The 71,316-nt window shown below is 41.2% G+C and overlaps 1 protein-coding gene and 1 pseudogene across 2 annotated transcripts; one reads left to right on the plus strand and one right to left on the minus strand.

Annotated features, from left to right (window-relative positions):
- Positions 1-2,865: 2,865 nt before the first annotated feature.
- Positions 2,866-3,014, minus strand: LOC112614852 (annotated as a pseudogene).
- A 30,605-nt stretch (positions 3,015-33,619) lies between these two features.
- Positions 33,620-60,713, plus strand: HAO2 (hydroxyacid oxidase 2). 2 transcript variants are annotated; one of them, XM_025397410.1, is made up of 9 exons: positions 33,620-33,743; positions 45,334-45,552; positions 45,908-46,046; positions 47,738-47,889; positions 49,611-49,888; positions 51,458-51,667; positions 58,687-58,845; positions 59,197-59,266; positions 60,367-60,713. In XM_025397410.1, exons 2-9 carry the CDS (start codon positions 45,522-45,524, stop codon positions 60,420-60,422), a joined length of 1,095 nt encoding a protein of 364 aa, XP_025253195.1. In that variant the 5' UTR covers positions 33,620-33,743; positions 45,334-45,521; the 3' UTR covers positions 60,423-60,713. The 2 variants fall into 2 exon arrangements, with proteins under 2 accessions (XP_025253195.1, XP_025253204.1); XM_025397419.1 differs by lacking the exon at positions 45,334-45,552.
- Positions 60,714-71,316: the final 10,603 nt, after the last annotated feature.

A 71,316-nucleotide genomic window follows, 5' to 3' on the forward strand; every position in this document is an offset into this window, starting at 1 on the left:
TTCTACATTTTGTTTGCAACAATTTTTTAAATGTTCCAAACTGAGACATTGGTATGCTTTTTAAATTAGGAGATATTTAATTAAATTAGGATTAATTAAATTATGAGCCAAATTAGGAGATAAATTTAATTTAAAGCATCGATATGCTCTTGTCTCTCATCTTCCCCCTTTCTTCATCTCCTGCCCTGGTCTTGGAAAAAACATTTGCTGGGTAAATGTCCTGCTAGATGACCTCATAAAGGTGTTCAATGATGAAGAGGAGTGGTTGAAAAGGTAAGGAGAACACTCAAAGCAACAACAGCAAAACCTACAGTACGAAGGGGGTAATCATAAGGTCAGTCCATAACCCTGCCAGCATCATCCAGGTCGAAGTGGATCTGCTATCCCTCCCCACCCTGACTTCACTACCTGCACACCCACAAACAGGGCAGCACTAGACCCCAGTGCTCTTCTGGGCATATTAGAAAGAGTCTTCCTTGGAGAGCTCAGTACCTTGCTGGGGCTCATGGCATGGGGAGCAGAACCCAGGCTGAATTTCAGTCCCTACAAGGTTTTAGTACAGGGGTCAGCCTGCACAACCGAATGGGAGGCCCGGCCCTCACCTGCCCTTCTGTAACTTGTCTTTCCCTGTCAGGCCTCCCTCAGAGCTCACTGTAGAAACTTGGCATCCAGAGCTGTGGATTCCCTGCTCTGCCATTTACAAACTGTATGATTAGGGCTTATCAGTTCATCTCTCTGAGTTACTTTATTTTGTAAAATGGAGGTAGGGCTACTTCTCTCACATGGCTTTATGAGGGTGAAGTGGTTTCCACTGAGCACTCATCTGGATATTCTAGGCCCATCCACTCGCGTAGCTAATGACAATCCCTCTTTACAAGATGAAGGATTAGGAGATGATTCTAAATCTTTGAGCTGTCAGGGCCTTTAAGAGATACCTGTGTCTGTCTTGGGCCTTAGAGTGAGTAAAGGGACAGCAGGTGGTCAGGCCCTGCCAACAGCAGGATATTTTCTGCAGGTGCCCAATGCCAGCCCTGGAGTTGCCTCAGATCCTCCCACTGCAGGCTTCATTGCTGTATCTGACACCCCATCCCTGGCAGGGATAGGCCAAGGTCCTAGATACCCTGGCTCCCAACACTCCATACAGGCTTGTCTCTGAGCAGACTCTCGGTGAAGTCTATTGTGCTGGGCTGAACAGAACGGGAGGTGCAGGGATTGCAGCTGTTCCTTCACTGCACTGTCAGTTTGGAAATTTTCCCAGAAGACTTAGTTGGTGCCTCTTCTTTGATATTCATGAGTGCGTGAACACGACGACCCTCCTCATCTTTGTCGAACACATTCCTCTTGGACCACACCACGTGTGCTCCAAAAAGAAGGTGATCTAGAAGTGTGAAGGCACCCTCAGTTCTGGCAAATTCTTGGGTATCCTGCAATTCTTACTCAGCAGCATCCCAACAAAACCAGAAAAAAGACCCAGGGCCGGGAGATGAGCCAAGAAAATAGCTTCGTGTTTGGCTGGAAGGTACAGGCATCTGCAGAAGCCAGCCTGTAAGACTCTTTATGAGCCCAGCTGCAAGGGGCATCCTAAAGCCAGTTCATGAGTCCAACTTTACAGAGGCACCAAGCTTCCCCTCCCCTAGAAAGCAAGGCTATAGAGCAAGAAGAATGTTTAAGACACGGGCTTTCACGTGAGGCTGACTTGGGTTAGCGGAACTAAGGATGACATGACCCTGTGTAAGGAACTTAATATCTCTGGGCTTCATTCTTTATCTATTTACCTACCCCAAAGTCCTGAAAGTACCACAAAAATATCTGTTTTTATTCAGAGGATAATAAAACGGAATATTTACATATCATCTTCCCCCAGGATATTTTTAGATTATCACAATATCCTAAGGGTTTGTTTATGCATGCTTTATAGACTTGTATCTGTGATTTTAAAAATACATAAATACTTTAAAATTTTATAATACAAGAGTATAAGTTACCTGATTTTTTTAATGTGTTCCGCAGATGGCTGTCTAGAGTCAACACGAGCCTACCCCAAAGTTTGACGTTTGCCTTAAGTCAGTAACCAAGGAGGGCCACGGTCCTGAGCTCAGACCAGGCCCCAAGAAGATTCAGAGCCTGCAGTTGTCCTCTGGTTTCTAAAGTATGTTATTGGGCTAAAGATTTCAAGACATGTATCCTTCTTTGCTTTCTATCGCAGCCATTAAATATTTCAGATATTTTCTGCCAAAAGGCAGGAATCACGAAGATTACAAATATTAAAGACAAAACAAAATAACTTTTTAATGAGAAGGTCAGTCTGTGGTTTGGGTCTTTGGAAAGAAATCAAGAAATCTGACTATACTTTCTATTTGACCATTGATTCTCTAGTGGAAATGGGCAAATCTTTTATACCAGGGCAAATTTTTCAGTAAAGGGCCAGACAGCAAATATTTTAGGAATTGTGGGCCATGCAGTCTCTCTCCCAGCTACTTAACTCTTTCAGCATAGCATAAAAGCAGTCATAAACAATACTACAACAAGTATGGCTGCGTTCCAATAAAACTTTATTTACAAAAATAGGCAGCAGGCCAGATTTGGCCCACAAGCTATAGCCTTCTGACCCCTGCTTTGTCAAACTCAATAACAAACAGAGAGGGAGACTCTTCAAAAAAAAAAAAATGATATTCATCTGGGAGTAGCATTGCAATAGGAATATGTATGCCGTAGCAAATTATGAGCGTTTTCAAAGAGATTGGGGCAAGGGGAAGTTTATAAAGACAAAACGAAGAGGATTATAGTTGTTCGAATCAATTATCCTTGGCTACAAGGGTGGCAGAAGTCCAAGCTTGGACACGCAGTTGCTAAACAAACATCCTTACAGAATCTGTATTTTCTGTCTAAGGTTGCAGTGGCCTTTTTGCAAAGCTATAGTAAATCACAGGGGTCAGTACAAACGTACTACAATAGATAAGCCTCGCCTTCGGAAAATCTTCGTGATCATGGTATCTCCCCTGCCAAGTAAGTATTGTGACAGTTCTTATCAGGCATTCATGTGTGAGAACCCTCCCTTGATGGCCATCCCTGGCTCCATTTGCCAAGGTTTTAACATAAATGACTCCATTTTGATTCTGACAACTTTCATAGCTGCTTACCATCTGTGCCTCTGTGTATAAAAATGGACATACTAAAATTTTTCCTTAGGGCTACAACTAAACATCCAGCCTAGTCCTTAGCCAGCACCAAGGAAGAGGCCTGGGGGATAGAGGAACAAATAATGAGACCAAGTCAGGCCACCCCCCATGGGGTGAGGCCTGCAATGGGCCCAGGGTGGTGTACCTCTAGCACAGTGCCTGGCACACAATTGCAGTTCATTTTCTGAATAAAGAACCCTTGGATCAACTGGTTGGTCTCTGGGAATGTGACTTTGCTGTTGAGTTGTGCAGAGTACTCTCTGTCTCCAGGCCAATCCCCAGCTTCAGTATCTCACCCCACAATCCACGTTTCCCAGTGTCTGGAGTAACAACAATGACCTGGGGCTGGGCTCTCAGGAAGTCAAACCCTGCCTCAACAAACCCAAACTGCTTTGGGGACCAATGTGACACAAATGTATACTGAATCCCCTGAACTCCCGCTGGTGATCCTGTCCTGTAACAGGCCCTCCCCATGCCCTCAGGCCAGTGCATTCAGGAAATCAGTGACCACAGGAGGGTTTCTCAGCTGGAGGGAAGGTCAGCTTGCATCTGAGCATCTTAGAACATGCTGTTATTTTGTTCCCACTGGTCAATCCTGTCCAAGCTGTACACGTAGTGCCTCAGCCAGGTTTGTTAGGCAGGCCTGCCTTCGGAAAGGTCACTGAACAGAAGGAGGAGGCACCTTATTCTCTTTTGTTACCCCTCCACCACTTTTGGCTAAAGGGAAGTTTAGCTGGAGGGCTGGGCATGCAGACAGGTTTCTGACTGTGCCACGTAGATCCCACCTTGCTTCTCTGCCATGCCTTATCATCTGTGACTTGACATGTTTTGCACACACAGGCATGTTGTACACATTGAGACATGCTTCCTGCCTTCAAAGATTTTCCCATATTGAGGGCATTTTCCTGATGCAGAATTGAAGACTGAATGGAAGCATTCAGACTGACCTCAGCATCTACGGGTCTGGAGGAGGTTTGGGACGTTTTCTTTTCTTCTCTTCCGGGACCCACTCCTGTTGTAAAGAGCAGCAGCATTTATAATGAGGGTCCGGGAAATGCGGGGGACGGGGGAAAGCCTGCTGTCTCTGCAGTGGGTGACTGTTGTCTCCCTGATCAACAATGTATCATATCTTAGCCTAAGCCTGCCTTTCTCCTTCCCCTTCCACACGGGGTGGGGCTGTGGGCTCAGAGTTCACCTGGAATGCCTCCGGTTGCTGAAGGGCTGGATGGAGACTCTGAGACAACCTGATGGATCATCTCATAAACAGAGCCCGCAGGAAGGAGAAGAAAATTATGCCAGCATAATGCACTTACAAGAAATAGATACGTGCGGTGCAGGGAGAAATGCTTTGATATTAAAATTTTTGTAACTTAAAAAGGCATGAAAAATGATACCGACCACTAACTAATCAACATTCCTTTGCGAATGCAGCTTCAGTTCCTAACCAAAAACACATCCCTGCTATTGTCTTGTCTGGATCCAGATGCAAACATGATTAATTAAGTTTCTGATGAGGAGTGGGAGGAGGGCAGTGGGAATGGATGGCTTGCTGGGGATCCTTTTCATACACAGGCCTGGGGAGAATCCCTTAGTCTGGGTGCCTATTTCCCTCCACATGTCAGGGCTTACCCCGTGCACTGACAGCCACAGGGTGCAGTGGGTAGGCTGTAGCCAGGGCCATGGAGTGAGGCAGTGAGAAGCTGAAAGGAGAGGCTCTACAGACAGTACAGAGAGGCTCTTGGTACCTCCCGTTGCCACTGCCCAGCACAGCACAGCAGAGTAGCAAACGAATATGACATGTCTTGTTGGGAGACCTGGGCCTTTTCCAGACTGCTACCAAGTAGTTTGGGACCTTGAATGAGCTGCCTCAATTTCTCCATTTGTGAAATGAGAAGTTGGATTAAATGTTCCTCGAAGTCTTCCATTTCTGGCTTTTTATTCTAGTGCCCAAAGTCCTTCACACAAAGCAGGTGTCTACCAATTGATTGCCAGGCATGGCCACTATTGGTGGCCTTGGGCCAAGGAGTCTGGTGGGACAGGGCTGAGAAGTACGCTAGGTGAGTGTCTCTGGCACAAGTGGCTGAACTGCAGAGCCCCAGGCAGCATGGCAGGGACCAGCAGACCAGATTCCTGATCCCTGCTCTGCCACAGTTAGCCAAGTGACTATGAGTGAGACACACAACTGCTGTGCACCTCAATGTCCCCATTAGGAAACAGAAACACCAGGCCCAACCTACCCCAGCGTGTCAGGATACTGAGCACTGCTCTGGTCTCATGCTGGGACGGTGGCACAGTGCACCAAGTGGTATCTTCTCCCGAAGTCTGCTCCTGTGGTAGGAGTCATAGGTCATTGAAGTACACTGTAATTGAGTGGTTAACGGGGTGGGATCCAAAGTCAGGCTGCCTGCATTCAGATCACCCAGCATCCTAACCATTAGGCAAGTTACAAAACTCCTTTGGGCCTTGACTTTATGTGTAAAATGGGAATAATAATCACAGAGCATACCTCATGGGATTATTGTGAAGATTAAACAAGGTGAAAACTCCTGGCATGTTCAGCAGCTAGTACATAGGTGTTAGTTTTGTTACTGCGAACCTCTTTCACGCTTTGGGTGCCCACCAAATGTCCCTTTAGTGTGCACGGACTCCGTGTCTTCTTCCAGGAGAGGGTAAGGAAAACTGCCCAAACTTTCAGTTGCATGGAACAAGTACCTTCATTGGTTCATGTATTTCCCGGACAGATATCTACGAGTTCCCACAAGGTACCAGGCCCTATGCTTTGGAGAGTCAACGTGACATTCCGCCTTGGCTACCACCTGCATTCACCAGGAGAGCACACAGTGGGTGCCTTCCCTGCATGGTGAACAGGAGCAGCCGAGTGTAGAAATGAAAGAGTTTTATAAGGCCAGCTGGACCCCAGGGTGGTGCTGTGCCAGGTATAACGCCAGAAGCTTCCCATCATACTTTAACACTCTAGTGAGGGGATTTGAGCCAGAGCCAAGACTGGGATTTAGTGAGCTATTTTATTGGAGGTTTTACTGCCTCCTTCTAAAGCCCATTGATTCCCCTAGTGTTTACCCTTTCTCAACATCAGCTGTGACTGGCTGATTTTTTAAGATCACTATTCACACCCTCTCAAACATTAGAACAATGAACTGCCCAGTTCAAGTTCTAGATTTTCTCAATTCCAGAGGAAAGAAAACCACTACTACATGTGTGTGATTTTGTCCCTGGGAGCAACTATGAAATATGCAGCATTCTCCTTCTAGCTGGGAAATCACTTTAAAAATATTATCTCTAATTCATCTTCATGTTTTCAACAGGGAGTTTGTTATTCCCATTTCCCAGATGGAGTAACTGAGAGCAGAGTCGGGAGACAGCTTGCTCAGGGACCAAGAATGACAGAATGATTTGGTGGTGGGGCCAAGATTGAGTTCTTATTTCCTGCCTCTCAATCCATTGCAACCCAGGAATGACCTTTCTGGGCAATGTTAGAAACATGACCATATGAAATGGAGAATTTAGATTACAATTCCCTGGACCATATCCAGGACACTAAAATGAGTGTGTTGCTCTTGTGAAATGCATTCTAAGAATTATTTACTCTTCTGAATGTAATTTAGGATGAAACAGATCTTCTACAGAGGCTCCGGGCTAATCCCAGCTTCCTTCCCCACCCAAGCCCTATGGACAATGACTTGCAATCCATGTCAACAAAGATTTAACCCCTACAGTGTGCAGGGGACTGCTGTCCTGGATGTTTATAAACAAACCGGGTTGAGAAGGAACCACCCTTGAAAGAACGGCATGAGGATGAATACAAAGATGAAATGTCAGGCCCCAGCCTGTACATGAACGGCCTTGTATATGTGAGTGGCATATCCCATTCTCCAGCTGACCTATCGGGAAGCCTAGGGACAGTAGCGACACTTTTAGCAGCGGTGGCAGGCCTCCTGTCTGCATTCCAGAGTGGCTCCTACTCCCCTCCAATTTCAAATGACTCCTTATTTCAGGCAGCTTCTCTTGCCCTGGGACTTGGCCTTGATGTTTGCACTTTGGTTTTCCCTGCATTTTGTTCTCAAGGCCTCAGGTTTGGACTCATCTCTGTGGCACACCCCCCTCCCAACTCCTCCATTTTTCTAAGCCCAAACTGATCTGAGGTCCCCTTTTAAAAATTTTGGGTCAATTTAGCAGATATGTGTTGAGTGTCCAAGAGATACGAGGTTGCTACACTAGAATTTGCATATCACTCAATAACAAGAATGATACTGTTTTCAAGGAATTTGTAATTTAATAGAGAGGATGAGAAAAGAACTCATTAGGTTTCTTTCAAAAAAAAAATGGAGGAAAAATACCTCTTGGCCACATGCATATTTGAACAAAGGCAGAAGCTTGCCCAAATTCTTTCTAGAAATAACTGTATTGGTTGAAGGTGGGTGCAAAAGAGGATAAAAGCATGGTAAACATTGGTTGAATTTTAGTTCCATGGTGGACTGAGTGAAAACGTTTACAGATGTTGATACATGTTTGCTTGCTTTTTCAATTACACTGAAGCAAAGTTCTATCAACAGATGTTGCCCAGGGCCAATGGGAGAGAACCAACCGCAGAGAAAGAGAGCATTAAGATTATTGTATTAGTCAGTTTGGGCTGCCATAAAAAATACTAGCCTCGGTGGCTTAAGCGACATAAATTTATTTTCTCACAGTGTTGGAAACTGGAAGTCCAAGATTAAAGTGTCAGCATGGTTGGTTTCTGGTGAGGGCTGTCTTCCTGGCTTATAGACAGCACCAACATGCTGCAACCTCACATCACAGGAAGAGAGAGAGTGCAAGAGAGAGCAAGCACTCTGGTGTCTCTTCTCATAAGGGTACCAATCCCACCATGAAGCCCCCACCCTCAGGACTTCATCTAACACTAATTACCTCCCAGAGGCTCCACTTCCAAAAACCATCATATCATGGGCTAGGACTTTAGCATGTTAATTTTGGGTGGGCAAAATTCAGTCCATGGCAGACATATAAATTATTTTATCAAATTTCAAATCAAAGCTAAAATTTCTCCAAGATTATACTGCTTAGCATGGAATTAAATGAAATAATAAATCTGAAATGCTCAGAAGAGTGTCAAGTCCATAATACAGACTACATCACGATTTGCTAATATTTTTGAAATCCTATTTGAGATAACTTTAAACACCAGAAATCTGTAGAACTATTCTTGTAAATTACTTACTTATGTTGGCATCATTATCACCTTAGTATTCTTACCAAAATGTCTGGGAGAACAGTTAACTTTTCACTTCCCATTTTATATGTGCAACCTTCAATAGTAAGATAATTAAGTTGTATGGGAGATTTAGAAAAACTGTACTTGCAATTTTAATGGCCTTTACTTAATTTTTTAACAACATTGAAAGAAAGGTATTATTATGACCCTTGCCCTAATTTAAAATGAGAAAACCTGGGCTCAAAGGGATTAAATGTTCAAGGTCACCTAGCAATGTAGCAATGAAGAGGCAGTGTCTGTACTCCACCCAGGTCACCTCCCACCATGGTCAATGCTCTTCTTCATCCGTAGATGCCCTTTTAGAAAATAAAACCCCTCCTCTTGAGGATCACTGGACAGTGCGCTACCTACTGGAACAAAGACCAGCCAGATGCTTGGGCAGTGATAGCAAACTAGGTATGGACTAATATGTAGTATTAATGAACACGTTCCCCACACATATTCTCACATACGTCATTCACCTGTGCCCTGAATAGCTGCCCATAATCCAAATACTGCAGAAACAGGGAGCAGGAAGACCAAATTCCTTGACTTCAGAAGGCGTTATCCAGAAATAAGACAGAAAACATCTAAATAGAGCTATAAGCTGGCAGCATTCATTTTTTCCTTATCTGCATCCTCCCCCACTTCCAAGCCCAATAGATAACGCTCTGTAAGCTGGGTAGAGAGAAGAGAGTTGAAGAGGAAATATGAGGATCAGATGCCTACCTTTGTCTGTGTTTTGTGAATGAATAGTTGCTATATTAGCTATTGTTTTATGCCAAGTACTTTATACATATCCTCTCATCTAGTCATAATGACTTTATGATGTATTCATTACTGTCCCCACTATGTGAGATGGAAGAGACTCGGTATCTACCCCTGGTCAGTTTTAATCATCAACAAAGCCAGGATTTGTATCTGCATCTATATGAATCCAAAACATGCATTCCTGGGATTGGAGGGGAGAGATTATCCAATACACCATTTGTACCTTTGTCTTTTAAGCCCCTTCCTACTTGGCCCTTTAAAAATGCAAATATAGCCTATTTCCTCCCCTTCACCAGACACTCCCTACAAGGCAAGTTTATCTTTGTGCTTAGAAACTCCCACCAGGAGAAAGCCTCAAGAGAAAACAGTTGATTTACAACCCAAAGTCCTGCTACAAAAACTCTCTCCCACCTGGGGAGTTTTGGGCCTGGTCCTGTCCACAAAGGCACCAACAGTCACCAGCTCTACAGCTCAGTAGATAAAGCACCAGAGCTAGTACTTGGATGCCCCCCTACCTGCTGACTTCCTCCTCTGTGTGCCTTCCCCTTTAAAAGTACCCAGTTTCTGCCCCATAAGCAAAGTGGTCCCCTTAGGCAGGAATCCTGTACTTTTTCCCCTAAACTGACTTTGGAATAAATCACTTTCTTTACACCAGACCTCACTCTTGTTAATTAGACTCTGCAAGCCACACCTACATATCCTCTCTACACAAAAGCGTATTGATATTCCCAAAGCACTGAATTCCGTTCCCCTCCTTCTTTACAGGTGTGCATAAAAGCACTAACTCTTGATAACTAGACTTCCGCTTTCAAAGCTGTCCTTTCCTTTAGTAGGCATGAGCAGGTAGGGTAGGCTCAGAGGGCTTCACAGGCCCTGGAGAGCAAACAAGATATTGAACTTGTGGGGGCAAGCCCTTTAAAAGGTCTGTGAGACCAGCAGTTCTTTCTTTACTCATTAAACTTGTTTGCTCATGACCTATGTGACTTCAGACTTTGGACAGCGTGAGAGTGTGGAAGAGATATGCTGGCTGACCTCACATGTTTGGGGAAGGGGGAGCACTGTACATCGCAGAATATCTCTTGTTCTCAAATCGTCCTCCTCTAAACACATAGCCAACTGCAACCACACAATGTGTTCACCTTGCCTGCCACCTAGACAGAACCGATTTATCAAGACAGGGGAATTGCAATGGAGAAAGAGTAATTCATGCAGAGCTGGCTCTGTGGGAGACTAGAGTTTTATTATTACTCAAATCAGCCCCCCCAAGCATTTGGGGATCAGAGTTTTTAAAGAATTTTGTGGGTAGGGGCTTGGAAGTGGGGAGTGCTGGTTGGTCAGGTTGGAGATGGAATCATCGTGGGTTGAAGTTAGGTTTCCTTAATGTCTTCTGTTCCTGGGTATAATGGCAGAACTAGTTGGGCCAGATTACAGGTCTGGGTAGTGTCGGCTGATTCATCGAATGCAGGGTCTGCAAAATATCTCAAGTGCCGAATTTAGGTTTTACAATAGTGATGTTACCCCCAGGAGCAATCTGGGGAGGTTCAGACTCTTGGAGCCAGAGGGTGCATGAGCCCTAAATTGTAATTTCTAATCTTGTAGCTAATTTGTTAGTCCTGCAAAGGCAGACTGGGCCTCAGACAAGAAGGGGGTCTTTTTGGGAAAGCACTCTTATCAATTTTGTTTCAGAGTCAAACCATGAACTGAACTCCTTCCCAAAGTTAGTTCCACCTATGCCCAGGAATTAATGACAGCTTAAGGGTTGGAAGCAAGATAGAGTTAGTCAAGTCTGATTTATTTCACTGTTATAATTTCCTCAGTTACAATTTTGCAAAGGCGGTTTCACAACCAGCACCACTGTTTTCCTATCAGATTGCCCATAGTACTATAAGAAAAAGGGATTCCTTACCTGAACAAGAGACAAAAATCAGAAAATCATTGTCCTGATTGGATGTAGCCTTGGGGGTTACATTTTTATTTCATACTTAATCTTTGGAAATGAGAGAGAAAGGATAATTCCAAAACTGATTTTGGGGACAGAGAGAAGCAGAATGATACTTCAAATCCCTCTCATTCACAATATCGACAATTTTCCAAGTAGCAATTGTGAACCCAGAAAATCTGAGACAGGTCTCAGTTAATTTAGAAAGTTTATTTGCCAAAGTTGAGGATGCACCTGTGACACAGCCTCAGGAAGTCCTGACAACATATGCCCAAGGTGGCCGGGGCACAGCTTGGTTTTATACATTTCAGGGAAACATGAGACATCAATCAATATATGTAAGAAGTACATTCGTTCCATCCAAAAAAGTAGGGACAACTCAAAGCAAGCCCCCTTTACCATATGGGCTTCCACGTCACAGGTAGGTGAGAGACAAATGGTTGCATTCTTTTGAATTTCTGATAAGTCTTTCCAAAGAAGGCAATCAGAATATACATCTATCTCTGAGCAGAGAAATGACTTCGAATAGAATGAGAGACAGATTTGTCCTGAGCAGTTCCCAGCTTGAAGGGGCTCAAGATATTTTCCTTTCACATTTCCCCTCTTTGGTTTTTAAAAATCTTTTGGAGAAAGCATTTTAGAAGAAAATGAGTCTCTGGCCTCAGGTTTCATCTGATCTCTCAAGGCTAGGACTGTTTATTCCTAGACAGGTATGTCCCAAAAGCTTATTTTTAGCAGGCTGTGAAGTCTCATGTCCTATGAAGAGAAAATTGGGGGAAGAAGGGAGAAAAACAACAATAAACAAAAGAACAATCCTGGAAAAATGTATATAGGCCATATTATTCTGAAGTCCATACATTAGTAGGCAGGTATGCAAGTGGCTTATGTATGTAAATGGGTTGCTGTTATTTTCTTCTGAAGTTTAAGTTGCCTGGCTTCAGTTCACAGGGTTTTAAGAAAGCAAAACTTAGTTTTCAGTGATTTCAAATTGGGAAAAACTTGAAAAAAAAGAAGGAAAAAAATTGAAAACATTATTTTGAAGACTTGTAGCCAAGAAAAATTAGAATTCAATTCAAACAGTAGAAAATAATAGAACTTGAAAAAAACATCAGGCAAGACTACAATCTAACAACAGGGTTACTATAGTTTTGAAACATAATTTTTATCTCTCCAGCTTCCCATTTGTACTGAAGACAAATTATGGCAGGACTGGTTTGCTTTATTATACTTGGCCTAATTATTTGTATACAGTGTGGCAATTATATATATGTGTGTGTGTATATATATATATTTTTTTCTTTTCTTTTACATAGGTTTTTAAATTGGCTTTGATGGAACTTATTTCATAAGAAGAATCTCAGATGAGACTTTTTAAAGCCAAACCAGGCATGGATTTGTGTCATCAAATATCTATGAGTTGGGTGAATTTCCTCTCCTCTTGAGGTTTTAAGATAAACCTGGGGCTTGTGGGCCTGTCAGAAAGTGACATTCATTATTTACCACAAGTCAGAAACCCTGTATGCAAACTGTATACACAAAATTTAAGGACAGTTTTTCCAAGAGTTTTATTGGCTCCATAAGTCAAGTTTGATTCCTTAAAAGAAAGCACACCATTCCAGTCAAAACCTTGGTGAAATAACCACTTTCTCCAATTGTTTCCTGTTACAAAAGAAAACAGATTCTTATGGCACTTATGCAAATAACTGTATTGCCATAAGTTAAAAATACTCACAAATAGTTTCCAAATTCTGAAGAAATCAGGTAGAGAGAAAGAAATATGCTCCTAATTTTGTTCATACAAGTATTCTGAGTTGTTAAAAGCTGTCAATAGCATAAAAGAAAAGTTTTAAGACTCTGAAAAACAAAACAAAGGATCAGCAAACATTTTAAGCAAAAAAGTCAAAAAGATTAGTTCAGTCCATGTAGTATATTCCTGTTCTTCTTGATATTCATGAACATTTTAGCTCTCCATGAGTCCTGAAAGTTTTTCCTCTATTCTGATGTCACAGTCTCCAGAGTTATCAGAAACCTGCATTCAAGAGCACCTGTTAAGAGTTTTATAGCTGATTATAAAACCACCTTCTAAAGAGGAGCAAAATAAGATAACAATTGTCCGTGGATGACAAAAAGTTTTAGGGCAGCCTTAGTCAAAGACACAGTTGACAAGGAAATTTGTTACTTCTATAGCACACAATAATTTTACCATAATAGTTATGATTATTACTGATAATGTACAGTAAGTTGTATCAGAATTATAAGAGTTTCCCATAATTTTGGAATACATAACAATAACCTATTTATACAAATATAGCCCAAAGGAAACCAAACACCATTGCATATTCCTGTATAATTTTTGTACCAAATAAGTCAAATTATGTAGCATTTTTTGGACTTTAGGGAACCTAATATCTTAAAGAATTAATTAGGTCATAAAAAGACATAATTTATAATTTTATTTTGGAAAGTTTGTCAAACATCAAAGGTTTTAAACACTTGATATCACAAAATAGGATCACAGGTCATAGTAAAATAAGTCATTCATTTAACCAAAGTGATAACGCAAATATTTACCAAAAAAAAAAAAACCAGACAAACGCTTTTATTCTTTGAGAGAGAAGGCTTAATTTTCCAAACAATAAACCCTAATAAAAACAGCACGTAATCCCAGCACTTTGGGAGGCTGAGGCAGGCAGATCACGAGGTCACGAGATCAAGACCATCTTGGCTAACATGGTGAAACCTCATCTCTACTAAAATTACAAAAAATTAGCTGGGTATGGTGGTGGGCACCTGTAGTCTCAGCTACTTAGGAGGCTGAGGCAGGAGAATGGCATGAACCCAGGAGGCGGAGCTTGCAGTGAACCGAGATTGTGCCACTGCACTCCAGCCTGGGTGACAGAGTGAGACTCCATCCGGAAAAAAAAAAAAAAAAAAAAAAAAAAAACCAGCATGAGGCCAATTAATTTTTTTTTCAAAATTTTATAAACAATCTCTAAAATTTTAATCTTGACTGTAAGATATAGCTTCCATAAGCCTTTTATAATCTTTATAACCTTTATATAGGAGTTGGTTAATGCTTCAAGAAAACCTTGTTAATCTGACACAGGGGCGCATATGCTTGTCTTGCCTTGGTGTGCCTTTAACATTAATGATTAACTTATAGAGAAACAGAACTTATTTTATCTTTCAAAATTGACCCTTACAATCTTATGTGTCCATCTCTCCCTCAGTAGTGCCTGGGCCTTGAGGAGTTTAATAGCTTTAATTTATTGCCCCATGTGTCAGGAATGCAGTTTATTTTGATTAGCATCTTCTATCAGGCCTGAAGATGAGGTTTAATTGCTGTCAGTGTTTAAGATTTAGCTGGACTTGGTGTCCTTTTTAGACCCAGGAGTCAAAACCCTGTAACTCAATGTCACAAGGACTTTAAAAGCACATACAGGAAGATACATGGTTGTAATAACCTTAATTTTTAAAAAAAATTTGTCTCAGTTTTTTTTTTTTCCTAAGCAAGCCAAGACTTGATGACAATATGACAACTGGATCATATTAAAGTTTTTATTTTAATATAAATCCTCTTATTGTGACTTATGCAGCCTGTTCGTGACATGCTTGGACTTTCTGGTTTGTCCTGGACATATCTCTTTCTTAAACAACCAGTCATTTAATTATTTTATTTTAAAACTGCATTTACCATACAAGATTCTTTCTCATATAAAATTATTTCTCTTTAAGTTTTCTTATCACAAAATGAACCTGTTTATTGTTATGACTTTCTTTACATCTCGTTTTATTCTCTGGTTCCTTTTACCTTGTTTTATACATAACCTTTAAATAAGCTTGGAATTAGACAAAACTTGTACAACTTTTTTTTAAAAAAGGGACACCCCCTTTTTTTAAGCAAGAATGTTTTCCTACAATATATGTTTATTGGAAAATACCCACATAATAAAATATCTATTGTTTAATTTAATATAACTTTATATTCTAAATTATGACCAGTTTGTCTACAGGTGTTTATCCCAGTACATTTACCTAATTATTTTATTTTAATTGTTTACCTAGATTATTTATGAAAACTGTGATAGTCATGATTTAAAGTGGTAAAACCACCATTTCAAAATTATAACAAAGATGGTGAAAAAAAGATTTGACATAATTGACTCCATCTTGTTGTTAACCTCCAAGCTACCCTTGTTCATTCCTAGGCATAGGCCAAACTAACTTTAGGAGGAACTTAGTTTGTAGTTTAACTTTGAAACAAACAGTCCTTTCCCAAAACAAACATCCTTGTTGCCTGTGGACTAGACTGCCTAAAGTCAAAAGATTAGAATTCATAGTAATCTTACTAAATTTAAGATGCAGCTATTTTCATTAAACCAGTATCAATGTCTTATTTATTAAAAATTACAAAAGCAAAGATCATTCTGTTTGGGGCTGGGTTTATAATTTTGTAACCCTTGTGCCAAATTTTGACACCTTATAGTATTTGGCAGGGATAAGAATGAAATTGCTTGACTAATAAATGCAAATAAAAATGGCAATTCTTAAGACATTTCTCATATTACTTTACCAATAATTTTAAAGCTAGCTTATTTATTAAAGATTTTACTTAAAATACATAAACTTGAAAAAGCATTTGACTAGTCTTTGCTTTTTTAGTATCTGACTTAGGCACTTTTTTTTAAAGTCGATTAATTAGAGCTCTTTTATATTTTTTTTAGCAGTGAAACTTTGTGTACACACACATAAATACAGAGACATATTAGGCATGCTGATAAAAGTTTATTTTATTTTCACAAAACATTTTTTTTCCTATCTTAGACTTTCAGATTCCTGATAACCTGTTTTACCACCCTAGGCTGTTGTCAACTAAATAGCCTTAAATTTGCATATTAAAGGAAGCAGCTCATGTGAAAGTCAAATAGCAAAAATTACATTGTAAGATGCAGAGAGAAAAAGGTTGGGTTATATAAATTATAAAGAACTTTTAAATAGATAAATACACATGTACACACACACATACAAGAAGTTCCTACAGTTTTTACTTCAGAACTTTTAGCCATGAGATAAATACAAATTTACCAGCTTGCAAAAAGAACTTCTTGGGTCTAAACAGTGGTTTTTATCTTAATGGAAATATAACAGCAGATTCAGAGCAGGAAGAAAAGAAAAACAGGACTTAGGAACTCCATAGTTTGCAGGTCGACCTTAGGGCTCTTTTTTCTTAATGTAAATGTGCACAAAGACTATATTATTTCCATTTTATGTAAACTTTGGCAAGTAGAGGTGACATAAAACCTATGGAGTGCTCAAAAGGGGGTCATTCTCCTTGTTTTCTCCTCATTCTTAGATTGTTTCCTGCCTTTTTTTTTTTTTTTTTAAATGGAGGAACGGAGTTATGGTCTAGGGCTTTTCTGTGGTGGATCAATATATGCTGCTTGTGAGCAGGACTCCATGGTGTGTCACCACTGAGTCATCTCCACCCTTTTACATGTCTCAGTTTCTCTCTCCAAAGGTCTATGACCTCACAGAGGGCTCAAAACGCTGGGTGATCAGTCCTCATATGCGTTTCCCAGATGAGCCATTTTTAAAATTAATTATTGTTGGGGATTTCCATGCGGGGCTGCTTCACATCATGGAGGGGATCAACCCCCAGACACTCCCATGAGGTCTTGGTCACCCAGGGACATCCTTCGGCTGGGAGGAGCAAAATGCCCTTTCCTTCAGAGCTGAGAAGGCTCAGTCTCTTATTATGAAAACAACGGTTCAGTTCCTCATGCAAATGCACACAGACAAACCAAATTAAGATTAAATTTGGGAGAAAAAGCAATAGAGAAGACCCTTTAGAATGTATCTTCAGACTACAGTTAGGATCCTTAAACAACAACTTCAGACAGGAACAAACAACAACAAAAAACCCCAACAATATGATCACTGAGCCCTCTAATGGTAAGCAGAAATTAAGACCAGTTTGTTGTTAATCTTAACTTTAGCCAAGACAAGCTCCAATTCAGTTACTTACCTAGAGATGGGTCTCAGGCTGAAGACTGCTCTCTAGCATCCTAGAAGAAGGGAAAAAAAACAAAACAAAAAAAACCCCTCATCTTCCTTGTTGGAAGCCAGCTCAAACTCCATAAAGGAGTTACCTGCCTTCCATCATCACGGAAGCAAGAAATACTTGCCTTCCTTATGTTGGAAGCAAGTAAAACTCCGAAAACCAAAGAGGAGCTGTACAGCAAAATAAACTTTAAATCTCAACCAAATTTGGGGAGATCTGGGATTCTCTGGAGGGGGTACACTCAGACCTCAGCAAATTGTCCTATTGGTTTGAGTCATAAAGTTAGTTTGTGCTGGTACCAAGCACCGACAGGAGATTGGTGAAAGATCAGGGGCACCTCCACTCAGAATCCCCCCACGGTTACGAAAATGTGAACCGAGAAAATCTGAGACAGGTCTCAGTTAATTTAGAAAGTTTATTTTGCCAAGGTTGAGGATGCGCCAGTGACACAGCTTCAGGAAGTCCCGATGACATGTGCCCAAGGGGATAGGGGCACAGCTTGGTTTTATACATTTTAGGGCGACATGAGGCATCGGCCAATATAAGTAAGAAGTACATTAGTTCCATCCAGCAAGGCCCTCCCCCGTCCAACCTTGGGGGCTTACAGGTCATGAGTAGATGAGAGATAAATGGTTGCATTCTTTTGAGTTCCTAATAAGTCTTTCCAAAGGAGGGAATAAGAATATGCATCTATCTCTGTGAGCAGAGGGGTGACTTTGAATAGAATGGGAGACAGACTTGCCCTGAGTAGTGCCCAGCTTGAAGGGGCCTAAGACATTTCCTTTACAGAATCATGACACTTTCTTCATTATCTATAATTATAAACTTTGGAAAATCAGAAAGAAAAAGGAGAATGAAAGGAAAAAGAGGAGAGTGGCAGCGATAGATGAGGTGAATTCATTTGTGAGTGGTTTTTATTTGTACACGAAATTGTATCACTAATTCAGGGTCCATATTTAACTATCTCTCTATTAAATTTTCCATTTAACCCTGATAAAAGAAAAATCTCAGCTGAATTAAATTTAAAGGAGTTTAATTGAGAAGTGAATGATTCCCAAATCAGGCAGCCTCCTGAGCCAGAATAGGCTTTGAGACTCCAGCGCAGCACATGGTGGAAGAAGATTTATGGACAGAAAAAAAGGAAGGTGATATACAGAAAACAGAAATGAGGCACAAAAATAGCTGGATTAGTTATAGCTCAGCGTTTGCCTTATTTGAACACAGTTCAAAGAGTTGGCCACATTTGATTGGCCAAAACTCAGTGACTGGCACAAGTGTAGGCTATGGTCTGTTTACACCTTCATTTATTAGAGTTCACGATGTATAGAGAAACCTTTAGGTTGAACTTAAAATATGTAAGGAGGCAGCTTTAGGCTAAACTTGTTTGAACAACCCATATCTTATGCACGTATTATCAGGAAATCCAGAATCTTGTTTTTGAATTCTCCTCCCCCGCATCTCAATACCCTCAGATTGTACAAGAGTTCCAAGAACTTACACATTATCTTCTGGTGAGAGAATTGAACATTTGCCAGATCCACTAATCACTGTAGGCCCTACAGGAGTTGACAGCTACCCTTGGCTTCTGATGTTAAGATGGCCTTGCTTAGGTCACTGTAGTTCTCCATGCAAAGATTACAACCCTTTTAAACTCACATTTCCTTACTCAGCCATCATTCTCCAGAGCACTGTTAAAGCAAACTAGATATGACCTGAGAAAGACTCTGTATTTCTATATTTGAGTCCTTGTGGATGCACTGTAACCTAGCTTAATAGGCAGACAAGATTGAAAACTTAGGAGTGTGCACCTGCAACAATAGCTGAGTCTTGACCAATCCCAGTGGCCATACTTCAACCCCTCATACACTGATAAGTGTTCAAACTGTGCTCAAGTAAGGCAAACGCCAATCTGTAATGAATACAGCTGTTTCTGTACCTCACTTCTGATTTCTACACAACACTTTCCTTTTTTTGTCTACAGATTTGTTCTGACCACGAGGCATCCCTGTAGTCTCTCTGAATCTGCTGTGATTCTGGGGGCTGCCCAATTCACGAATTGTTCATTGCTCAATTAAACTCCTTTAAATTTAATTCAGCTGAAGTTTTTCTTTTAAAGGCACAAACATTGGTGCCTAGGTGCTTGTGTCTGGAGGACCTCTCGCTATGAACCTTATGATGTGTGCCCAAAACTACCCTCCTCTACTCTGACAGATTGCATCGTTAGTCAGTTCTCCATCCCTCCTTATATCCATGTCCTTTGCCACATAACTTTGAGGTTTCTCTACTAAAGGGGCAGAGTGGCTAGGTGTAGTGGCTCATGCCTGTAATCCTAACACTTCAAGAGGACAAGGCGAGAGGATTGCTTGAGCCCAGTAGTTTGAGACCAGCATGGGCAGCATAGTGAGACCTCATCTCTACAGAAAATACAAAAATTAGCCAGGCATCGTGGTATGCACCTGTAGTCCCAGCTACTCAGGAGGCTGAGGTGGGAAGATCAATTGAGCCTAAGAGGTCAAGGCTGCAGTTAGATGTAACCATCAACTGCACTCCAGCCTGGGCGATAGAGTGAGAACCTGTCTCATAACAAGGATAGCAGGGAGGGGCAGAATATATTTTCCCACTCTTAAATTTGGACTTGGCCATGTGACTTGCCTTGGCCAATAGAAAAAGTTGAAAACAGTGTGTTAGTTCTATGGCTGAGCCTTAAGAAGCCTCATGTATATTTGACTGCAGAACTCAGCTGAGCCACTGCAGTCAAGAACAGCCTAGATTGACTGAGCTCCAGCAAACCCGCACACATTTGAATGAGCCTATTGGAAATCATCAGAGCCTTGCTCCTGAGTCTAGCAAATATCAGCCAACCCTTAGTCAACTAAAAGACTCCTTAGCAAAATAGTCTTTATTGGTTTTTCCACTGATATTTTGTGGTTGTTTGTTTTACAGCATTAGTGTGGTCACTGTTAGTTGGTCCATGGACTATCACTCCATGTTGAGCCCAGGCCATCATGATTCCCCCTTTCTTCAAGATAATTTAGTTTTCAGGGAGTTTATTGGTCTTCCCCATCCCTGTCCTTGGTTGGGGGCTCCCTTAGCCTGTGGATCATTATAACTTTGGTCTTCGGAACACAGGGTTGAGATCTCAGCTCCTGTTTTCCCAGAAGCCCTCGTGATCCTTTTGCAAAAATGTCATAGCCCCTTACCAGAGCTTACCTTCCCAAGGAGATAGGCAAGTTTGTGAAGGCTCAAATATCAGAAAGTCTATTTATATCTTTCTCCCAGAGATGATAATCTGATTAGCCAATTCTTATGTAACTAACAGGTATTTTTCAGGCTATGCCTTTGTAGAGCCTTGAAAGCTTCTCTGTCTAGAAAAAAGTCTCCAACAGTACACTGTATTATATACATGTGTCGTGGTGTGGTACTCCACTACACATACAGTAGTCCCCCCTTATTCGCAGTCCACTGTTTCAGCTACCTGTGGTCAACTACAGTCTGAAAATAGTAAATGGAAAATTTCACAAATGAACAATTCCTAAGTTTTAGACTGCATGTCATTCTGAATAACATGATTAAATCTCATGCCACCCAGTCCGTCCTGCCCATGATGTGAATCATGCCTTTGTTCAGCATATCCACTCTGTACATGCTACCTACCTGTTAGTCACTTAGCAGCTGTCTCAGTTACCAGATGGAAAAACACAGTATATATAGGGTTTGGTACTATCTGCAGTTTTAGGCATCCACTGGGAGTCTTAATATATATTCTCCACAGATAAAGGGAAACTGCTGTATAATTGTAGGGTAGTGATTTTATGAACTAGTTTTACATTTAAGAAAAATGAAGCAGAGAAATGTTATATGTCTCCCCAAAATTCAAACACCTAAGGAAAGACAGAACTAGGATCAGAACTAAAATTTTCAAGTTCTCCATTCAGTTTGCTTGATGCTTAAACCATGTTGGGGTGTCTAAGGAATCCCAATAAATAGCTCTCCTCTTTGCCAATGTTCTGTACAAATTGAAAAAGGACTGGCAAATGGAAAACCAAAATATCCCTTGTTTCTGGTAGAGGCCGGGTTGGAGGATGTGGCAATCTGTTAGCCAAGTTGGTCTGCCTGTACTGAACCCCAATAAGGAAAAACCCTCCCTTAGAAGAGCAAAATAAAATGCTTTCTCTCTGTGAACAACTCACTCCCAATAAGGAGGAACGTGGAGCTGAGCATGCCCAGAGGTATCCATCAGGTCAGATACTCCATTCACCCTGGAAGGGTGAGCAATGGAGACGAGGAGGACAGGAGTAACACTAAATGAGCTCCCTTTAACAAAAGGAAACATCATGAGTTAGGTAAAAATATTCTTACAATGCGCCAAATTTATTTAATGTCAATCTAAGTGAGGCCTCATTTGAAAAGTCCACATCTCACCCATCCAACTTCCATTAAGCCAGATAGATATGTCCTCTGCCTCTCTGTTAACAAAGACAACAGCAGTTTTTCAGGCCTTAAACTCCAAAGTACTGTGAGGTAGAGTGGAATGGAGTGTATACTAAACCATCCTGAAATCACACCACCATATTCAACTATTAGTTCTGCCTCTGTATAAAATTGACCTGACTGACCCTGACGCAAGAAAAACCTCTGTGTTTCGTCAGTTTGTCAACTAATAAAAAACTACCTCAATCATAATACAGTTTTCATTTCTCGTTCCATTCCCACCCTCAGATGTAGTATTCTTTTTTTTTTTTTTTAGACAGAGTCTCTGTTGCCTAGGCTGGTGTGTACTGGTGCAAACTTAGCTCACTGCAACCTCTGCCTCCTGGGTTCAAGCAATTTTCCTGCCTCAGCCTCCAGAGTAGCTAGGATTACAGGTGTGTGCCACCATGCCCGGCTAATTTTTGTATTTTTAGTAGAGATGAGGTTTCTCTACGTTGGCCAGGCTGGTCTCAAACTCCTGACCTCAGGTGATCTGCCCACCTCTGCCTCCCAAAGTGCTGGGATTACAGGCTTGAGCCACCACACCTGGCCGACAGTAGTATTCTTTTAAGCCCAAACAAATTTATCTTCTAGAAAAATTATCTGTTAGAAGAATCTGGATTTTAAATAGGTTGCCATCTTGGCATATTCCCAATTCATTATCAAATCCAGTTGCTTATTAGCTTCTTATAGCCAATGCACAATGCACAGTGTACATTTATAGAATAAGAATACATAGATGGATTCCTCAAATCAAGGCAGCAAAGATTACTAATGGTCAAAGCCTTTTATAAAATAGGTGGAGCACAGGAATGGTTCTCATCATATTCTGTCTCTGCCATCTTGATTCATCTACAGTAAAAAGGGGGAAGGGTGTGGGTGTAGAAATACGTGTAGATGTGTGTGTTGATGTGTGTGTGTGTGTTTGTGTGCGTGTGTTTCAAATTGCATTTTTTGGCTACATCTCCAGTGAGATGATTAAAGAACTTTAGCTCTTTGCAACCAGCCCAGCCAAAAGTTTGACTAGGCATCACTTTCCCAATATGGTTCTCATTTACTTTCAGCCTTACTCATTTATTATTTGTCTTACAGAGAAAAAGGCAGCAAGAAAAATCAACCTTGGGGTTCGTTAATTAGGCTTGCATTCTTGTTGATATATTTCAGGAAAACAATTGGTAACTTTTGCCCTACTCTCTGGAGAACCTTATAATGTGGTTCTATTCATTCATCAGGGCTCAGTGAAGCTTTGGGGCCCACCCCATTTGGTGATCCTTAAATCCTTTTACATATGGAATTGTGGACACCGCATCAGTTTTTAAAACGAATCTTTCTCCCTGCAGAGCTTCAGCAAGCAACCACTAGGGTAATGTCAAAGATCTTCAGTGGTAAGAAGACAAGGAGCAAAGATTTTTATCTTACTTTGTGATTTTCATAATTAAAAAGAAAGAAAGAAAGAAAGAAAAGGTAAGCACTAGCTCTCTCACTGCCCTCACTCCCAAACACCAAGCATTCTAGTTCTGATTTCCTGTTGACTTGGTATGTGAGATCCTGACCCATCTTAAACTTAGTTTCATTTTTCATGATAAACAAAAATAAAGGCAGGAAACTGTTGGGGATGTTTTCCCAAATGTGGAACCAGATAGAGTCAGGAAAAGAAGTCATATATGTGCCTTCTCAGCTCTTTCCTCTTCACATTTATGCCTCTGGAAAAAAGACTGACATGGTTCAGTCATTTTATCCAAGCCCCTTTTGTCATTTTCACCAAAATAAAATATTCAGGCTGGGATTCCCTAAGTAAGAATGGATCCTTCAATAAAAAGTTCTCTATTAATTATTTAATTATTCTGCTCAAGGAAATAGTCTGGGTGTTGTAGGAACTCAGAGATGAGTTCTACATTTGGTTTTCCAGAGGCTTTGCCACAGCCAGAGGAACTAAGTACCATAGAAGAATTCTGCATATGAGAGAGCTTTGTACATGTGATCCATGACGGAAGAATGGCCCCCATTTTCAGAGGTGTTTGAGTGTGTGACTTAGGGAGGGATTTCAGGAAGCACTGAGGAGTGGCCATGCAGGCAGCCAACGATGCCAAACCAGCCAGAACTGTGCATGCACGGACATGTGTGGCAGCCCCTACAGGCAAGCCAGGGCTAGATGTTGAAGAATCCTAAACGTCAAGTTAGCGAGTTTGAAATTCCCAGGAGGTACTGAGGAATCACTGAGCACTGTAGTGCCAAGAGTGTAGACGATACCTGCAACAGTGCCTGGCACACAAGAGGCACTGAGTATGTGCTCATTGAATGAATAGCTCACCTTAAGATGCTCCAGGTGCTTCTGCTTCAACATAAACAACAAGGCTGTTAGCACCCTCCTCTTTGAAGCAGAAGGCTGTTACACTGATGGTAGCTCTGCCCTCGTTAGGTAGACACCACCACTGAATCTTTTGTATTAGGGTATAAGACTGCTAAAAGTTGTTATATTATTATTATTATCATCACTATTATTTGACAAGTAGCCAGCCTGCAGAATGGTGCCTGGAAAGTGCTGGGGCCCTAACTCAGAGACTGATGGCTTGAAACCATCCTCTGCTCCTAACGTTTAAAACCTCATGGTGGGAGAACTAGTTATTGTATAAAAATTAAGGTATTCAAGGAGTTATATAAAACAATGCATATTAGAATCTCAGTTTTATTATCTTCTTTCCCAATCATTTGTCTATTGAGGCACTAGAAACAAGAGTCTGAGAATGTTTAGAATGTGTTTAATTTCGTTGAATTTGTACACTAGACCAAAAGTGCTAGAATCCCAGTGAGAACTGAGGTTGGCACCTTCCTGGCTGCGTGATGTTGAGTGAGCTTCTTATCCTTTCTGGGCTTCTGCTTCCTCAGCTGTAAAACCCATAGCACCTACCACAAGATATTGTTCTGGAGGTCAAATGACACGATGCATGTGATGTTTGAATGAGGTGATCCTACTCTGACCATGCTGACAGGTTCTCTCCCTGAGCACCTTGTATATTTTTTGGAATAAGTGTGGTCCAGCTGCCTTGCTTATTCTCTAATAGTAGCTATTTTATAATAAAGGGTTGAATGTCTCATGTAATTTATTGAATACTGTACTGAAAGTGAAAAACAGAATGATCACATGGGTATGCAAAGCATAGTTTCTGTTGAGTGCCTATGGCACAAAGAGAAGCCGTAGGAATGTAAAGCTGTTGCTTCAGTTCACCCGTACAACACCCTTCACACTGGTTCCCGACACCATCAGACCAATGGTTCTTTTTATAATACAGGTGTAATTGTTGCCCCTTTACCATCCTCAGATTAAATTCATAGTTTAACCTACCTCTGCACATTATTATAAAAATCAATAGGCCAGGCATGGTGGCTCACGCCTGTAATCCCAACGCTTTGGGAGACCAAGGGGGGCAGATCACGAGGTCAGGAGATCAAGACCATCCTGGCCAACATGGTGAAACCCCGTCCCTACTAAAAATACAAAAATTAGCTGGGTGTGGTGGCACACGCCCGTAATCTCAGCTACTCGGGAGGCTGAGGCAGGAGAATCCCTCGAACCCGAGAGACAGAGATTGCAGTGAGCCGAGATCGCACCACTGCACTCCACCCTGGTGACAGAGTGAGACTCTGTCTCAAAAAGCAAACAATATACTGTCTTAACTGTAATAGAAAGGTGAAAACATGGTATTCTGTGATAAAAATATGCAACTCAATATGTATATATTCACACATAAACAGACCAGAGGACATAATTGGGTCACATGCTTGCACCTACTTAAAATGATAGTTTGAATTAAAAAAAAAAAAAAAACCATGCTTGTAATCCCAGAACTTTAGGAGCCTGAGGCAGGAGGATCACTTGAGCCTAGGAGTTTGAGACAAGGCTGGACAACAAAGTGGGGCCCCAGCTCTACCAAAAAAAATAAAACTACCCCAATGTGGTGTTGCGTACCTATAGTCCCAGCTACTCAGGAGGCTGAAGTGGGAGGCCTGAGAGGTCAAGGCTGCAGTAAGCTGAAATGGTGCCTCTGTACTCCAGCCTGGGTGATGGAGTAAAATCCTGTCTGAAAATAATAATGATGATAATAATAATAATAATATCAGAAGACACTCCATAAGAAGTGCAGGAAAATAAAAGAGCAGAAATACTGGACACTAGAATAAAACCTTGATTTAGATAAATAACGATAGACCAGGTTGATTATTTGTATGTGATAAGAGATAAAAGGAAATAACCTTAATTAATGAGGAAAGGAAATACGTTTTACATTTGAGTCAGTGGAGAATGAAAAAAAAAAAAGCAGCTACAGGAGGCAAGACATAAATGGAAATCAAGAATTCAGCAGAAGCTGGAACTTATGAAGTATCTGGAAGAAGTGTCCATCCTCTGAGAATTCATAGAAATATGGAAAGGGAGGAATAGGAATTCCAAATTCTATGTAATATGGGAGTTAGAGCCAGTTTGCTTTTTAATATTGAAGAGAAAGTGGCTCCATATGACAAGAGGACCAGGAACATTTGGGAAGCTGAAACTTGGGTTACAAATCCCAGCCCGCTGTGATGCTGTCACTGTGTGAGATTTATTAACAGAATAAACCATGTACCTCTTTCAGAGCAGGAACTTAACAAAGGCTGGTTGTCAGCTGAGTGAATATGCATTTGGTAAATGGTACCCTTGTATAACTCAGACAACGAGGCTACTTAATATTGAGGCTTTTGTTTATTGTGCACCCGCTGTGATGGTGTTTTATCTACACTACCTAATTCCTATAACAACTCTGTAAGGCATATACTATTATCTTTATTTCATGAGGATGAAAATCCAGATTTGGAAAGTTTTTGGTAGGATGTGAATGCAACTGTTTCATATTTGACTCTCACCCCCATCCTAGGCAGTAGGTGGGTAGAAACAGGAATTACTGTTCTCACTTTGGCTTTGAGTCCCCTGACGCCAGCAGCAGGGATGCAACTTGCTGGATGCCGTACAGCTGGTGTGCAGCATCCCTTTTCTGCCTGGAAAGTCCCTGTCTACTCAGCATTTACATAATATCTTGTGATATGTGCATCAAATTTGTTTTCTGGATCTCAGAAATCAGCTGCAATCTTAGGCAAATTAAAATTAAACCCTACTACCCAAATATGAGCATGGTAACTTTCATATCAGAGGGCAGAAATTTAAATGCCACTTAGTTAAGATCATTTAGTTAAGATCTGTGCTCAGTATGGGAACAATTAGCTAACAGATTGCAAATAAATTCTCTGATTACTTTCAGGGATGGAATAGTGACTTGTTACAAAGCCATTCCTGGATACGATGGTGATGTGCCTCTATCATCTGCATCAAATTGCTTGTTGGTTTTGACCCTGCATGGTGAAATGAGCTATTCTGCCTTCCGTGCTCATTGCTCCTTGAACAGTCTTCCCAAATGTGCATGCTGGGCTGAAGGTCCCAGTGAGTGGAAAACCCTTCTCCTATCAGGATCATTCCAGGGTGAAGCATCTCCTGAGAGGCAGAAGACCCTGTGAAATCGGTTTGTAGAAACCGGTATTATGGTTGTATGTTCTCTCTAATTAGCGACTATGTGCTATTAGAATGAAGCCTAAGTGGAATAAAATAGCTAGAACTTGTATACTTTAAAGGTAGAAATGTAAAGTGGGACTACTTTTTCTTATAGTTAAAAATACACCTGCCTTGTTACTCACCAACTTTACTATGAAGCATTTATCTCAGAGAAATAAAATATAGTCCCCCAAAATTGTGTAAGAATATTCACAGTGGTTTCATTCATAATAGCCCCCCAAACTGGAAACCATTCGAATGCCCACCAACAGGTGAACGGATAAAACAAATGTGTATTATATTCATACAATAGAACAGTGCTGAGCAATGGAAAAACAGTGAAATACTCATGCAAGCAAAACACAGTTGACTCTCAAAAGCAGGTTGAGCAAAAGGAGTAATAAATAAATAAATAAATAAATAAATAAATATTTAATTGATCCCAATAATTAGAAATTCCAGAGCAACAATTTGAAATTCTATGTGATGATGAGAGAAGTCAGAACAGTGACTACCTCTGTGGGTGAAACAGCATTGACTGGGAAAAGACAAGGAAACTTTCTGTAACGATGGAAGTGTTCAATTATCTTGAATGTGGTGGTATCTTGATGCCTGTCTTGCTGAAACTTGAAGAGCTGTACACTTAAACTGGATGTGTTTTACGGTGTGTAAATTATATTCTAATTTTAAAAAATGAAACCTAAGATGATTTCAGCTACTGGAAGATCATAACTGTGACCCGTTTCCACTCCCGCCTTCTCTTCTACTTCTTTCTTTTATGCTTCAAGCCTTAAATGCCACACCTGCAGCAAACATTTGCCTGGGCATCCAGGCGTTTCCACACATCTGATATCTATACAGAGGTTTCCAGATCTCAATTCTTGACTTCTGTGCACCCGCAGGCTCAACACCATGCGGAAGCTGCCAAGGCTTGGGGCTTCCTTCCACCCTCTGAAGCCACAGCCTGAGCTGTACTTTGGCCCCTTTCAGGCACAGCTGGAGCAGCTGCGACACAGGGCACCAAGTCCCGACCCTGGACCCCACTCATGAAACCACTTTTTCCTCCTGGGCTTTTGGGCTTGTGTTGGGAGGGGCTGCCGTGAAGGTTTCTAACATGGCCTGGAGACATTTTCCTGTGGTCTTGGGGATTAACATTAGGCTCCTTGATACTTACGCAAATTTCTGCAGCGGGCTTGAATTTCTCCTCAAAAAATTTTTTCTTTTTCTACTGCATCATCAGGCTGCAAGTTTTCTGAATGTTTATGCTGTTTCCATTTTAAAATGGAATGTTTTTAACAACACCCAAGTCACCTTTTAAATGCTTTGCTGCTTAGAAAATTCTTCTACCAGATACCCTAAATCATCTCTCTCAAGGTCAAAGTTCCACAAATCTCTCGGGCAGGGGCAAAATGCCACCAGTCTCTTTGTTAAAACATAACAACAGTCACCTTTACTCCAGTTCCCAACAAGTTCCTCATCTCCACCTGAGACCACCTCAGCCTGGACCTTATTGTCCATATTGCTATGAGCATTTTGGGTAAAGCTATTCAACAAGTCTCTAGGAAGTTCCCACATTTTCCTGTCTTCTTCCAAGTCCTCCAAACTGTTCCAATCTCTGCCTGTTACCCAGTTCCAAAGTCGCTTCCACATGTTCGCATATCTTTTCAATAATGTCCCACTCTACTGGCACCAATTTACTGTATTAGTCTGTTTTCATGCTGTTGATAAAGTCATATCTGAGACTGGGAAGAAAAGAGGTTTAATTGGACTTACAGTTCCACATGGCTAGGGAGGCCTCAGGATCATGGCGGGAGGCAAAAGGCACTTCTTACATGAGGGCAGCAAGAGAAAATGAGGAATAAGCAAAAGCAGAAACCCCTGATAAATCCATCAGATCTCATGAGACTTATTCAAGATCATGAGAATAGTATGGGAAAGACTGGCCCCTATGATTCAATAACCTCCCGATGGGTCCCTCCCACAATAGGTTAATATTAGGTTCATGCAAAAGTAATGGTGGTTTTGCCATTAAAAGTAATTAATGCAACCTTGGACGTCCTTGTGAGTTCAAAAATGTAAACATCAGTCCAAGAACCAAAGATGCCCTGACCTTTGCATTAAGTTGGCCATACCCTTCCAGAGGAGACCATGTTGGGAATTCTGGGAGATACAATTCAAGTTGAGATTTGGGTGGGGACACAGCCAAACCATATCAGGCTCTAACTGGGAGTCAGTGGTGCCCATATGAGGAAGGGACTGAGGGTCTCACTAGACTTTTACAATGTAATGAAGCTACGCCCAGAGAAGCTGATTGTACTAACATAAGCTGGTGTGCTCACTTGGAGTTCAGCTTCTGGATATGTTGACATCCTTGTGAGTTCAAAAATGTAAACATCAGTCCAAGAACCAAAGATGCCCTGACCTTTGCATTAAGTTGGCCATATCCTTCCAGAGGAGACCATGGTAGAAAGCAGAGAGAGCAGGGTGAGACTGGGCAGAGATGGGAATGAGTAATGCTGACTACATCCTACCCCTCCTTCTTTGAGAATTCAGGTTTTAAAATCTGTTCTCTAATTCCACAACAAATCATCATCATGCACCTACTATGTACCAGGCTCTGCGCTGGGTAGTGGGATTCAAGAATGAATGCCACATGGTTCCTGGCCTCAAGGAACTCAAAGTCCTGAAAAAGCCACACTGTAATGACACACGCGCGCACACACACACAGCCAGCTCTGCCCAGTGGCACTGAGGAAGGTTTCATGGATGGAGAAACACATCAACTGAGTCCTAAGGATAGGAATGATTAGTATGTTCCAGAATGAAGGAACCGCAAGTACAAAGTAGTTTTTTAAAGAATGTGTTTTGATGTAGGCACAGTTAAAAGTCCCCCAGTGGGCTGTTAGAACTTTCTTGAAGACTCAGATAGTCTTGAAGAGTTCCTCACCAGCTTTACCACTGGCTTCCCCACTCCCTGCTGAATAAACTCTTGGTTCAGCAGGCCTGAGGCCTTGACTACCTACCCATACCCTGGTTCATGTAACAGCAGGACCTGTGGGCTCAGTTTCATACCCAAGGACTAGGGCTGGTAGAAGAAAATATAGTTCAATGTATGTGAAAGGGCCAGCTGAAACACCTGTCTATTCTGGCAGTGTTCCTTGGTCACCCTAGCCAGAGGCCATTTTGCCTTCCTCTGGTCTCCTATTGGCAACTCTTTGTAGTATTAATTAAAAGCACAATAGTTAAGTGTGGACTCTGGGGCCAGAATGCCTAGTTTTGAATTCCAGAATGTCTGGCCTCCACCTCCATATCTGTAAAACAGAGATAATAATGATCCCTACCTAATGAATGTAGAGCTACCAAACCCTTAAAACACTGCCTGGCACACAGTAAATGCTCTGTAAGTGTTATTAGTTACTATTATTGAAGATAACGCAACCATTTATTGAGTATATTGGCACTAAGTGCAACGCTAGGCCCTTTACATGCCTTTTCATTGCTCAGCACAGGGTGCTGAGTGTCTGAGCATAGAGGATGTTACAATATTAGGTGACTTTAGGGAGGACATTGCTGCTTTCTGTGTAGAAGAAACTTTCTCTCCTGCCAAAGTCACCTAACTCACAGTAAGTTGTGTTTGACCCTGGATCAACATAAACCCCTTGAAGAACACAAACTGTCTGCAAGATGCCAGTGACTCTCACATCCACAGGCTGTTGAGAGTGGATCCCACAGCATCTCACACATAGGCACCCATGTCCTCGACCCCAGACACCCAGCAGATTCTGAAATCCTGATTGTTTTTCCTATACCCAGCAACTGACTTTCTCCATGATCTTGGGAAAGTGCATAATCCGAGCTCTTGCTACCTAACTCATCTTCACATCCAGGAACCCCACTTCCTGCAGTCAGATCTGATCTACGTAGCAAGCTCAGTAGTTAGAGAGACACACTTCCTTCCTACTTTAGACCCTATAAAGCAAACACAAACAATGCAACCCTATGACAGAAGTCATTGGCCTTGGACCAAGATCTTCAGCAGGACCTCCTTCAGGCTTTCTTCCCATCTCTTCCTGTAACTGACTGCAGAGCTGCCCCCATCCACCGTGTAGCCATTGCAAAGAGGCTCATAGCCTATAAGTGGCTTGTTGGCTGCAGAAATATGCAAACTGTCTTTAGTTTGACTTAGCCATCTATGACTGGTTTGGCTTCAGTTTGCAATGACCCAAGGTTGCATTAATTATTTTCAATAGCAAAACCACAGTTACTTTTGCACCAACCTGATATTAACCTGACCACAGCACCAAACTGTTCATCTTTAACCCTGACAGGCTTGAGCACAGACTGCAAAGTCCAGGGCTCATCCTGACCTCCAGAATTACCTCAAGCGAAATGGATGGCTGGGTTAGAACAGGATCACAGTGATCAGGAGGACCTAGCATGTTTTTAATCCCCTCCATTATGAAGAATTTTGGCATTCTAGTCTACAGTGAAACTATATTTGCTTTCTAAGAGACTGGGTTATGACAGCTCAAGAATGACTCGACATTTCTCTTCATCCAAAATAAGCAGGCATATTGCTCAATGGGTACCCCATGACCACCTGAATAAAACCAATATCTTTTCATAACCTCATCCTGAAACACTCTCCAAGCCTGCTGGTGGGTCCAAAGCTGGCCTGTCTTATCCATGGACCCATTCCCTGGAATTCAAGAGGTGCTGCAAAAATGCTGCCTCAAATAGCTCTGCCTGTGGCCCTATATCCCCCATTTGAGATCAGTTCACTTAGGTGCAAACATTAGAGGCTGATATTACAGTGTGTTACCTTGGAGAGAAGATGTTCTTTAACTCAGTGCAATGATCAGATTTAAAAGGTCTCCAAAAAGGTCATTATTTCAAACTTGAGAGTCTCTCATGAGAACCTCTACTGTTCTTTCTATCTACTGCCAGCACCTTTTAAGTATTAACTCGCTTACTTCTCATTACAGTGTGGGAGGTGTTATGAGGAAACCGAGGCACAGAGAATTTAAGTAACATGTGGATGTTAGTGAGTGAGTGGCTGCAGTTTGGAGCTTAAACACCACGTTCCAGTGTGTGTTCATCACCAGGCTTCCTTCTGGAAAGGAGAGACAGAGTTGGAGTCTGGAAAACAGCAAGGGAGGGTCTGGATCAGGGGACTGTGAGCAGGCCAGGTTATGTGAGAGCTGACCGAGGATATGGCCTAGAGGCTGATTATGGAGGTTGTGAAAATTGCTATGGAAAAGAAATTTCCAGAACCCAGATTTTGGCTACTTTTGAAAGCACTTTTGAGGTAATACTGTCCTCTAGTGGCTAGGTAGCAGGTAGTGATTACCCTCCAAATAAATAGCCAATGAGCCTTGAGTGGAGATGGTATGACAAGTCAGTGGGAAACTCATTTTGCACTCGAACTACAGGTTCCAAAGGAAAGGCAAACCCCACTGTTATGGTCATTGGTACAGCTCAGGATTTCTGCCTCCCCCGCCCTGTGTGTTGGCTACAGGCTAGGTTCAAATCCCAATTCTGCTTATTACTGCTGAAAGGCTTTGGTCATGTTAATTAATCTCATTTTCTCTTCTGAAAAAGAGACAGTCTTGAAAAGATTGACCTTCCATGAAGATCAAATGAAGTAACACGTGTAGTGTGCCTGGCATGTCATAAGCGCATCACACACGTGAGCTGTGGCAATACTAAGGAGCAGTGGCAAGAGCTGGGGGAGGAGTGGAGACGAACGGACCTGGACAAATTAGTGACCTTTCTGGGACCCCTACAGAACTGTTCTGGAGAAATTAATTCTATTTTTCCAGGTACTTTTAAGTTCGCTTTTCCTAGCATTTCTTGTATATTCCTGAATAATTTTCCACTCAAAAATTTCACTGGTTCTCCCTGCCTCCCATATTAATCTAGACATAATTAATTTCCCCAGAACAGTTCTGTGGGCAGGGAAGGCTCTACACTCCTTCATCCCAATCCCCAAACTCAGACCGTCCTGGCCTGGGTCCCCACTGCTGTCCTGCCCACGGGCTCCCAGGCTGTGCTTGCTCTTCTCCCACCCTAACCCCATCACCACAGAAAGCCCCTCCTTCTCCAAGTAATTTCCTACCTGAAATCACCCACTCCCTACCTCTAACAATCTGTGATGAGCAGAGGACAACATAAAGTTTGAGAGAAAAGAAACCATTTGTTCACTTTGAAGTTTAATTTTGTAATAAACTTCACTTAATTCTGAAGTAAATTTGCAAAGCCAGCAAAATTCTTTCAAAGTCAACCTTGCTCAGGCCTAGTTGCTTATTTACTGCTAAGCTGGATGTTTTCATTAAAAGATTAACTTTGAGCCTTCAGCCTCTTCTTTAGCATGAACTGTGGGTAGTGATGTGTGTTTCCTAACACCTCCAGCAGTGAGCCAGGCTTTGAGTGACTGTGTCTAAACACCGCTTTCCCTGAGGACTGGAAGATGTTAGAATCAGGTTTGTCATTGAGTGTGTTCTGTGTGCTTGGAACTGAGAAAGGAGATGAAGTGCCAGGTGGGATGGGAATGGGAGATATCGTGGAAGCCAAGTGTGAGTTTGCAAGGCAGCGACCTTGGCAAAGACAGTCCTAGGGAGACAGGTGTTAGGGAACTCAGGGGGCATGGGCAAAGGAAGATTTGGTTTCAAAGAGGATACAGACAGAGAAGCTTAAGTCTAGGAAGTTGAGTCTTAGAATTGTATGGAGGAATATCTGTGGGTGTCTGTAGGAGGAAAAATGGGTTAAAATGTTTTCACTTGACAGCGTTCTGAAAACCTAAAAGGTATGGCGATTGCCTTCAGGGATATATTTAGTATTTTGACCACTGCTTCCTCGCCACAAGCAAAAGAAAACAGTGACTCCTAAAAAAACAAAGAAGTCACTGTGTCTCAAACAATGTAGTTCCTTTAAGCAATAAGCTTATTTGGAACAAATAGGTTACAAAGTCCCTCTAATGAAGAGCCTCCGATTGTGTTAAATTGAATCTACAGATCAACCTGGAGAGAACTACCAAGAACACTAATGAAGATAGGGAGGTACTGGTATAAAGACAGATAATAGATCAATGGAACAGAATAGAGAGTTCATTAGTAGGAAGCAAAATCCCCAGACTTTTATTCTTAACTACTACTATATTCTGCATTTTGCAAGATCCTTCAATTCTCACAAGATCACTATGAGACAGATAGTAATATCCTAATTTAAAGATAGATGAGAATTGGAGCTTGTCTAGAATAGATTGAGTGGAACATCATTTGTGGCATATCATTTGAGAGGTAATGGGAATATTGCCAAATTTCCAGGTAACTCCCCCACCAAAGGGACTTCTGTTATACTCTACATCGTATCAGTTATCAAATGACGAGCTATTAAAGTCTGTCTTCTTAGACTGTAAGCTTCTTGAGAGCAGAAACTTATGTGATAAAGGCTTTTCCCCCCATATCTCTAGTGTTTAGCATAATACCTTAATATATTATGTTAGATTAAGCTATGTTATAGTAAAGAATAAACCTTGACAACTTAGTGAGGTAACACATAAATATATATTCCTCCCTCGTACAATATCAACTGATCTCCAGGGCTACTTTTTTCTGAATGGCATTTTGGGAATCCAAGTGGCCTTTCTCTTGCAGCTCTGTCTTCTTGAGGATGGAGGATCACTGTAGAGGAGGAAACAAAGCTGGATGGTCACATGCCAGCTCTTCAATCCTTGGCCTAGAATTAACACCTGCTATTCCCACTCCCAGCCCATTGGCCAGAAGAACTAGTCACAGCGCCGTGCCTGTATTTAAGCCGCAGGGAAATGTTAAGCACATGGGGAGCAGTATATGCCTCTGCTATCCTGGCTGAGAGTGTGTGTCAACAAACCTTCTTGGATAAACTAATGAGTAAATCTGACAGAGGGTTTAAATTATACTATGACAGAAATACTCAAATCCTGAAGCAGCTTTCCACTTCCAGAGCCTCAGATGAAATCATACATGTCATCAACAGGAGGAATAATGAACATGGAGCTGCCTTTATTGATAATCTAGTCTATACAAGGCACTGTTTTAGAAATTTCAAAGGGGCCATAGTGCTTAGTCCTCATGGTAGCCCTATGGGATGGATGTTAATATTCTCCTTTAACAAATAAATTTTGCACGGAACCGTGGTGAGCAAGTAGTAGAGCTGAGATTTCAGCCTATGTTTGCCAAGTGCCAAAGTTTATGATATACTCTATCTTCTCTACTCCACTGACTCCCTCAGGCATAGTTCCTTGGGCACAGTCGATCGGTGGACAGCAATGGCCTTCAGAAACACAATCTGGGTAGTTGCCATAGACAGAGATGCCAGGAGGAAGGCAAAGAGAGAGAAAACTGCACTTCATAGCTGGGCTTTTCCATCCCCAACTGCTCTGGCCTTTCTCCTCTCCTCCTGCTACCACCCAGTGATTGCCACTCTGAGATACAGGTACACCTGTAAGACCTGAAGTCACTAGTGGACAGAGTGGAGGGCAGAGCCTGTTTTGGAGCTTTGTGTGGATGCTGATGTCTGTTTTGCACATTCTATCCTTGTTGAGCAGATAAAAAGGCAGGGGCAGTGATCTCACAGTATCACATAGAACTCCTTTCCCAATGGTCTGGATTTTGTGGGAATTGACCAAGCTCACTTTATGCAGCTCTCTGACTATTCAGAACAGAGACTTAAATGTCTCCTCCATACCACTAACACTCTATACTAGTTCAAAGACATTGGAAACAAGTCAGAAAGATTCTAGATCAGGCTTTGCCATTTCTGTTGCATGAGCTTGGATAACTCACATGGATTCTCCGAGCTTTAGTGTTTTCATCTATAACATGGGGCTCATACAGACAGTCTCTGATTGCCTGCTGGATTGTTGTAAGCACCAAATGGAATAGCATATAGAAGAGTGCTCTGTAGACTGTTAAGACAGATTTAAACATAAGAGGTTATTTTTTAGTGATTGGCTGAATAATGAAGATTTTTTCTGATTGAGTTATGATTTTTTTTGAGGGAAGAAAGCAAAGTTGCATATGTCCATGACATTTTAATCCTCTAAGGTCTGTGCCAACTCTGTCGTTCCATAAACCACACTTGGCTGTGCCCATTTTCTTCTTTCTATGGTGCTTCAGAGCCAGGCCACTGGAATCATGACACATTACTAGATATGTAATATTGAACAAAGTATTTTAACCTCCTGAACTTCAGGTTTCTCACCCGTGAAATGGGGATGATAATATTTGTGTTGAACATTTCAACAAGGATTAAAACAGTCATGCATGTAACGCAATTTACACAGTGCATGGCACAACATGAAGCACTTGATAAATGGTTGCAATATTATTGTCATTATTATTATTATTCATATTAAGGAGCCATCATGCTGTCTCCAAGGTTCTTTGCATAATCAAATTATTCCACTGTTTGAAATAATAAGAAAATCCTCAATCTTTCAAAACACCATATAAACATTTGGATCAATGTCTCCCAGTATGCCCTAAACTATTTTCAACACCCTATGGGCAGCACACAGTTTACAACATGGCTGAGTTCCAAAACTCTACTTGGAGGGCATTTGTTTGAAACTCAGAACAGATTTTCCCATAGAAAGAATGCTATTAAAATAGCGGTTGGATTCCCAGGTGACTGAAATACCCACTTGATTCACAAAATAGCAGAAGATCTGGCATATTTGCAATGCAAATTAACGTGAAACAATGTTATTGTATTGCTGGTCATTAACCAAAACTGAAAACTAAGAAAATTGTGTAATAAATCATTTAAAAAAATTTCTTGTATATGCAGCTGATGAAGAAAAGCAGGCTTAATTAGAGGAAGAGAGAATTGAGTGGAAATGTAAGTAAGAAATGTTAAGATGTCTTTGAGGGTACTTTCAAAGGTTTTTGAAGTTTTTTGCTAGGTCTAATGCGCCTTCAAAATTGTTTCACTTTGTTCTTCTTGACACAAGGGACCACATAGCACAATTATTTTTGGTTTGCAAATTAAAAAGGAAAGGAGATGGGAGAGATTAGGAAAAGAGAAGAAGGGGTGAGAAAGGTTTCCCTGAGAAGGCACTCAATAGTTTGGAGAAATTGAGAAAGGAGGAAGAGGCACATCTATGTAGTAAAATGGATTTCAATTACCTAGTCTGAGAGCAGGAAAAACAGGTGGCATGACAGACCATATCCTCTTGTAAAAGGGAATGGTGACAAGATTGGTCAAGTAGTTATTCACTGAAACCATAAGGTGGTGCCATGGGACTAGAAAAGTTTATGAAAAGCAAGCCCTCCAGGCTGGGAGGAGGAGCAAAGGCAGGCTTGAGCATCCAGCTGTTTGGTGTTGGCAAATATGTCTAAATATTGTGCTGGTGCCCTGTTCTGTACTTTATTGCCATGAAGTAAATGTTGAATTAGAATGTTCATATGAACTCATCTAAATAGCTCCTTGTATTTATGGGCCAAGAAAGCACAGAATATGAGTACTTGAAGGACCTCAGCTCAGCTTTTAATTTCAGGTGGCTTCAAATCTATCATGGATTAAGCTGAAATATACAAAAATGTATATTTTCTCAAATGAGGAAACTGAGACTTGGAGAGAAGACATGTAGCCTGCCACTGTTCAAATAACAAATAAGTGTTAGTAACGATCTCCCTTGAAGCAGCCTGCCTCTCAGGCTGCCACACGCACAGCTCCACTGACTGGATGAAGCAAAAGTTTATTCTATACCTCCAACTTCAAGTGGAGCTCCTTTTGCTGGCGTGACTAAGCAGGGTCAGAAGGAGTAGAGGTGAAGGTGGAATGATAAAATCTAGTGTAGATGAGTTGAGTCTCTAGAAATCTTAGGTCTGTGCTGAGAAGCTAATTCTCAAGTAAGGAGAAGCTAATTCTAGGTTTTGCCAGGCTATCCACAAGCAATTGCAAGAGTCATATTGTATTTCAGAAAGAACCCTAAATGTGGAGACAGAAGTTCATTTATTAACTGTGCTACCAAACTTGTGCACATCTCTCTGTCTCTCTAGGGCCCCCCTTGGCTCCATCAAGCAAGACTGTTCTCATAGTCTTCCAGTCCTCAATAGGCAGGATGTGTGGGAGGCAGGACAGTGGTAGGTAATTGCCTAATTAGGTCACTATAGCTTCAAAGTGAGCATGTCCTTAACATAAACGTGCCTGCCACCGCAAATCTCAAAAACTCTTTCAATCCATGACACACAAAGCTCCTAGAGTAAAGCAAAGATATGAGTCACTCCCCTATCATGACTAAAGAAGCTGTTCTGAAGAACTCAAGCATCATACTCCTCATGGTAGACCACGCTTACAGGTCAAGAAGGGAATTTTCATTAGTAGAAAGGAAAAAAGGCTAATGAGAATGGGTGAGGAGTGGCAGTCTAAGGAGGAGAGATTATTATTATACAAATCAGAATAAAACAAAAAAAGGGCCATTATGTTTCAGAAGGCTCCTGCATTCTTGATTCACAATGTATGAGAGCTCAGGGAAGAAGCTAGAGCTGATTCTGGGCTGACAGCCACCAGGAATTAATCCTTGCAGCATCTTAACTGGACTGGCTCCTTTTCCCCTCACTCCCATACAAATGCCATCCTTGATTCCTCAGGTCACTGCAATACTAAAAACACTTGGCTCCCTTTATACACCGAGGGCTGACCTGCTGTTCCTGAGTATCCAAATTCTTCTTCCTTCCCTCTCCTCCCCATGCTTGGGGCTCATCTGCCTCAGTCACAGGAGCATTTTCCAATGCCATTGATTCATGTCTTCCCTGAACCCAACACTGCCATCTGCACATGGCTCTCCTAGTCTCCATCAGCTCTGCCACCCTTCTCCTTTCCCGTCACCTCTTCATTCTCAGGGTCTCCTCTAGCTTCAGCCTCTCCCCTGAGAATGCTGTTGTTGACAATGCTATGGTAATGGCTATACCCTTTGCATCCACTATCCTTGAGGGCAAGACTGATTAAAGCATTTTCAGCCAACTTTGAACAGTCTAATCTCTCAAACTAGGCCCGTAAAATGTAGCCTTGATATTATCTGACATTCCATTGGGAAACTTGGCATAAGTTCCTAAAGAATTAGGCCAGAGGTTCTGGAAGGACACCATCCTATAGCACCAAGCAAGTGTACCTTAAAGTGAGTCATCAGAGGCTGACTTTTCTCCCCCATTGTATCTCCACAGCCTACCCTGCAATTTTCACACTGAGATTTCCCACAGACTGTGTAGGGGGGTTCCATAAAAATATAAGCTGTGATAACCCTGAGTTCCTAAAGCAACACCAACATGAATCATATGAATCATACAGAATCTTCAAAGGAAGACAACTTGTTATCTGTCTGGTGTTAAATCAGATTGCAATATTGAAGAAAGCCAAGTCTTCCTTGAAAAGCCTGCCAGCTTCTCTACTTCCTTCCTCCTTCCCTCAGTCAGGACAGTTTGAACTTCAGATTGTTAGCAACAGGTACTCCTGAATGTCCTTGCCCTTAGATTTCCTCCTCCTTGTCACTGGTCTGCTAATTTTACCTCACTGTTTTCATTATCAGACAAAAAGCCTAAAGAGGTTCAAGGAGCTAAAAGGAGCTAAAGTTTCTAGAACAATAGCTGGCAATTGGTCAGTTTGCAGTTTTATTCTTTTCTCCTGTGTCTCTTCTTCTTGGGCAGTAGGAATAAAAAAGGAAAAAAGAAAACAACATTGAAATGGAGACAAAATAAAATGGGAATACAAGAGGACAAAATAAAATGAGAATACAAGAAAACCATTAGATAACTTGAATCTTCCCTTTAATTTCTGGTAGCTTCAAGACTGGTAGGGATCAAATTGAAATAAAGTATATACAAATATATTATGCTAATTTCTTCATTTCCAAATTTAGGAAAAGCTTTGAACAATGAAGTTATCCTTTTCTTTAATTATAAACCTTATATTAAAACTCTAATAAAAATAATAGAGATTTACGTATATTATATTAAAAAATGTATAATTGTAATTTTCAACCTACAAAATTCTCTCAAGTTCAATGTAACAAGTCATTTACGAGAACCAACTATTTTGTTCTTTACCTGAAATTGAAAATAGAGAAAGTCTACCTTTAGAAGCTACCAGGACACACGAGTTCAGAACCATCTCTCATAATAACTTACTACCTGATTATATTAGTTCATTTTCATACTGCTATGAAGAAATACCTGAGACTGGGTAATTTATAAATTAAAAAAAGGTTTAATGGAGTCTCAGTTCCACATAACTGAAGGGACCTCACAATTATGGCAGAAGGCAAAGGAGGAGCAAAGGCACGTCTTACATGGTGGCAGGCAAGAGAGCACGTGCAAGGGAACTGCCCTTTATAAGACCATCGGATCTCATGAGACTTATTTACTATCATGAGAACAGCATGGTGAAACCCACCCCCCATGATTCAATTACCTCCCACTGGGCCTCTCCCATGACATGTGTGGATTATGGGAGCTAAAATTCAAGATGAGGTTTTGCTGGGGACACAGCCAAACCATATCATTCCACTCCTGGTTCCTCCCAAATCTCATGTCTTCACATTTCAAAACGAATCATGCCTTCCCAACAGTCCCTCAAAGTCATAACTAATTTCAGCATTAACTCAAAAATTCACAGTCCAAAGCCTCATCTGAGACAAGGCAAGTCCCTTTTACCTATGAGCCTGTAAAATCAAAAGCAAGTTAGTTACTTTCTGGATACAATGGGGGTATAGGTATTGGGTAAATACAACCATTCCAAATGGGAGAAATTAGACAAATTGAAGGTGCTACGGCCCCATGCAAGCCTAAAATCCAGCAGGACAGTCAAATCTTAAAGCTCCAAAATGATCTCTTTGACTCCATGTCTCACATCCAGGTCACACTGATGTAAGAGGTGGGTTCCCATGGTCTTGGGCAGCTCTGCCTCTGTGACTTTTCAGGGTACAGCCTCTCTTCTGGCTGCTTTCACAGGCTAGTGTTGAGTGTCTGTGGCTTTTCCAGGTGCACAGTGCAAGTTGTCAGTGTATCTACAATTCTGGAGTCTGGAGGATGATGGCCCTCTTCTCAGAGCTCCCACTAGGCAGTGCCCCAATGGGGATTCTGTATGAAGGCTCCAACCCTACATTTTCCTCCTGCACTGCCCTAGCAAAGGTTCTCCATGAGGGCTCTGCTTTAAGCAGATTTCTGCCTAGACATCTAAGTGCTTCTATACATCCTCTGAAATCTAGGAAAGCTTCGCAAACCTCAGTTCTTGTCTTCTGCACATCCACAGGCCCAACACCATGTGGAAGCTGCCAAGCTTTGGGGCTTGCACCCTCTGAAACTACAATCTGAGCTGTACTTTTGGTTTTAGCCACCGCTGGAACACGGCACCCAGTCCTGAGACTGCACAAAGCAGCAAGGCTCTGGTGCCTTGCATCCTAGGCCTCCAGTCCTATGATGGGAGGGTCTGTAGTAAAGATGTCTGATGTGCCCTGGAGACATTTTCCCCATTGTCTTGGCAATTAGTATTTGATTCCTCATTACGTATGCACATTTCTGCAGCTGGCTTGAATTTCTCCTCAGAAAATTGGTTTTTCTTTTCTATCATCAAATCATCAGGTTGCAAATTTTCCAGACTTTTATTATGCTCTGTTCCCCTTTTAAAAATGATTTCCAATTCTAAACCATATATTTGTGAATACATAAAACTGAATGCTTTTAACAGCCCCCAAGTCACCTCTTGAATGCTTTGCTGCTTAGAAATTTCTTCTGCCAGATACCCTAAATCATCTTTCTCAAGCTCAAAGTTCCACAGATCTCTAGAGAAGGGGCAGAATGCTGCCAGTCTCTTTGCTAAAACATAGCAAGAGTCACCATCATTCTAGTTGTCAACAAGTTCCCCATCTCCATTTGAGACCACCTCAGCTTGGACTTCATTGTCCATATTACTATCAAAATTTTAGTCAAAGCCATTCAAGAAGTATCTAGGAAGTTCCAAACCTTCCCACATCTTCCTATCTTCTTCTAAGCCCTCCAAACTGTTCCAACCTCTGCCTATTATTCAGTTCCAAAGTCACTTCCACATTTTCGGGTATCTTTATAGCAGCGTCCTACTACCAGGTACCAATTTACTGTATTAGTCCATTTTCATACTGTAAAAGAAATACTTGAGACTGGATAATTTATAAAGAAAAATAGGTTTAATGGACTCCCAGTTCCACATGGTTGGGGAGGCCTCACAATTATGGTGGAAGGTGATGGAGGAGCAAAGACATGTTTTAAGTGGCAGCAGGTAAGAGAGCACATGCAGGGAACTGCCCTTTATAAAACCATCAGATCCGCCAGGCATGGTGGCTCATAGCTGTAATCCCAGCACTTTGGGAGGCCAAGGTGGGTGGATCACCTGACGTCAGGAGTTTGAGACCAGCTTGGCCAACATGATGAAACCCTGTTTCTACTAAAAATACAAAAATGAGCTGGATGTGGTAGTACATGCCTATAATCCCAGCTACTCGGGAGACTGAGGCAGAAGAATTGCTTGAATTGGGGAGACAGAAATTACAGTGAGCTGAGACCATACTAAGCTTTACATACATTATAAAAAGAAAAAAATGCATAATTGTATTTTTAAACCTACAAAATGCTCTTAAATATAATAAGCAATTTATGAGAACCAACTATTTTGTTCTTTACATGAAATTGAAAATAGAGAATGTCTATCTTTAGAAGCTACAAGAACACATGAGTCTAGAACAAACTGCACTCCAGTCTGGGTGACAGAGTGAGACTCCATCCCAAAATAAATAATAAGTAAATAAATAAATAAACCCGTCAGATCTCATGAGACTCATTCACTCTCACAAGAACAGCACTGGAAAACCCACTCCCATGATTAAATTACCTCCTACCAGGCTCCTCCCATGACATGTGGGGATTATGGGAGCTACAGTTCAAGAAGAGATTTGGGTGGGGAAACAGCTAAACCATATCACAGATCTTTCACAAGTTATTTTATTTCTGAGGCCTCAGTCTCTTTAAATGCAAAACTCAAGAATTCACAGTCCACTAATACCTTCTCTGTCTTCTTCACAGGGACATTAAGAAAAAGCTGTAGATAGAAAAGAGTCTAAGGAAAAATTAGAAGAGGTATAGAAATGAGAAAAAATAGTGTTTGTTATATATAAGATGCTAGGGTTGATTCTTTGTGTCCAAGCAGGTTTCAAATCACATAATTGACACTATTCTAGGCATATGACTCTGCCATAATTGTGAGCGTATTTCATCTGGATTGGACACAATCTTTATGCTAGATTTGTGTAGAACAGCATTTCTATGAGTGTGTAATGTATAGGATATGTGGATTTATTGAGATATCAGGAGTTGAAACCTGGTGGAGAATTCTCATCCAATGATGAAGATAAATGACAGGCAGGGGAATGTTAAATTCAAGTAAGGAACACTGTAAGCAGCAACTCAGTGCCATGTACTATCCTAATGCCTGGGAATACAAAGTGTGTTGGGGATCCCAGGTTCAGTTCTTCATTAGGAAGAACAAATAGTTGAGGCTATGCTTTATTACTGAAAGCAAAATTAGCAAAGGGAAAAATGGCTCTTGCAGCAAAATCTGGAGGAAACCAGGTATAAGCTTCCATGAGTCCTCTGCCAGTGGACTCATGCAGGATGCAGTTAATTCCCCCAGCATGGGGGAATTACATGTGATGACACATGTAAAATGTTACCTACCTGAGCAGGTCAGTAGCGATTCAATGCCCAGAGTTTCATGTTGGGGGCTAATCATGTGGTCACCCTCTGCCTAGCCCATACCAAAATTCTAGACTCTCAGAGGAGAAGCAAATGTTCATCATAAACCACATTGTTTATACAAACAGTTTACACACAGGGAGGTACTCTTATCAGGGAACACTGGGAACCCTGTTGAAGTCCAAGTTCCCAGACACCAATCAAGGTCCAATCTTGCAAGCAGACCTCTGAAAGAATAACATTCCCAGGCCTAGTATGTTAATTATTTCATGCACACAGAGATATAAATAAGCAATTGTGATATAATTGGTTACTTGCAATGATTAATTCATTTGACTAAGGTTTATTAACCCTTTGAAGGGTGGAGTAAGAATGAGCTAAATTAGATATGGTTGTAGTACTTTGTCAGACTCAACTCCATACCTCAATGTTCTCTCCTCACTCACTGGAAGAGTACTTCTTCTATAAAAAGTGCTATGACTGGGCTCCAAATTACTCCTCATACCTTCCATCTAGAGCCCAGTGCACTTCCTGGGGGCTCCATTTCCTGTCTGTCATATAATTTCTTCCTGCTTAGACCTTTAAGTAAATGCTAAGGGCTACTTCTCTGTTTGACTTCAACAGAATCTGGCTTGACCAGATTCTGACTTGACTTGAGGTATCCTCAAGCAAGTTCTGCCCCATCCCTGCTCCAGCCAAGATTCCCAGCACCTCACATCCCATCTGGCCTCTCTGTCCCCTTTGTCCATTAGAGGAACTAACCCATTCCTAGTTGAAGCCCTAGTTACTGGAAACTATTCTCTTCCTTTAGATAATGACTTAAAAGCCATTCAGTTTCTACCCACAACCTTTGGTTAATTTTCACACGGCTGCCAACTGCCTGGGAGTTGGCTGGAGCTTAGAACTTCACGTTTCTCTGTTTTTCCTTCTGGAATCCTCTCATGCAGGAGCTCTACATGCTGTAACTGAAAGCAGCTAGTGTCTTCAGCATCTCTGCTGCTGCTGCTGTTCCTACTGCCCTGTTTCTACTGGAGAGATTTATTGATTACCCCCAAGCCTTGTCCTCTTTTCTCTTTCAGAGGTGTTGTATCAAAAGTACTAAGCTCTGGGTTTATAGGGCTCAAATTGAAGATGGGAATAAATGGAGGCCACACACATTGTTTCTCAGGTCCCCAAATTAGCAAAAATAGCAAAGAGGTAGATGGTGACCCTTAAGCCTCCTGCTAATATTAAGCAATATGTTCAGCGACCCAGCCAAGAATTACAAAGTAAACTTTCTTTTGTTCTTTCCGCTCTCTGTAATCCACAGCCCCACCAATTCAAACACTGAGGTTCCTGGGAACTCTCAGATGGTAGCATATGTTCACCAAGGAATGAAGCTGGTGAGGCGGTGAAGAGCCAGGGCCTAGAAAGCTGGGAATGCCATGATGTGGGTACATTGAAAAGCAAGAGGCAGGCATGATCAACCTTGAACTTTAGAAAGATCCCAGGCAGCTGATGGAAGACAAGATGGGGAGTGAATGTGAAGGCAAGATAAAAAAAAATTACAAAAAAAAATTTGTAATGAGGTTTTAAGAGGTGGTGGGGCCTGAACTAGGTCTAAGGTGGTGTGTGTAGAGTGGAGAAGAAAATATGAGAAATACTCAGAAGGCCAAATAATCAGGATTTGGGAATGGGAATGGGAGAATGGAGGGGTGGACCATTACTCTCTGCCTTCTGGTTTAGGGATCATTGGCTTTGGCAATAACTCCGTTAAGATAAAGAATACAGGGAGACTAATGTTGAATCCAAACAATTTCATACTGCAGCTTCCCCTTCATTTTCTTTTCTGCATCTGAAGTGTTCTCACTGGGTTTGGTTTTGTTTTGTTTTCTCCTTGGAAGGTCCGGAAATGTCCTTGGTATGTCTGACAGACTTTCAGGCCCACGCGCGAGAGCATCTGTCTAAGTCAACTCGGGATTTTATTGAAGGTGGAGCTGATGACAGTGTCACGCGGGATGACAACATTGCAGCATTTAAAAGGTTTGGTCTTCTGCAGCCTGTCTATTGTTAGGTTAAGGTGCACTGGTGGAGAGCTCCTTGGACAGTAGTAGTCCTGGTTTCTGCCTCCAGAAAACACAGACCACTCAAGACCTAATAATGTGGATGATTTTTTTTGTTGTTTTTGTTTGTTGGGGGCAGGGGAGGGAGGGTTATGGGAAGATGGAAAAAGAGAGAATTTCTCTTATACTTAGCATAAGGAAGTCATTCTCCTTCATCTCAGCAACTCTGCAACCTGACAAGATGGAACAAGAGTCTCAGAATGACCAGTTCCCTGGTCAGGGAGGATGGGCCTGCTGGGAGGCCTAGATCTCCTGAGTTCCTAAACTTTGGCTTGGAGAAGAAAATGGAAGACAGGAGAGAACACTCAGGTTTGGAGAAAATACGGAGATCCAAGGAGTCTTAGAGATAAGAGATTGAGTCGGGGGAGAAGAGTTGATCTGAAAAAGTAGGAGATGGAGCATCGTTCAACCAACATCAGTCCACAGGCAGAGGCTGACCCGCCACTTATTTTTGCATGGTCCATGAGCTAACGATCGTTTTTCATTTTTGAATGACTGCGGGGTGGTGAGTCAAAAGAAGAATAATTTGTAATACTTAAAAATTATATGAAATTCAAATTTTGGTGCCCATAAATAAAGTTTTATTTTAACACATAGATGCTCAGCCATTTACTATTGTTTATGGCTGCTTTTGCACTTCAACAGCAGTGCTGAATACTTGTGACAAAGACCACATGGTCCACAAAGCCTAAAATATTTACTCTCTGGCCCTTTATAGAAAAAGTTTGCTGATTCCTGTGATAGAGAGGTCAGGAGAAAACTGAAAAATGGTATAAAAGGGAGCCCTATGTTCTGTATTTTCATACTTAGCACTATACTAAGCACCTTACATCGTTTATTTCAGTCTGTCTTCACAAAACTATTAGGAAATTTGGATTATTATTCCTATTTCAGATGAAGTGACTGAGGTTATCTTACTCAAATTTGCACAATTAGAATTTTCAGAAAATTTTTCTAAGTTCGTGTGCAGAAATACTGATATTGTGTAAACAATGAAAACTTTAGACTCCTGAGGCTAAGTAAACATTTATCTAAAATGTGTGTTTTGCATATTTATTATTTGTAAATTCTCCTACTTTCTCCTAAAGCAGTGTTTAAGTCAAATCTTCAAACTAACTAGCTTTATCACAAAAACCTCAATCACTCCCTGGGATTTGTTCTCATTCAGTGGCCTTTTCTTACTTTCTGGAGACTTGTTCCTAACCTGAGAGGAAAAGAGCCTGGAACTTCTTCCTGCCTATTCTTTTCCTTTTAGTCTTTCTTATGATGAACCAAACCATCCAAGTGCTGCAGTGTAGTCAGGGAGGCATGGCTCAAAGACACGGACCTCTGACAGAGCAAAGCAGGTATAGTGTATAGTGTGGACTTGGTGTGCACAGAGTAGTTCAGAGAAGGTTGGGTAATGGGGAATGAGGTGTTGGGAATGGCTTTCTGGAGATGAGCCTTTTTCTGGATCAACACAGGTTACTCAGCTCTCAGCCAACTGAACCCACCAAGGTTCCACAGTCTGGTTTAGACTTGTATCAGGAATCAGGGGGATCCACCTCAAGCAGCACCTCCCTGCTGCAGAATCATCTCACCAACAGAAGATCTCTTTGTTGTCTGGCACAGAATTCGCCTCCGTCCCCGGTATCTGAGAGATGTGTCTGAGGTGGACACCAGAACCACAATCCAAGGGGAGGAGATCAGTGCCCCTATTTGCATCGCACCCACAGGGTTCCACTGCCTTGTCTGGCCTGATGGGGAAATGAGCACAGCAAGAGGTATGAACCATCCCCACCTCGAGGTTCCCTTCCCAGAGGAGGGGTCCCTTAGAGCAGTGGCAGAGTGCTCCAAGATTCTCTATAGAAGGGCTTTAGGAACACAATCTGGTTAACACTAAGGAAAGCAGGAAAGGGAATGCTTAAAGCTATGTCTGTGTAACCTAAGACTGAGAAAACATTCATTTTCCATAATAAAGAATAGTTAGAGTGCAAGGGGGGTTAAGATGAATAAGAAGGTGCTAAAAGCCAACCAAGTCATCCCTCAGAAGAGGGATGCTGGCCCTTCAGGCTCACACCATCTGCAGGGAAAGGGATGCTTAATGCAGCCCCAAGGCTAGGGCTCTCTTTGGCCCCTGATGGGCCAGGACTAGGGCTGAATGGCAGTCTCTGAATTTAGGATGAGGAGAGAATCATGACATTAGGTCCTAACATAAGGCCCTGGAACCTGCTGTTGCCCAAATATTCCATTTTCCCTCTCTTCAATTGACCTTGTCATCTTGTTTGACAAAGATTTTCTTGTTGGGTTACATCTCCTTCCCAGTCAACCTGATTCTCATCCCACATTCTCCACCACCACTACCACCACCACCACCACCACCACCACCACCACCAATAATAATAATAATAATCATAAATAGAAAAGGAGAGATGGGGCTGAAAATGCTCTTGGGACTCCTTCATAATCTTCACTCTAAGTCACATCTGTTTTTGTGAATAGCTCAGGGCTTCCCCGAGGTCTTTTCCTTTGACTCCATGATACAGGAAGCTATGGATTCAAGGACTCTAGAGCTGAATGTGACATCCATCTTGATGGGGTTTAGGGTCCAGGTCTAGCTAGGTTGAAACATTAATATCCTATATGAATATGACTAGTTTACTAAGTCGTCATGGTTGAATGTGTTGTTTGGGGTAGGATGAAAGAATGGGGTATCTCCTGTTGACATGAAAAATTGAAAGTGTTAATTTTTGACTAGCCCAAATTCTCTGCCCATGAGTTATAGTGGGACAGTGACATTAACCTGTTGGAGATTTCATTGAAATGAATAGAGTAGGAAATGGGAAATCTGCCAGTCAACAGCAGCAGTATGAATGTCATCACCATCAACTTCATTAGCACTGGTATCTATGCAGTACGCCACTTTGCAATGTAAAGAATGCTCCCATAGCTAGTATCTTATTCAGTCTCCCAACAACCCTAAAGAGATGTATTATTTTCCCCATTTTACAGATAAAGAAAATGAGAGACTCAAGGCCACCCAGCAAAGAAGGAGTAGAACTAACATTCTTCTAATTTCATATGTTATGCTTTTTCCACCATGAAGTTCAGGATTCTCCACTGGGATTACATTCCCTCATCCTCTGTCCTCTCTAATTCTCTTCTGCTTCATTAAGGAGTTCATAAGAAGCCCAGTTTCCTGTCTGAAGGCTATAACACAACCAACATGATTCTGGAGATTGCATGACATCTTTAGCTGGAAATATTTTGTTATCGAGTAGAGGGTTTGTAAGACAGGTTATACAGAGGAGAACCCAAACAGCTTTAGGTCTCTCAGTCTCATCAAATTTCCTTCCATCCCTTTCTTATAAGGAAGCAGAATGAAATTAAGTTTTATCTGCATTCATGGGGCAAGATGGCCAGAGGCTACACAGACTCCCAAGGGTTTTTAGCCTAGTCCAGAGGCCTCCGTCCTCCAGCCTGAGTCATGTCCTTTGCTTTGCAGCTGCCCAAGCAGCTGGTATCTGCTACATCACCAGCACATTTGCCAGCTGTAGCCTTGAAGACATTGTTATTGCAGCTCCTGAAGGCCTCCGATGGTTCCAACTCTATGTGCATCCAGACCTGCAGCTGAACAAACAGTTGATCCAGAGGGTAGAATCCCTAGGTTTCAAAGCTTTGGTAATTACTTTGGATGCACCTGTATGTGGCAATAGGCGACATGACATTCGAAACCAATTGAGGAGGAACTTAACACTAACAGATCTTCAATCACCTAAAAAGGTAGGAAAGATACCAAATTCAATGGACAAGCATTACAGGAGGCAAATTTCCTTCCCTCTTTTCCCCTTTCCTCCATTCTTTCTTTCCACAACCTTTTATTGAATGCCTGCTCTGTGCCAGACACTGGGGATACAGCAGTTCAAAAAAGCAGATATGGTTCCTGCTCCTTAGAGTTTCCAGAGAAGCAGAATATAAGACCAAATGTTCTCACCCTTGGAGCTGCCCAACCTGTCACCAGAAGTGTTCTGACCAGAGCTGGATGCTGAGAAATAGGAAAGCCACGGAAAAGATTTTCACGTGAACAGGAGAGTAAACTAAAAAAGTTCATCCAACATTTTCTACTTTATGACACACTCAGAAAATGCTAATTTTGGTTGGCATACATAGACAAACTGACTCTCCAAAGGGGATGTTCATGGCCAAGGTGACTGGCCAGACAGTCTAGACAGGCCAGGTTCTACCCTACTGCCTTGAAACTGAGGAATCAATATCTCTGCACACATAGAACTCATTTGTGGAGCACCAGGATGTTATAGCACATTTGTTTGTAATCTCTGAACCAGGTGACTACAAAGGACACCTTCCCCATTAAAATCCTGCAATTAAATGGCAAGGAGTACCTCAGAGAGAGACAGCCATGATAAAGTGGGAATCCCTGGCTATAGTAGAGATACTAAAGCCAGCCTTTTCACCCAGTGGGCAGCTGTGACATCCATCCAACTAACTCAACGGTTCTCATTAATCACAGATTGGCCTTGAGGTGCTCCAAAATCCTTATTCAAATTCCAGAAGCACGAGATTTATAAATATTTGATGTACATGGTGAGCCAAGAGTAAATATTGGGTAATAACTGATTTGGTATTGCTTAGTTCTTATCCTGGGTATGTCTCAACCATAACATATCACATTGACCTATAAATGCTTTTGCTTATCCATCTCATATACTAAACTCTGAATTTTTTTAAAGTAGAAATTTTGCCTTATTTGTCTTTGTGTCACCAGATCCTAGCACAATTATTGAGCAGCAATATGATTCATGGTCAATGATAAGCAATTAAAGTAGAAATTCTTTTATACTAATTTTGTTAGAAAAAGGAGCTAGAAATATTGTTGGGTTTTGTTGCTCCTGTTTCTTTTTGTTTCTTTGTTGTTTGTTTGTTTGTTTGTTTGTTTTTGAGACAAGGTCTCACTCTATCAGCCAGGCTAGTATGTGGTGGCGCCATCACGACTCACTGCAGTCTAGACCTCCTGAGCCCAAGTGATCCTCCCACTTTAGCCTCCCGAGTAGCTGGGACTACAGACGTGCACCACTATTTATTTTTTTTAGAGGAGCAGAAGCAGGCTCTCTCTGTGTTGCCCATGCTGGTCTCAAACTCCTGGGCTCAAGAGAAATCCTTTCACCTCAGCCCCACAAAGTGCTGGGATTACAGGCAAGAGCCACCATGCCCAGCCCTGTTCTTCCTCCTTCCAGTTTATAAATGGCAGCTCTCCAAATGTGTCTCATCTTTGGAATGCATCAAGTAGCCTTGTGAGAGTTCAGGACTAAGTTCCCTTTTTATTTCCTATAGGGAAATTCAATACCTTATTTCCAGATGACTCCTATCAGCACTTCTCTCTGCTGGAATGATCTCTCCTGGTTTCAGAGCATAACTCGATTGCCCATCATCCTTAAAGGGATTCTGACAAAAGAGGATGCAGAGTTAGCTGTGAAGCACAATGTCCAGGGCATCATTGTTTCCAACCATGGTGGGAGGCAGCTTGATGAGGTTCTCGCTTCAGTAAGTAGGATTACTTCCGAGAGGGGTGTGTTTGTGAGTGCTGTGTGTGTATGTGTGAGTGTGTCCACATCAAGGGACTCTGTGCAATCTGAGCATATTTCACTCCTCCATACCACATGTGTTGGTATGTAGCTGTGAATTTTAAGGACTGTTAATTATTATTAGTAGCCTACTGTGTGCTAGGCTGTTTTTTCAACCTTTACATATAGCATCTCTAAGTCTCATGCCAATGCTGCAAGATGGGTATTATCCCTGTTTTGCCAATGGGGATTCTGTAGTTTAGTGATGTTAAGTAACTTGTCTTTAGTTCACATAGATAATAAATAGTTAATATGGAATTTCATTAGACAGATGTTCTAAAGTAAACACCTTTCATGGCAAAACTCTAAAAACACCCTAATGAGTCTTTTGCTAAAATCTACAAAAGTCCATAATTTTTTCCCTTAACTCATAAACTTACGTCCATTATAGATGAAGTCTGAGGGCAAGAAAGTGAGGGAAAGGAAGGCAGGGAAAGAATCTTTACGTGGGAATTTGTTGTTGATTTGTTTTCATTGAGTTATGTTTTTTCAAATGTTCTGTTGCTGCTTGACTTGTTTTAAGAAAGAGAAATGAGATTTTTTTCTTCTTCAGTTTCATTGACACTTACATAAATAAAACATGTTCACTGCAGATACATTAGAAAATATGCATAAGCAAAAGATAAAAATTAACACTAATTTCATCACTATCACTAACATCAATATTTTGGTCATTGTTAACATCTTCTTAATGCAAATACAACTTTTTGTGTTTAAGAAAAGTATAAATACTATTTTGTTATATTTTTCTTTTACTTAGCATTATATTAAGAGCAACTTTTTGTTTCAGTATATATGATCCTGTTATTTTTACTGGTATGTAGTATGAACAGACAACTATATAACCGACATCTATTGGAGAACATCTGTATTGCCTCTAATCTTTCCCTATTTTAAACAACACATCAGTGATTGAATCCATAGCACATTCTCAAGTACTTCTTTAAGATAAAATTGAATTAGAAATTTGCACTAGCTGGTTGGTACATTCCAAGACACATGATGCTGGGAAGCCTAAGAGCCAGCCACTCACCTCCTCCTCTGCACCAGCTCTAATTGGTAGAGGCAGAGGAATGGCAAGCCCACATGGAGAGTGGGGGCCACTCTTCACTGTGGCTCTCTGGTAAGAGTTGAACTGAAGCGGTCGGGCCTCCTACTTTCCATCCCACCTGTTGACCTGCAACCTTAGGAGAAAGTGGTTGGGCAGAGCACACAGTGAGCTCTCTCACCCAACCCCTGCCAGGATGCCTACAAGCCATCCAGTATTTAGCAAAACAGAGAAAGCAAAAGAGTATGGCATGCCCTGAGTCATCCCAACTATGCCTAAATAGGAACAGAAGACAATGAAGAGCCCATCACCAACAAGCAGCAAACATTAGAATATAGGCTTTTGAAAGAAAACTAATAAAATACATCATACCATAGGTGTCAAGCTCTCATTAATCAACTTAGCTGGTCTTGTTCCTTTGGAAGAACTGAGTAATGAGTAGAGAAAGAGGAAGACTAATTCTCCCATTGTGCTTCCCCACTAGAGAATGAGTATTGGCTAAGGCAGGGGCCAGGGAGAGGAGAATTTCTCCTATCTTATTGTGCTGATCAACTTGTTATTCTCCCAAGTCATTTGGCTTCACATCCAAACCCAACGTCACTCAGAGACAGCACCAATATCATTGTGAGCCTAGTGAGGGTTTTGCTTCAGGTGAAGCCTGACTCTGCACTTGCGTAACCCTACCTCACTCACCTCACCTTAATCCTGGCCCGAGATCTATTTATTTATAAAAACAAACTTCCAGCTCACAGGTCAGAGTTTGCCATTTGGTTTTTTAAAACAGTGTATTCAAATATCATTTATCTGATTTTTTTTTAAGTTTATTTCCATAGGTTATTAAGGAACAGGTGGTGTCTGTTACATGAGTAAGTTCTTTAGTGGTGATTTGTGAGATTTTGGTGCAACCATCACCTGAGCAGTATACACTGCACCCTATTTGTAGTCTTTTATTCCTCACCCCCTTCACACCCTTTCTCCCTTAGTCCCCAAACTACATTGTGTCAGTATTACGCCTTTGCATCCTCATAGCTTAGCTCCCACATATGAGTGAGAACATGTGATGTTTGGTTTTCCTTTCCCGAGTTACTTCACTTAGAATAACAATCCCCAGCCTCATCCAGGTTGCTGCAAATGCCATTAATTCACTCCTTCTTATAATGGCAGAGTAGTATTTCATTATCTATCTATCTGTCTATCTATCTATCTATCTATCTATCTATCTATCTATCTATACACACACCACAGTTTCTCTTCTTTCCTTTCCTTTTTTTTTTTTTTTTTTTTTTTTGATATGGAATCTCACTCTGTCTCCCAGGCTGGAGTGTAGTGGCACAATCTCAGCTCACTGGAAACTCCGCCTCCCAGGTTCACGCCATTCTCCTGCCGCAGCCTCCTGAGTAGCTGGGACTACAGGCACCCGCCACCACGCCCAGCTAATTTTTTTTTTTTTTTTTTTGTATTTTTAGTAGAGACGGGATTTCACTGTGTTAGCCAGGATGGTCTCGATCTCCCGACCTTGTGATCCACCCGCCTCAGCCTCCCAAAGTGCTAGAATTACAGCCATGAGCCACACACCCAGCCTATACCACAGTTTCTTTATCCACTCATTGATTGATGGGCATTTGGGTTGGTTCTGCATTTTTGCAATTGTTAATTCTACTGCTATAAACATGTATGCAAGTATATTTTTCATATAATGACTTCTTTTCCTCTGGGTAGATAGCCAGTAATGGGATTGCTGGGTCAAATGGTAGTTCTACTTTTAGTCCTATAAGGAATCTCCACAGTGTTTTCCATAGTAGTTGTACTAGCTTACATTCCCACCGGCAGTGTAGAAGTGTTCCCTGTTCACTGCATCCACATGAACATCTATTATTTTTGATTTTTTGATTATGGCCATTCTTCTAGGAGTAAGGAAGTATTGCATCGTAATTTTGATTTGCATTTCCCTAATCATTAGTGATGTTGAGCACTTTTTCATATGTTTGTTGGCTATTTGTGTATTTTCTTTTGAGAATTATCTGTTCATGTCCTTAGCTCACTTTTTGATGAGTTTTTTTTTTTTTCTTGTTTGAGTTCCTCATAGATTCTCCATGTTAGACTTTTGTCAGATGCATAGATTGTGAAGGTTTTCTTCCACTCTGTGGGTTGTCTGTTTACTCTGCAGACTGTTCCTTTGCCATACAAAAGCTCCTTAGTTTAATTAAATGCCTGCTCTTTATTTGTTTTTATAGTACTTACTTTTGGGTTCTTGGTCATAAAATCCTTTCCTAAGCCAGTATCCAGAAGGGTTTTTCCTGTTATATTCTAGAATTTTTATAGTTTCAGATCTTAGAATTAAGTCCTTGATCCATCTTGAGTTGATTTTTGCATAAGGCGAGACACGATGATTCAGTTTCATTCTCATTCTCCTACATGTGGCTAGCCAATTATCCCAGCACCATTTGTTAAATATAGTATCTTTTCCCCACATTATGTTTTTGTTTGCTTCACCAAAGATCAGTTGGCTGTAAGTATTTGGATTTATTTCTGGGTTCTCTCTTCTGTTCCATTGGTCTATGTGCCTATTTTTATGCCAGTACCATGCAGTTTTGGTGACTATTAGTAACGAGAGAGAATTCATGTCCAAATAAAAGACATTTTTATAGTCCCAGCATGGTATTATTTGGATTTTTTTCTTTTCTTTTTTTTTTTTTTGAGTTGGAGTTCGCTCCTGTCACCCACGCTGGAGGGCAATGGTGCAGTCTCAGCTCACTACAACCTCCGCCTCCCAGGTTCAAGCAATTCTCCTGCCTCAGCCTCTCAAGTAGCTGGGATTACAGGCACTGGCCACCACGCCTGGCTATTTGTATTTTTAGTTGAGATGGGGTTTCACCATGTTGGCCAGGCAGGTCTCGAACTCCTGACCTCAGGTGGTTCACCTGCCTCCGCCTCTCAAAGTGCTGGGATTATAGGCATGGACCACTGTGCCCAACTGGAATATTTGTATGATGTTGTGAAAGAAAAACATGTTTGTACAAACTCTTCTAGTGAACCATACTATGCAGTGGAGTTGACAATAATTGTGAAATAAAACAGGGAGTGAATTTCACCTTAAGGTGCAGTGAGGCTTTAGAGTTAATTTTTAATAGAACAGAACAGGACATTCATTAGAGTCTTCTGAGGATAACAGCTGACTTATCCTTTCCCCTGGTCCCAGGAGGAAGTACAAGGACAATGTTAGATATGAAACCTCATAGAAGTGGGAACTTTTCTCAAAATCCTCACCTTTTATAGCACTGGCAACATACTGCAGGGAGTGGGACACTGACCTCAGGCACAGAATCTAAGGGGGTGCCAAAAACTCAGATACTATAGTTCGAAATCAGATGATCTCGAAGTTCCTCATAGAAGTTCCCACCTCTTTCACAACGGTATAAAAATATTCCAAATAATACCATGCTGGGACTATAAAAATGCCTCTTATGAAATGCAAATCAAAACCACAATGAGATACCATCTCACACCAGTTAGAATGGCAATCATTAAAAAGTCAGGAAACAACAGGTGCTGGAGAGGATGTGGAGAAATAGGAACACTTTTACACTGTTGGTGGGATTGTAAACTAGTTCAACCATTATGGAAAACAGTATGGCAATTCCTCAAGGATCTAGAACTAGAAGTACCATATGACCCAGCCATCCCATTACTGGGTATATACCCAAAGGATTATAAATCATGCTGCTGTAAAGACACATGCACACGTATGTTTATTGCGGCACTATTCACAATAGCAAAGACTTGGAATCAACTCAAATGTCCATCAGTGACAGACTGGATTAAGAAAATGTGGCACATATACACCATGGAATACTATGCAGCCATAGAAAAGGATGAGTTTGTGTCCTTTGTAGGGACATGGATGCAGCTGGAAACCATCATTCTCAGCAAACTATCACAAGAACAGAAAACCAAACACCGCACGTTCTCACTCATAGGTGGGAACTGAACAATGAGATCACTTGGACTCAGGAAGGGGAACATCATACACCAGGGCCTATCATGGGGAGGGGGGAGGGGGGAGGGATTGCACTGGGAGTTATATCTGATGTAAATGACGAGTTGATGGGTGCTGACGAGTTGATGGGTGCAGCATGCCAACATGGCACAAGTATACATATGTAACAAACCTGCACGTTATGCACATGTACCCTAGAACTTAAAGTATAATAATAATAAAAAAAAAATCTTTTAGATCTATACAGCCATATATACCTCCACTGCCTGAGAACTTAAAGTGATCCTGGCACTGTTAGGCTATATTCAATTCCTAAAACCTCCACAACTTGTTTTGGACTTAACATGTAAAGAAAAGAATCCGCTCTGTCTTAAGAACCTTTCCTTAACTTTGAAATGGATAAACAGAATCAATTATTTCATTTCCAATGTAATCCTTTTGAAAGTATGCCTCAAACACAATTTTCACAATGTCTATAGATCAGATGAGTTTTTAAACCAGAAGTATTCATATAGTCCCTATAGATATTAATTCCTTATACAGCTTATATTTTGGGGATGGAATATGCTTTACTTGGGTGCATCCTGGTTTTCATGCCTCACTGTATATATTTCCATAAAAACACTGATGTATGTTATAGTCATACGTACGTAGACAGGCGCCAGTCAAAAAACATCTCAAGAAAGTTGCTTTAATAGTACCCTCTAGCTTGGCGTAAATCTCTTCTGCAGAGAGAAAAATCCATTTTTCTGAGAAGGTAAATGTTTATTAAATGCAAATACTGATATTCGTTTCCTAGGGAAAAAAATGCCTCTTATTAGAATGTGAATTATCTCTAGTTATTACATGTAAGTTCCAAACATATTCAATTCCACCCCCTCACCTATAAATTAAAGTAGAAAATTATTTCCTTACTAGTTTCTTATACTGTTCAGTCTCGGCCAAAGGATCCCATTCAGATAGAATGCTGATGGATTCCTTTGGCAGCAGATGGCCTCATAGGACCAAGTTTTGACTCCTCTTCTCAGGCTATCTCTCAGAGAAGCATAGATAGAACCCCGAGGGAGTTCCAGAACTCCCTCCCCAAGGATCTTCCCCCTTGATCCATAAGGGGCCTGCTGTCACTCCTCTTTACAGACTTGTAGGTGCCTAGAAGCAAAGATTGGCCTGGGGCACCTTGTGTGGTCAAGGCCTATTGGCCTGTTCCCTGGAATTGAAGAGGCGACATAAGAGACAAAGCTCCTTAGAAAAATCAAGCCAAGGTGATAAGATGTTTTTATTGTGTCTATCAAAATCTCAAAATTTAGTTTTACCATGTTGTACTTTAGTCCTATCTCATTTTCTCAGATACGCCATGAGGGAGTCAGGGACAAGTTGGCCAAGTGGTGCATGAGAAATAGTGCGCAGCCCAGTTTCCCAAGTCAGGCTGCAATCCAGACATGCAGGCGATGGCTGAGCATACTTGTCTTGCCAAAAAGACTTAGTGCCTTCACAGTGGAGAGACTTTCTATTTTTGCCACCCTAGAAACAGAGAGAGTAGAAGAAAATCAAAAGTCAAAATGTTGTTTGAAAAGAAGAAGGTTAAAGTGAACATTATAAATGGAAAATGCCCCTTTTGGGATGGAAAGAGCAACCAAGCAGTTCTTCCAATCTGTAAGAAAGTTAAGGGGGTCAGAGAGAAGCTAGACTGGAGTCAAAGCAGAAAATCAAGGCAGGAGGGCCTCAGGAATGTGACTGCCGCTGCAGTTGATCAGCACCGGCAGCCTCAAGCATGGGAGGGGAATAAATTGTCAAGGGCATCTCCTCAGCTTGGTTTGCCTGGTCGTATGCCAAGAAGACCAAGTCTGAGAGTCAAAATAGAAAGCCCTCCAGCCCATGTGTATCTCCTTTTCAGATTGATGCTTTGACAGAAGTGGTGGCTGCTGTAAAAGGGAAAATTGAAGTCTACCTTGATGGCGGGGTCCGAACTGGCAATGATGTGCTGAAGGCTCTGGCCCTTGGGGCTAGGTGCATTTTTCTTGGGAGACCAATCTTATGGGGTCTTGCCTACAAGGTGAGAGTGGCAAAGTGAACCAGCAAGAAGATACAGAGCTTCTCATTCATTTCTGTGCTTTCCTGTGGTTCATTTTCCAAGCTTAACCCTTTTCAAAATGATTCCTAAAGGATAGTTACACCTAAGCTGCATCTCCATGCTTCCTCTGAAGCCTATTGCAAAATGTTCAATAGCTCTCATCCCTTATCTTTGTCTCTGTGCTTTCCTTTATTCCCAAGGTAATTCTTACTTCACAGATACTTCCCATCTTTCCCATCATAGCTCTGACTACATCTAGAACTTATATTCAGTGGATGGTCAGAATGTTCCTTTATGTCTCTTTGTGTCTCTGTCTGTCTGCCTCGGGAGCAGGGTGAACACGGTGTTAAGGAAGTTTTGAACATTTTAACAAATGAGTTCCACACTTCCATGGCCCTTACAGGTAAGTTAAAAACATTTTTTTCTCTGATTTGGAACTTAAAGCAGGATGGCGAAAGAATAGGAATAGCAGTCCTTCCCTCTAGCTGACCCTTTCCTGACATGGTACCCGTCCAAAACATAGGACGGGCAGGCAACATTCAAGACAAAGATTAAGCAGTATTCTCTGCCCAGTGGAAACCAGAGCACTCCTCAAGATCATTGTCAGTTCTGGGGAGTGTCACCTCTGGCTCTGAATTCTTACTTCTGTTGAATTCATTCAATTTGTGGACTATTGACATATCCCATGCCTGCTGTTTCTGTCCACTCCAATCAACCCAGGCATGAAACTCAACTCTTTTCTATGCTTCTATTTTTAGGAAAAGACCCTCTCATTAGTATATTTTTGTGACTAATACATTTTGCCAAAGTTATGGTGCATACATCATAAATATGGAAAGAACTCCCAGTTAAACATTATGCAGTCTGTTATTGAATTCTTTCAGCCTTCTTATCACCAGGGACTTCTCATTGCCTACTCAAGCCCACAACTCCCCAGCCCCATAACATCATGCCACCTTCTCTTTCTCCCTTCTTTTACTTATCTGGAGTTACTCTCTTCAATCCTTATGGCCAATCTGAGCTACAGTCATAATTTTACATATTAATTAATATCTTCTTCTAAAGAAGAGTCTTTTCCTTTGACAGAACTTTCCTTTAGAAGGCAATTGTTATGTGGAATACTCACCCCATCTCTTTTGCTATCTGTGTGTCATATTCCTCCCTAACAGATACTTCCTATATCCTTGAGCCTTATCAAAACCAAGATAAAGATCAAAGACATCTATTGCACACAAGAGTTGATTTAGAAAATGCTAAAATAGGGTTTTTACATGTTTACCCTGACATTTTGACATAGCTGTGTTCAGAGATGACATGGGCTCAGGTTCACAGAATAATTCCCCATGCAAACAGAATTACATTATTCATTCTGTATGTAAACCATTTATAAGAGTGAGCACAAAGATCAAGTCAGACTTGTTCCCCTTCATGACCCCTTACCCATGATGAGGTGAATTGCTGGTATTTGAGAGAAATGAGCTTGTAACCTCATTGTTCTTTTAGGCTGCCGGTCGGTTGCTGAGATCAATCGAAACTTGATCCAATTTTCCAGGCTGTAAGAAAAAAAGGCCAATAACCAGACTGCTGAGGTTGCCCACAGGAGGATCACAAACTCACGGCATGGTGTGTGATGCTGTCCTGCCTGGACCCCATCCCGCCCGGAGGCTCATGCCCCATATTTCCCAAATTTCCAATCCCTCCACTCCTGTGCTTCAGGCCCTCCAAACCCCTGTGTTCCCCAAATGTTCCATGCCCTTCTTTGTATCACTGACTGTTATATGTTGCTTTCTTGCCTAAAATCTTCCTCTGAAGTAAAAGATCTCAAAAGGACAGATCATTAATGACTGGAACCACTAGTGGGTTATATTTTTTGCATACTCTATACAACTCTATGAAATGACTATTTAACTTTGTACTCTGGACAGAGGAGCTGTATATAGAAGGCATTTTCCCGACAAAAACATACTCCTATCTAAAGAAATAGGGAAATAGTTAAGGACATAGGCTTTGGAGCCACACAGATGCGGGTTTGACAGTCAGGACTACCGCAAGCTATGTGACTTGGGCAAGTTTTCTGATCTTTCTGTGTTTCTGAGTCCTGGTCTGTAAAATGGGGATTATACTCCCTCAGTCAGTAGGTTGGGAAAAAGTTTGAGTACGATGATGTATTTGAAGTTCATAACACTCACACTTAATGGGTATATATATACTCATACTTAATAAGTATATATATATATACTCATACTTAATGAGCATGTGTATATATATACTCATACTTAATGAGTGTGTATATACATATACTCATAGTTAATGAGTGTATACATATATATATACTCATACTTAATGAGTATATATATATATATATATATATACTTATTGCTTGGAAAATTTCTATTAACTTTTTAAGGCTTTGTTCAACTTTCAGCTATCACTGAATATTAACCCAGGCTATTTGCTCTGTCCTTCCTATTGTACTTTGCACATTCCAGTATTACAACCCTTATTAAACCCTATCATATTTCTTTATTTGCATGTCTCTCTCCATAAATAGACTATGAATGACTCCAAACAAGAAACTCTGCTTTATTCTGGGCTTGGCATATAGGAACATCTCAGTGAACATTTCTGGGATGGATGGTTGGATGGATGGATGGAAGGATGGAGGGATAGATAAAGGAGAGTTGGAAAATATATAAATGACCTATCAGAACAAAACCTCCCGAGACCAGTAGCCAGCTTGAATAGATTTCTAGAGCAGGGATATCCAGCTGAATAAGATCTGACACTTGAAGACAGCAAGAAGGTTAGAGATGGCTGGGCATGAAGGCTCATGCCTATAATCCCAGTACCCTGGGAGGATGAGGCAGGAGGATCACTTGAGCCTAGAATTTTGAGACCTCCGTGGGCAACATAGGGATATCTCTACAAAATTTAAAACTTTGTTAAAAACCTAGCCGGGTGTGCTGGTGTGCAGCTGTGGTCCCAGCCACTCAGGAGGCTGAGGTAGAAGAATCACTTGGTCTGGGAAGTTGAAGATCATGCCGCTGCACTCCAGTGTTCTGAGTGACAGTGCAAGACCCCATCTCAAAACTACAACAACAACAAAACCAAAAAAAAAAAAAAAAAAAAAAGGTTAAAGAAAAAATATCTATGTCTAAACTAATAACTTCAGCAATGGCTTCCCCATCATCTCTCCTGCTGCTTGCCACACTCTATTCCCACACAACAGCCTAGAGAGTTTTTAAAAGTAAAATCAAATCCTTTCTACAGCTTCCCATTCCATTTGCTATATACTCTAAACTGATGTCCAGCTCTCTCGGGCACTGCGTGATCTGCTCATCCTTCCAATGCATTTCCTCATCACTCTCCTTTCTACTCACAATGCCACAGACAGATTGGCCTCCCTTCTATTCCATAAACAATCAAAACTTTCTTGCCTCTGGATCTTCACATTTATCATTCCCTTTACATAAAATGGTGTTCCTCACCTTCTCATGGTTGGCTGTCTGTTGACATGTAGATCTCAGCTGAACTGTCACCGCCCTGATGACGTGAGACATCCCTGACCATCCTCTTCTGAAAACACTCTGCTTCATTCATCACATCATACTGTTTCTCCCCTCCTAGCTGTTACCACAACCTGCAACTAACGTATCAGTTGTCTACTTTATTGTTTATCTGTACCTGCATAGGGACCTTAGGCCGTCTTGCTTCCTGCTACGTTCCCAAAAGCCTAGAATCATGTCCAATGTCATAGAGGGACCATATGTATTTATTAAATAAATTAATCCATGAAGGCAAAGTTAGATCAAACCACATCAGCACATCTGGAGAATTATAGCAGTCAGAGGAGGAAAACAGTGAGTTAGGATGGAATCCAGCAGAATGGGTCACTACCTAAGCCAACAGACCTGAAAAGTCTTCTATCATTCCTTGACTGGACACTTTCCTGCATGAAACAACGCCATAGTACAGGTCCACTTTTGCCCAGATTAACCCACAGAGCCAAGGGCTGGGTCAAAGGAACATTAGCATGGAAAACACCAAAAGAGAATGCAGTCCCACAGCAGTCTCCCTGGTAATAACTTTTAAGGATTATTTGCTTAACCCAAATATATGTACAGAATGTCAACCACCCACATATTTAGAAAAGGGAAAATGAAGTAAGGTCATACAACCTGTTTGCCTATAACTGCAATTCAGAACCCATAATTCAAGAGAAGTGAACACCCAAACTTTCAAATCAGCAGTCCCTTTAAAAAAAAGTTCATAAAGTGTGTGACTCAAAGAAGACCCTTTGATTCTTCTCAGGAAAAAAGATCTTAAAAGGGCAGATCAGAAATGACTGAAACAGCCAGTGGATTATAAAATTTTGCACATCCTATATATCTCTATGAAATAACTGTGGAATTTTGCACTCTGGACAGAAGAACTGTACTTATAAAATATGCCCCAAGAAAAATCATACTATTAAATAGTGCAGCATAGAGAAACCAGACGAAAAGGAAAAAAAGCAGATGTTGTTAGAATACTTGGAAGAGCAGCAGATACTTTGGAGAATCATGGTCATTGCAAAGGGGCTCAGAAGGCTAAATTAGATGTAATTGTTAGTGGGTTGATAAAAAGAAAAGGGAAATTGACCATGATCCCAGTGTTAGGCCTTGACTTTTTACTCAGGTGTCAAATTGGCTGCTGCACTGGTGGGCTGATAATTTGAGGTCAAGGAGGGGTCTTTAATCTGGCAGCTAGGGTGGAGTACTTGTGCTGAAAGTTTAGGGACATACTAAGAAAGCACATATCTAGGGATGACTATCTGGATGACACAGTAAGTCACAATTGCATTATGGGACAGGAGACCTAGATGACCGTGGGCCTTGTAGATGACCTTCAAACCCTGATTTGCATAGCAACATGTGACTTGTAAAAAATGGAAGCTTCATGATTTAGTCTGTTTGTGCTAGTATGACAAAATATATGAGATCAGATCATTTATAAACAACAGAAACTTATGTCTCATGTTCTGGAGGCTGGTAAGTCTGGTAACAGCCCAGAGTCTCCTTCCAAGATGGATTTTTGTTGCTGCATCCTCTGCAGGAGATGAACACTGTGTCCTCACGTGGCAGAGGAATGGAAGGGGCCACCTAGTTCCCTCAAGCCCTTTTATAAGGTAACTAATCCCATTAATGAGGGCCTTGTCCTCATATGTTAATAACTTCCTAATGACCCCAGCTCTAAATACTATCACATTGGCAATTAAGTTTCAACATAAGAATTTGGAGGTAACACCTTCAGACCATAGAGTTTCATGAGATCAAGAAAGAATATGGGGCAAGGGTCATCTTGGTGTAACCTAACTCATGCACTGCTGCAATGGACTTTGGGAATATTTTTTTTACTTTGAGTCACACTGCCAAGGCCAGAGACAAGACAGAACAGAGGAGCAAAGGAAACCCTAAAATATTCATTCTCATGAACTAGGATGTTACAGGATTTTATGACCCATTGACTAATGTTATTTTGTGCAATGCTCTGACTTCCAAGAAAAGTAGCAGAAAGAGAGTTTTCAGATAAGAGATTCAGGGACGCTGGAAACAAAGTAATATTGACTAGTCCAGTTCTTCCACAGTAAATTAGAAAGGAGAAACCTTTATTCTGGTCACACTGGATAGATGTGGATAGATGGAGGCTTTCTCAATAAAGTACTAAAGAGGTAAACTAATGGCAGAGATTTAAGTCTAAGAAATCTTCTCTTACCCAGGGGTCCCCAAGTTTGCCTCAGACAGTGAGCAAACTCATGAAAGAGCTGTCTCACCAGCATATGACCAAACCTAGACAAACTTTGCTCTCTGGCCTGTTCCCCAGCCCTCATACCTTTGTCCTCCACCAGAAATCAGCCACAGAGACAGTGGGACTTGGTGCCCTTTCTAAAACTTTATTCTCTGGAATTTCACTTCTAGACCATAGAACTCTTTGTCAGATATCAGTTTCTCAGCCTCGTTACATTTGTGTTAAGTTTATAACTACCATCTCATGATTCTCCTCACATCAGAAAAAGATAAGAACATCTCAGTACTAAATTTTTTTTGTGGTTAAGTAAACAAATAAATAAAGCCTTGAAGATAAAACTTGACATTATAGAAAACGTAAGTAGGATAATATCCACCCCTCCAAACACCCAATCGCAGTCTCATAAATCAATTTTTTATCATGCTTTCATGTTGGCTAGTGATCATGTTGCAAAATTTCCCAGTTTCTTTTATTACAGGTACTTTTTAATGCAGGTATAATTGTCTACTTAAGGTCATCTTTTCAACCCTGAAATCATCAGCTGAGGACTTGTGGGAGACATTACAGAGAGTTTTGGGATAAGAGTGAAACAAATCACATGAGCATATGGTATTAAAGCAATGTGGTATACAGACAATGATGTTAGCTTACTTTATAAGAGAAAGTAGTAGAAGCTTTCTGTATAAATCTACCTGGTGATAGCTGTGCTCCCAGATACAAGTGTGTAATTTTTTAAGTTTGTCTGGGTTTAGAGGGCTAGATCCAAAATTATAAGGGAAATGAGCCGGAATATTATCAAGATAATGCCAAAAGGCTGTTCTGTATTGCTCAGAAACATGCAAAAAGGAATGCCCACAGTAAACTGAAGAGATGCATATGAAATCTCAGAAGCAATCTCTTAACTCCTAAAAATGTCTTACATTTGGATTGCAATCTGATATAAAGTTTGGCAAAAGACCTCAACAGACACCTAACAAAAGAATACATATTGATTACAAAAAACATATGAAAAGATACTCAACATCGTATGTTATTAGAGAATTACAAACTAAAACAAAAATGAGATACCACTGCACACCCATTAGAATGGCAAAATCCACAACACTGACAACACCAAACACTAGCAAGAATGTGGAGCATCAAGAATGCTCATCCATTGCTAGTGGGATGCAAAATGGTACAGACACTTTGTAAGGCAGTTTGGCAGTTTCTTATAAAACTAAATATATTCTTACCATATGATCCAGCAATCATACTCCATAGCATTTATACAAATAATTTGGAAATCTATTTCCACACCAAAGCCTACTTTTAGATTAGGTCTTTATAGCAGTTTTAGCCACGATTATCAAAACTTGGAAGCAGCCAAATTGTCCTTCAGTAGGTGAATGGATAAATAAACTATGGTACATCCAGACAATGGAATATTATTCAGTGCTTAAAAAAAGAAAAATGCCATCAACCCATAAAAAGACATGGAGGAAACTTAAATGTGTTTCACTAAATGCAAGAAGCCAATATGAATGGGCTACATGCAGTGTTATTCCAAATATATATATTCTGGAAAAGGAAAAACCTTGGAGACAGTACAAAGGTCAATGGCTGTTGGAGTCAGGGTGAACAGAGAGATGAATAGGCAGAGCACAGAGGATTTTTAGGGCAGATGATACTATAACGGTGGTTACATGTCTTTATACATCTGTCAAAACTCAGAGAATGTGCCAGACCAAGAGTAAACTGGACTTTGAGTGACAGAGATGTGACAATACAGGTCAATTGATTGTACTAAAGGTACCACTCTGGTGCAGGATGTTGATAGTGGGGGAGGCTATGTATGTGTGGGGGTAGGAAGTACATGAGAACTCTCTGCACTTTCCCTCAGTTTTGTTGTGAAGGTAAAACTATTATAGAAAATAAAGCCCATTTAAAAAATTAAGTGAGATAATATAGTAGAGTTCCTGATACATAATAAAGGGTTCAATTAATATATTAGATCTCATATGTAGAGCTTCTTATGTGCAAGGAGATATCCCATATGACTTCTTGGTCTGATATTAACTAATTATTCCTTAAAATAAATGTCTGGAGTGGAGGGAAAATGGCTAATAGGAGGTAGGACTAAATTGCTCCTCCCACTTGGATGGACAGAACAGCATGTGGAAACTTGCATCATGAACTTCTGCTCCAGAACTACTGCAGGAGTATACCAGGAAAGCTGAGAGAACCCACAGACTCTCTGAAGGAAGCAGATTGCTCCTGCGGAACTCAGGAGAGAGCCCCAAACACTCTGAATGCCCAAGGTGTGAAAGTGAGAAAAGGGTAATCGTACACTCCCAAACACACACCCTCAGTAGGGAACCTGAAGATCTAGATCATGGGAGAAGGATTTGATCTTACCTGGAGCTGAGTCAATTTAGAGAGCTGAGCAAAATACAGGGGTAGAGAAAGCAGTGGGAAAAGCCCTGTGGACTCACTGGGTCCCCAGGGAAGCCATTTCTGACTTATCTCACAAAGGTCCTTGGGAAGGGCTGCCAGAGGAACTGGGAAAAGAACACAGGGAGAAGGAAACCTTCAGCTGACTTTTGTAACAATTCCAAACAAAGAAACTCAGAGGAGGGTGTGAATCTGATATGCAGACTCAACAGGCGGGAAGGTATGAAAGCTCGGCTTACTTTCTCATGGGAGGCTGGTAGCCTGGTGCAGGGTGTCAGCCCTGCTGACACACTGCCTGGAAACAAACTCGGTGATGTTGGGGCGGGAGCATTCTGGGAGTGAGACCAGCTTTTTGGGTTGTGTGGGAGCTGGGTGAGGCCTATGACTGCTAGATTTCCTCCATTTCTCTGACAACCTGCATGACACAGCACAGGCAGCCATAATTCTCCTGGGAATGTAACTCCATTGACCTGGGAACCATAGCCCTATAGCCCAGCAGCTGCAACAAGTCCGCCCAAGGAGAGTCCGAGCTCAGACATGCCTAACCCTGCCCCCACCTGATGGTCCTTCCCTACCGACCCTGGTAGTTGAAGACAAAGGGCATATTTTCTTGAGAGTTCTAGGGCCCTGCCCACTGCCTGATTCTCCCTATACTACCACAGCTGGTGCTCTCTTGAAAGTGCTACCTCTTGGCAAGAGGCCAACCAGCACAAAAACAGTGCATTAAATAACTAAAACTAAGAACCCTCACAAAGTCCATTTCACTCCCCTGCCACCTCCACCAGAGCAGGTGCTGGTATCCACAGCTGAGAGATCTGAAGATGGTTCACATCACAGGACTCTGTGCAAACAACCCCCAGTACTAGCCCAGAGCCTAGATCCAGAAGAGAAATAACAGTCACTATAGTTCAGCTTTCAGGAAACCACATCCCTAGGAAAAGGGGGAGAATATATATCAAGGGAACACTCTGTGGGACAGAGAATCTGAACAGCAGCCTTGAGCCCCAGATCTTCCTTCTGACGTAGACTACCCAAATGAGAAGGAACCAGAATAACAATCCTGGTAATATGACAAAACAAGGTTTTTAAACAACCTGCCGCCACCCCCTCCCCCGAAAAAAATCATACCAGCTCATCAGCAATGGATCCGAACCAAGAAGAAATCCCTGATTTACCTGAAAAAGAATTCAGAAGGTTGATTATTAAGCTAATCAAGGAGGCACCAGAGAAAGATGAAGTCCAATTTAAGGAAATTTTAAAAAAAGCGATATAAGATATGAGGGGAAAAGTCTTCAATGAAATATATAGCATAAATAAAAAACAATCACAACTTCAGGAAATAAAGGACACACTTAGAGAAATGCAAAATGTACTGGAAAGTCTCAGCAATAGAACTGAACAAGCAGAAGAAAATTTCAGAGCTCAAAGACAAGATTTTAGAATTAACCCCATCCAATAAAGACAAAGAAAAAAGAATTTAGAAAATGAACAAAGCCTCCAAAAAGTTAGTGATTACATTAAATGACCAAACCTAAGAATAATTGGCATTCCTGGAAAAGAAGAGAAATTTAAAAGTTTGGAAAACTTATTTGGGAGAATAATCGAGGAAAACTTTCCTAGTCTTGCTAGAGACCTAGACATTCAAACACAAGAAACTCAAATAACCCCAAGGTATACAGGCAACAAATAGCATGATGAATGGAATAGTACCTCAAATATCAATGCTAATGTTGAATATAAATGGCCTAAATGCTTCACTTAAAAGATACAGAATTGGCCGGGCGCGGTGGCGCAAGCCTGTAATCCCAGCACTTTGGGAGGCCGAGACGGGCGGATCACGAGGTCAGGAGATCAAGACCATCCTGGCTAACACGGTGAAACCCCGTCTCTACTAAAAAATACAAAAAAAGAAAAACTAGCCAGGCGAGGTGGCGGGCGCCTGTAGTCCCAGCTACTCGAGAGGCTGAGGCAGGAGAATGGCGTGAACCCGGAAGGTGGAGCTTGCAGTGAGCTGAGATCCGGCCACTGCACTCCAGTCCGGGCGACAGAGTGAGACTCCGTCTCAAAAAAAAAAAAAAAAAAGATACAGAATTGCAGAATGGATAACAATTCACCAACCAAGTATCTGCTGCCTTCAAATACCTAACACATAAGGACTCACATAAACTCAGGATAAAGGGGTGGAAAAAGACATTCCATGTAAATGGACACCAAAAGTGAGCAAAAGTAGCTATTTGTATGTCAGACAAAACAAACTTTAAGGCAACAGCAGTTAAAAAAAGACAAAGAGGGACATCATATAATGATAAAAGGCCTTGTCCAACAGATAAACACCACAATCTAAAATGTACATGCACCTAACGCTGGAGCTCCCAAATTTATAAAACAATTACTACTAGACCTAAGAAGTGAGATAGACAGTAACACAATAATAGTAGGGGACTTCAATACTCCACTGACAGAACTAAACAGGTCATCAAAACAAAAGTCAACAAAGAAACAATAGATTTAACTATACCCTGGAACAAATGGACTTAACATATATTTACAGAGCATTCTACCCAACAACTTCAGACTATACATTCTATTCATCAGTGCATGGAACTTTCTCCAAGACAGACCATATGATAGGCCACAAAACAGATCTCAATAAATTTAAGAAAATTCAGATTATATCAAGTACACTCTCAGACCACAGTGGACTAAAATTGGAAATAAACTTCAAAAGGAACCTTCAAAACCAAGCAACTACATGAAAATTAAATAACCTGCTCCTGAGTGATCACTAGGGCAACAATGAAATCAAGAAAAAAATAAAAAATTCTTCAAACTGAATGATAATAGTGGCATAACATATCAAAACTTCTGGGGATACAGCAAAGGCAGTGCTAAAAAAGAAAGTTCACAGCCTTAAATGCCTACATCAAAGATCTGAAAGAGCACAAATAGATAAAATCTAAGGTCATACCTAAGGAACCAGAGAAACAAGAACAAACCAAACCCAAACCCAGCAGAAGAAAGAAAAAAAACAAGATCAGAGTAGAACTAAATGAAATTGAAACAAAAAATAGAAATGATAAATAAAACAAAAAGGTGGATATTTAAAAAGATAAATAAAATTGATAGACCATTAGCAACATTAACCAGGAAAAGAAGAGAGCCAAATAATTTCAATTAGAAACAAAATGGGAGATATTACAACCAACACCACAGAAATACAAAAGATTATTCAAGGCTACTACGAACACTTTCATGTGCATAAACTAAAAAAAGCTAGAGGAGATGGATAAATTCCTGGAAAAATACAACCATTCTAGCTTAAATCAGGAAGAATTCGAAACCCTGAACAGACCAATAATAAGCAGTGAGAATGAAAAGGTAACCGAGAGAGGTGGATCATGAGGTCAGGAGATCGAGACCATCCTGGCTAACATGGTGAAACCCTGTCTCTACTAAAAAATACAAAAAAAACTAGCCAGGCAAGGTGGCAGGTGCCTGTAGTTGTGGCTACTCGGGAGGCTGAGGCAGGAGAACGGCGTAAACCCAGGAGACAGAACTTGCAGTGAACTGAGATCAGGCCACTGCACTCCAGCCTGGGCGACAGACTAAAAAAAATATTATCAACAACCAAAAAAAAAGTCCAGGACCAGACGGATTCACAATGGAATTCTACCAGACATTCAAAGAAGAATTGATACCAATCCTATTGACACTGTTCCGCAAGATCGAGAAAGAGCTAATCCTCCCTAAACGATTCTATGAAGCTAGTATCACGCTAATGCCAAAACCAGGAAAGAATATGACAAAAAAGAGAAAACTACAGAGCAATATCCCTGATGAACATAGAAGCAAATATCCTTCACAACATATTAGCTAACTGAATCTAAGAGCATATCAAAAAGATAATCTGCCACGGTCAAGTGCATTTCATACCATGGATGCAGGGAAGGTTTAACATACGCAAGTCAATAAATGTGATACACCAGATAAACAGAATTAAAAACAAAAAAATCACATGATCATTTCAACAAATGCAAAAAAAGCATTTGACAAACTTCAACACCCCTTTATGACTAAAACCCTCAGCAAAATTGGCATACAAGAAACATACCTCACTGTAATAAAAGCCATCTATGACAGATTCACAGCCAACAAAATACTGAATGGGGAAAAGTTGAAAGCATTCCCTCTGAGAGCTGGGACAAGAATGCCCACTCTCACCACTTCTATTCA

The sequence above is a fragment of the Theropithecus gelada genome, chromosome 1 (genome assembly GCF_003255815.1).
Source record: "Theropithecus gelada isolate Dixy chromosome 1, Tgel_1.0, whole genome shotgun sequence".
Taxonomy (NCBI): Eukaryota; Metazoa; Chordata; class Mammalia; order Primates; family Cercopithecidae; genus Theropithecus; species Theropithecus gelada.

Excerpts from the sequence above, each read along its gene's own strand:
- HAO2 (XM_025397410.1), top strand. The coding sequence starts at position 45,522 with ATGGAAGACAAGATGGGGAGTGAATGTGAAG. Across the intron at positions 49,889-51,457 it reads ATCTTCAATCACCTAAAAAG|GGAAATTCAATACCTTATTT; the intron begins GTAGGAAAGATA and ends TATTTCCTATAG. Across the intron at positions 58,846-59,196 it reads TATGGGGTCTTGCCTACAAG|GGTGAACACGGTGTTAAGGA; the intron begins GTGAGAGTGGCA and ends CCTCGGGAGCAG.